The sequence below is a fragment of the Ammodytes marinus genome (assembly GCF_949987685.1).
Source record: "Ammodytes marinus genome assembly, chromosome: 5".
In the NCBI taxonomy this organism is placed as follows: domain Eukaryota; kingdom Metazoa; phylum Chordata; class Actinopteri; order Uranoscopiformes; family Ammodytidae; genus Ammodytes; species Ammodytes marinus.
Window position 1 is genome coordinate 34,880,932 of NC_137234.1, and position 72,089 is coordinate 34,953,020.

The 72,089-nt window shown below is 39.5% G+C and overlaps 1 protein-coding gene and 1 long non-coding RNA gene across 2 annotated transcripts; one reads left to right on the forward strand and one right to left on the reverse strand.

The window, feature by feature from the left end:
• The first annotated feature begins 245 nt into the window (after positions 1-245).
• pard6a (par-6 family cell polarity regulator alpha) lies at positions 246-50,452 on the forward strand. Its single transcript, XM_080028060.1, has 6 exons — positions 246-714; positions 6,296-6,518; positions 41,064-41,350; positions 43,974-44,099; positions 44,705-44,904; positions 45,453-50,452. Exons 1-6 carry the CDS (start codon positions 598-600, stop codon positions 45,754-45,756), a joined length of 1,257 nt encoding a protein of 418 aa, XP_079884186.1. The 5' UTR covers positions 246-597; the 3' UTR covers positions 45,757-50,452.
• A 5,561-nt stretch (positions 50,453-56,013) lies between these two features.
• LOC307250224 lies at positions 56,014-58,530 on the reverse strand. The gene is made up of 3 exons (XR_013844870.1): positions 58,142-58,530; positions 57,577-57,794; positions 56,014-56,151 (listed from the first exon to the last, which is right to left on the reverse strand). It is a non-coding gene; the product is annotated as an uncharacterized lncRNA (long non-coding RNA).
• Positions 58,531-72,089: the final 13,559 nt, after the last annotated feature.

A 72,089-nucleotide genomic window follows, 5' to 3' on the forward strand; every position in this document is an offset into this window, starting at 1 on the left:
AGAAGATAACAGCGCTCTGGCCTTTAGACTCAAGAACCTGAATCTTGAGCAAGCAGTTGTGGCAGCAAGAGTATTTTTAGTCGGCTGCTATTGTTAACAAATAGGACGTCATTGACGGATTAATAGCACGGTGTTGTGGTGCTGTCGCCATGTCCCGCCCCCTCTACTCTCAGGTTGGAGGACTGCTTACACCAGCAGCACCTCACAGCCCATACCGGTTAGACCAGACTCCACCTGTCGGGCGCACTGTGCGCGTGTGTTTTTCTCGGTGTCATAAACGTATGACAACAGAAGGCTCATCTTTATATTTTCTATTGGCTATATGTTCTATATCTATGAAAAGGCTCATATGTACTGTAGCCTATATGAGAAGGCTCTCTGACATCGGACGGAAGCACGACACACCAACACAGGAGCGCGAGCACAGGCTGTTTTTCTTCTTATCTTTTCTTTTTTTACACGGATGAAAACATCACATTGAACTGGACAGGTGAAAGGAGCGCTTTGGTTCCCATCGCCAGCTTCATATTGTGGATATAATAGTTATTTTACCGGAGGAGGACAGAGGAGGAAACGACATCACAATAGCAGCGGTGGATGCTTTTATCCGCAGTGCTTTCGCCGAGCAGCCAACCGGGGAGCAGAATGTCCCGACAGCAGCAGCACCGGACGCCGTTAAAACTCACTGACAACGTGGTGGAGGTCAAGAGCAAAGTGAGTCGTAGTAGTGGGCTAACGTAGGCTAGAGGGTCATGTTTGTTAACGTTATAGCGACAGACAGACAGAAAGGATACGGGCTCTGCCGCGGTAGGCTACTGACAACACTGGTGTGACCTTCCGCTGTCGTTCACATAACATAGGCTGCTATAGCCTACGCTCCCTTTTTCGCTCCCAGACCGACAAACCGACACGTTTCACGGTTGGATAATGGTAATTACACGGAAAGGATATTGTATGCTATAATGAAAAAACAGTGGTGCAGCTGTCAGTCAGTCAGGCGGCCTGGGTGAGCTGTGTAGCAGGCTACCAGAGCCGAGCCGCAGTGCTCCGCTCCATACAGCAGTTATTCCGCGGTGTCCCTCAGTGTCTCTCAGCCTCCTGTTAAAGGTTGTGATAATAATGTATTATCCCTCTGTTGGTGGCAGGGGCGACTCTAGCACCAGGGCTCAAGGGGTGTCTGGTAGCCCAGCCTTTTGGTAGCCTAGGCTTATTATAAACATAGGCTACTAAACGGTTATTTTACCCCCCAAAATTACATTTGAACGGATCGTGAAGGGAAACACTGTTAATTATTAGGGTATGTGATTAGAAAGACAAATAGGCCTAAACTACTTGGCTGAGAGAACTTTCACAGCCATCATGTTGTTAACAAAGGTGAGGTGGCGCAACAATTGAATTGGTCTGCCTATGCAAAGGAATATCCTAAATGGAAAAAGCTATAGCACGTCACTATCAAAAGTTAATGAGGTAGACCTAAAGGCTAAACAAATGCCTACAATAATAATAAAGATATAAAGATGCATTAAGATTGTTGGGGGCTGAATAATAGGCTACCTATGGTTTTTACATTGAACCAACTCACCTGTAAATAGCTTAGGCTATTATAGAGAACCTAATTCAGATATCTTGACATGAGAGTTTAATGGACCTGTTCCCTGCATACTAACACAACAGGGTTGACACCTAGTCATACCTGTTGGTTTGGATGTGCAGTTTCACTTTAAATACCACTATCTCCGCTGTGGCTCAAAAACTGAACTCGTCTAACACAGACTTTTCTTTTCTTTTCTTTTCTTTTCTTTTCTTTTCTTTTCTTTTCTTTTCTTTTCTTTTCTTTCTTTTCTTTTCTTTTCTTTTCTTTTCTTTTCTTTTCTTTTCTTTTCTTTTCTTTTCTTTTCTTTTCTTTTCTTTTCTTTTCTTTTCTTTTCTTTTCTTTTCTTTTCTTTTCTTTTCTTTTCTTTTCTTTTCTTTTCTTTTCTTTTCTTTTCCAGTTGACTGATATCAAATGAGATTTCATTTGTAATAGGCAGTAGCCTAGCTAATCATGTAGCCACTGGAATCTGTATGGGAACTTCCTCTCAGGTAGCAGCCTATTATGTTTTCATTGCTGGAGTTCCATGGAACGTCCTTTTATATTATTTATTTCACTGTTGTTAAGACTTAGGCTATATGCCAGTATAGAGGGTAGTAACAACACTAAACTACTTCAAACAGATCAGTGCAGTATTAATGTGGAAGGAAACTTTCTTCACTTTGAGCAGGAACACACACACACACACACGCATACACACACACACACACACACACACGCACACACACACACACACACACACACACACACACATTTAGGCTTAGATATTTATTACTAGTGGCAAAATAAAGTAGCCAGTATACAGTTGTTTGCTCCAATCCTGATTTGAGTCCTTTAATTTGTGTGAAAGCTGGGTCTGATCCAGGCTACATAAGTACATTCTCACACATTTAATGTAACATTATTAGTAACATGATACATGTTGAAAGGTTGAATTTCCTGTATACTAAATCTTATTTAAAGAATATATATATTATTGACTCAAATGTAGATTTGTGGAATTCATCCACATCCATTGAAAAGGGAAGTTCGGTGTGAATTGTAAAGAGATTGTGTGATAGCTGCAAGTCATGTTGTCATGTATTTCCATGCAACATTGATAATCGAATGGACATATATGGATTATTATCACCATGGTGATTCATAATCATAGTAGGCCAGGATTAATAGTCTTGTTTATCCATTTACATAATTACATAAACCTGCCTCTCCCTATTATAATTAATTTGACTAGAACAAAGTATTTCCAGTGTTTTAAATCCCCCATATCTCCCAACCCAAAATAACACATTCCCTTTCCTATAAACATCTTGTCAAAACAATTGTTAGCCTGTGTCTGCACACACATCACACTGTTAATGATGGATCCCACCATACAGCCATTGATGATGTTGCATTGTTCCCACTTTAGATACTGTACCTGCAAAACGCATAATTAACAGTTTAATAAGAGAATAGTTTAATGCTAATAAATGAATAATGAAGCTGCTTTTACCTTCATGAAGCAACACAAACAGTTTTGTAAAGGTTGAACAATGACATAAGAGGTCAATTGGTAAGACGCAATAAATGGGTTTGTAATGCTTTCATTAACAACTAAGAAATGCATAAGACTTTTATTAATGTTTTAAGCAATCAAGAAATAGTTAACAAGTTTCTTATAAGTGCTTATAAAAGGTTCATCATCTCACAATAAACATGTTTATGATGTTATTATTAACACTTACATTCTCATTCACACAAATTAATATTAATACGCATCTATTAAGGGTCTTATTACCTATAAAATAATGCTTATAACAAGGACTAATATATAGCGTTACCAAAAGGGGTTATATTATGTTAATAATGATTTTCTTTTACAGGTAGTAAAAGATAATGCAAGAAAACATATTATTAATCAGTAAGTAACCTACACACGATGGCGAGAGCAGCGTCATTGTCAGCCACTGTTTGTCTCAACATAGATGTTAACAGCATCATTATATTTCGTGAGTTCACTGACCAGTTAGAATTCCAGGGAGCAAGTACACGCAGGTGTGAACCGCACCATGTGATTAACAGTATACAGTAGCCTTACCGGATGGCCAAGGATGATTGACAATAACTGAAAAGTGGAAGTGAAATGGACACTGCAGCAGGTGCTAAACGTTCTTATAGAATCAATCAAGACTATCTTATTTGCAGATATTTGCTGTTCATTTCGGAATAAAGAACCTATAGATACAAAGCAAAATGTTAAAACGCCGGCCTACTGATTACCTGTTACAAAATACCTGCAAGAAAAAGGGTTTGACCAAACCCACTGAGAGAGTTTTTAAGTAGCTGTGTGGATTGCATGCTTTTATCCTTTTGGCACTAAAAAAACTCTTTTAGGGGGCGCCACAATTTTTCTTACTGCAGTAAAACCCATGCTCTACAGTCAAAACCGATATTATTCATACCCCTGGCAAATTTCGCCAATTTTTGTTCAAATGTTAATAAAAGCTGAATTTATTTTCGACAATGATGCCTCTTGTACATCGTCTTAATATCTTTTGGGAGAAGCCTGTGTCATTTCCAATCAAGAAAAAGCTTGCTGGTTTCATAAAAGTTAAGTAACTTTAAGTAAAAATTTGCCAGGGGTATGAATAATTTCGGTTTTGATTGTATCTATCACCCCTCTCAGCCCACCTGTTCCACTATACTGTACTCCTCACCTCTCCACATTGTGTATAGGCTTTGCAGTCACACAGCAGAAAGGCCTCACACACCTCTATGAAGTCACTGTATATAGTGTGTGGTGTATGAACAACTCCCAGATTGTACAGCAAATTGTTTTTCAGCTGCGTTTTTACATTTTCAGTGAACTATGTGGAATATCACTATTTATCCCACAATGCATCCTATTGCAATGGATCGCAATATGCATCCTATCGCAATTTATGGATGTACTGTATATTATATCAAAACCCATGTTTCGTGATGCGTATCGTATCTTGATCATTCCCAATACACAGCCCTAATGTGGACCACACCCCTCGCGACCCCTTCATCACAGCCAGTGGTCAGGCATTAAGAGTGTACACACAGCAAACCATAGGTGTAGAAAACAGCCATTATGACCTGACAGGACTTACCCCTGCTCTGCTGATAGTTACCTTGTTGCCATCACCATTTCCTGCTAGAGCTCCCTCCATCTTCCACACCTCTTGCTTAGGTCAAGAGGTGTATTGTGTAGTATTTTTGAGTTCTATAAATAAGAGAGAGAGAGAGGGAGAGAGAGAGAGAGCCTGTAGATTCAGGCCATATAGTCATGTGCCAAGAGGAAATTAGTTTTAAAGGTTCAGTAAGCGGAATGGTCAGTTTAGCTAACTTCCTGTCAGTTACTGCAGTTAGCAGTCCCCTCGCTCGTCCCTACGTCACCACATTAATGCACTGCGGTCTTCAGGCAGCGAGTTATCTAGCATCATCTCAGATCCATAAGTGTGATAAAACATGATAAAAACTATCATAACAGACATTGGGAAGGATTTTTACCTGCTCCGCATATAGGCGCATATATTCACCCATCTGTGCTCTGCACGTGCACCGGCAGTGAGACGGGTGCCGGTTTGTAGCGTTCTCTCTTCTTTATTATCTTTAGTTTATTTTCCGATTACATGCAGAGCGGTTGACTGAGAGATCGGCTTTATGAAACGCGCACACTATATAAGTGATCACTGTATGAATAAAGAGCGATTTAACACTTGTATTAACATAAATAAATCGCTTACTTCACCTTGAAATGAATGGGCAGTTTGCCGTGGCACAGGTATGCTTTTGGCCATTGTATTGTCACAAGTATTTTAGCATAATAATTACATCAACAAAATGTATGCAACAAGACTCACCATGTTTTATTTCTGCATGGTTTGTAGACAGTGTTTAATATAAAGATTCAGCTAAAAGTTAAAGACCTAAAGCATGCTGCAGGGTATAAAACAGGTTCAGAAATTAAAAGTGAGTTTGCTAACTGTTTGCAAACTGACTGGTTCTTTGTTAGGCAATGGGGTAAGTACACATACCTCACTGAGCTCACTGAAATATACAACTATATAATATATTTAAATCTAGTAATAATCAGTAAATATATTTCAGGGTTTGAGGTGGAAAACAACGGGCAAGAATGTGCATGTGAGCTTTTAGTAGCAGTGCTGATAGGGGAAACTGAAACTTTAGAGTCAGTTTGGGCTTTAAAGGAGGAGCCAGTGAACTTGTATTTACATAAGACAAAATGATATCATCATTGCAAAATTAAATACACTGCAAAAAAGTTGTATTGTTGGAGCCAAATTCTTAATTGAAATATGACTAATTGCACAGCCCTAGATTAGTTTATCTATGTTTTGATTTGTTTCTTAGTTTTAACCTTTATTTGACAGTTCAAGATCATACAGTGACAGAGTGGAAATAGGGAGAGAGAGGGACATCATGACATGCAGTAAATGTCCACGGGACGGATTCGAACCCGTTAACACTGTGATAAGGACTGAGCTATAGTGCTCTACCCACTACGCCACCGGAGCGCACCTGCACAGCCCTAGATTCTTAACTTAGAGTTATTAATGGTGGTGGTAGCATCAAGATACATATTTCGAAAATACCAATCCTCTCCCATTGTGAACTGTGTAAAACCTCGGGTGTGAAACGTGTTTTAACTTATTGTGTCGACTGTTCTATCAGTTTGAGGCAGAGTACCGGCGCTTTGCCCTGAGGAGAAATGGTCCGGGAGGCTTCCAGGAGTTCTACCACCTGCTGCAGACCATCCATCACATCCCGGGCATGGACGTGTTGCTAGGATACGCTGACGTCCAGGGAGACCTGCTGCCAATCAACAATGACGACAACTTCCACAGGGCCGTCAAGTCAGCCAATCCCCTGCTCCGCATCATCATCACCAAGAAAGGTAAGAGCATTGGAGAGGAGCAGTGGTACCATAAAGGAATAGTGGCTTGATTTCAGAAACAGTCTGTGGCCCTTGCACCTATTTCAATTTTTTTCTTTGAAAGGGACAATACACAGCTTCCTAGCAGAACCAGACTTAGCTAGAAGCATTTGCATTTAAATATTCACTCAGTGAACAGCATGGGACGACAGATGACTTGTAGGTGCTAGACTCCTTCCACCTGTTGGCTGCCAACAGGTGGAAGGAGACTCTTTCTTGTCTTCAACTATTGTTTACTGGTGTTTGTGTGTGTGTGTGTGTGTTTCTCTGTGTGTGTGTGTGTGTGTTTGTGTGTGTGTGTGTGTGTGTGTGTGTGTGTGTGTGTGTGTGTGTTTGTGCATGCGCGTTTCTGTGCGCGTGTGTGTGTGTGTGTGTGAGAGAGAGAGAGCTGCAGGAAGGGTCTTTGTTCTCCACATCAAACATATTTTGTCTTTACACACACTCACACACAGCTCCACCTGATGCTGCTCTGCCTGTCTGCTTGTATTGAATAGTGTTTTGATGCACTCCTCCCTGTGGGTTAGCCTGTGTTGTGATACTGTATATTTCCTGGGGCATGTCTACTTCATTAGACACTGCTGTTTCTTTCAGTGCATGATGCGGTTGTGATACTCTTTCTTTTTTTGTCTTCTACATACTACAGTTGATCATAAAAATAATCTATTAAGAATGTAGTATGCATAATTGGGACATACTTTTACTTATTTATTTCATCCTAACATTGCACCTTGAAACATTGCGCCTTGATTTTGCCTCGTTCTTATATATCCGTCTCATTCCTGGTTGGTTTCATACTGAGGCTCAGTCGATGTGACGTCACTTCCTGTGCGCACTGGATTGTGGGTCAGAATCGCCCAAATAGGCTAGCATGCTGATTTTGACACTAGAAATCTCGACAGGATGTAGTAGACATCCAGGTATTTTTAAGCATGCTAAATCTGACCAGACTTATAGAGACATCCTAAATCTTTTTTCTTTTTTCTAACATACTAAATAGCCGCAGGGTTCATGTTAGGGCCTCATCTGATTCTGAACTGGATTGATTTCTCAAGTTGAGGTGGGTTGGATTCAGTATTACCTATGACAAAAAATGCATTTGCCGGTATTAATTATTATGAAAACAGCAAATGCAGATTAAGTACATACTATGGAAGTAAATGCGTGTCATCGGATTTTGAAAATAAAAAGCCATTGAATTTTAAGCACTGAATATTTATGCATTGAAATAACGTATCTGAATTTTTTGCAGCACTGAATTTTGTGCCTCTGAATTTAACTCATTACATTTTAAACAACTCATTTTCACTTTTATTTTACAATGTTCTCAAATTCAAAATCAAATATTCAACGTTAAAAAATTCAACGTGCCAAATTCAACTGCAAAATCCCATGTATGAAATTCAGAGTAACTTTGGGGACCCAAGGAAGAGCAATCGATCATAGATGCTAGATCGTGTTCAAACAAAGAGAGCTAGTGGGAATATTAGCTCGTTGCCTTGGATACCCCTGACTGATGCAGGAAGGCAAATCAGGTTTTAGCCATGTCAAACGGCAACGCAAGTAACGATGGTGCTTGGGTGAGTACAAACATGTTTCTATATATATGCTAGCTATTATATTCTTCCCTATATAGAAACTTGTTTGTACTCACCCAAGCACCATCGTTACTTGCGTTGCCGTTTGACATAGCTAAAACCTGATTTGCCTTCCTGCATCAGTCAGGGGTATCCAAGGCAACGAGCTAATATTCCCACTAGCTCTCTTTGTTTGAACACGATCTAGCATCTATGATCGATTACAGATTAACAAACCCTCCTGTGCCAGTAGCGTCTGAGCATCTTTCCACGAGGGCCTGCAATGAATTTGCCTCCTTCTTTACTGAGAAAATTCACAAAATTAGACAAGCTGTCACTGCATCAATACCAAGTTCAACATATGTGTTCCCTCTTAAAATCAATTCAAATGCAATGACAGAATTTTATCTTATAAACCACAAAAACCTGGAGGACATTATACAACACCTGAACTCCTCATCCTGTTGCCTTGACATTCTGCCCACAGGCTTCTTTAAAACTGTTTTTAGCTGTATGGCCTCAGATGTTCTACAAATTGTCAACATGTCCCTTCAGACAGGTGTATTCCCACAGGCCCTGAACAGCAGTCATCAAGCCACTCCTAAAAAAGAACAATCTAGATACATCACTCATGAAAAATTATAGGCCCATATCTAACCTACCATTTTTAAGTAAAATAATTGAAAAAGCTGTTTATCAACAGCTAAATAACTACTTAGCAATGAATAACTGCTTTGATGTCTTCCAGTCAGGATTTCGACAACACCACAGCACTGAGACTGCTCTGGTTAAGGTCCTCAATGACATCCATTTAAACACAGACAGTGGCAAAAGTTCTGTCTTAGTTTTACTGGATCTCAGTGCCGCTTTTGACACAGTTGACCACAGCATATTACTAGATCGACTAGCAAACTGGGTTGGACTCTCTGGAACTGTACTAAACTGGTTTGAATCCTACTTAAAGGATAGAGACTACTATGTGTCAATAGGCAATTTCACATCTGAGCGGACAAATATTGAATGCGGGGTCCCCCAAGGTTCCATTCTTGGCCCTCTTCTATTTAACATCTACATGCTCCCACTAGCTCATATTATGAATAAGAACAAATTATGCTACCATAATTATGCAGACGGCACACAAATCTACATAACCATATCACCAGGAGACTACAGTCCGATACAGGAACTGAGTAAGTGCATTGAACAAATCAATGATTGGATGTGCCAAAATTTCCTTCAATTAAACAACGATAAAACTGAAGTAATTGTCTTTGGTGCCAAAGATGAACAATTAAAAGTCAGCGCACAGCTTACATCCATTATGTTAGAAACTACACCCCAAGCCAGAAATCTTGGTGTTGTTGTAGACTCCGACTTGAATTTCAAGAAACACATAAAATCAATTAATAAATCAGCCTACTACCACCTAAAAAACATTTTATTAAAGGGCTTATGTCTCAGCAAGATTTAGAAAAACTTGTCCATGCATTTATCTTTAGTAGACTTGACTACTGTAACAGTGTCCTTGCTGGCCTTCCAAAAAAATGTATCAGACAGCTTTAGCTAATTCAGAACGCTGCTGCTCGAGTCCTCACTAGGACCAAAAAAGTAGATCACATTACCCCAGTTCTGAGGTCTTTACACTGGCTTCCAGTCACTCAAAGAATTGATTTCAAAATACTGATGTTGGTTTATAAAGCACTAAATGGTTTAGGGCCAAAATACATTACTGATATGCTGATACGTTATGAACCGTCCAGAGCCCTTAGGTCGTCTGGGACAGGTCTATTTACAGTCCCTAGAGTTAGGACTAAACGAGGAGAAGCAGCTTTTAGTTATTATGCACCAACAATCTGGAATAAACTCCCAGAGAACTTGAGGTCTGCTGCAACTCTCAGTTCTTTTAAATCGAGTCTGAAGACTTTTTTGTTTCCATTTTAACCTGCAATTTTCATTTTATTTGCTTATTTTATTTGCTTTTAAATGTTGTATAATGTCTTTTATGTATTCTAATCTTGCCCTTGTGAAGCACTTTGAGTGGCCTTGTGTCTGAATTGTGCTATATAAATAAACTTGCCTTGCCTTGCCTTGCCTTGCTCTTCCTTGGGTCCCCAAAGTTACTCTGAATTTCATACATGGGATTTTGCAGTTGAATTTGGCTGAAAATTCAGATACATTATTTCAATGCTGCAAAAAATTCAGATACGTTATTTCAATGCATAAATATTCAGTGCTTAAAATTCAATGGCTTTTTATTTTCAAAATCCGATGACACTCATTTACTTCCATAATATACTGATTACCTTTGCATACTAATGACATACTTAAAGTTCTAAAGCTTTCGTCAGTGGGTCATATGCTCAATCATTGTTTTAACTCACTTGACTAACATAACAGAACATTATCTAGAGAAAGGAGTACAAATGTAAGTTTAAAAAGCAGTTGACATGACAAGGAGTGATGAGAAAAAGTGCAACACAGACTAACTGAGCCAAGTCTATGGTAATACTGCATACATAGCCTTTACCCAGCTATATGATTGTATACAGTACTGTGCAAAAGTTGTGAAAAAAATGCTGCAAACTAAGAATGCTTTCAAAAATTTAAATAATAATGGTTTATTTTTTATCAATTTAAAAAAATGCTAAGTGAGGGAACAAGGTAGTTGTACTGGATAAGCAAGGTCTCTACCAGGCAAAGATCTCAAAGCAGATTGATGTTTCAAGATGTGCTGCTCTTTGACAAAGAAACAGGCAACGCTGAGGATTGTAGACGCAGTGGTCGGCCAAGGAAACTTAGTGCAGCAGAAAAAAAACACATCAAGCTTATTTGCCTTAGAAACAACAGTGACGCCCAAAACGTGCCGCTTTATCGCCTGAAACGCCTCTACGTGTCTAAACCAGTGGTTTCCAATGTGAAAATGCAGATTTTCTGCGCCTCTATCGCGTGCTACGCGTTGGTGTGTAGAAGTGTGTGAACGTTTACAAAAATGTCTTAAGGTGCCAACACACTGCACTCCGCGGCGCAGCGGTTGGCCGTGCGAATCGCAGGTTCCGCGCCGCGTGATCATATTGGGTCATAATGTGTCCGCTGCCGGCCGCCTTCTCCTACTCTGGGGATATGCTGGCGCTGGTGCTAACCGGTGCTGAGAGCACCAGTCTGCTGTGCTGATGGTGCTTTACCCAAGCTAACTGGTGCTAACTTGGTTCATAAAGCAAATCTGATAACTGTACACAGCAGGCAACAGACACATAGGCTATTCACAGAATTTATGGGAGCAAACTGTGACTATTATGTTTTCATCCATCTTGATTTCCTCTGTCCGTCGTCCCGAAGTGAGTGACGTCGGGAGGAGCTCAACGCTGATTGGCTATCGCGGCGCAGCCGGCGGCAAAAAGTTCAATATTTTCAACTCCTGCAGCGGCCGCGCCGCGTGAACCGCTCGCCGCCCATTCGCGCGAAATACATTGACTTTCTATGTAAACTCGCCGCGCGGCAGTGTGCAGTGTGTTGGCACCTTTAACCGTGACGTCATTCTCCTCCTGCGCCCACCGTCTTGTAGGCGCGCGCGCACACACACATGCACGTTTGTTCGCCTGTAAACACACAGTTGACATGAACTATGCTCGTTTACACACCTCTTATAATAGGTCCATGGCACACACACACGTTCGCCAGTCTGTCATGTGTTCACCGTCATTGTCGCCCTTCATTAATTTCCTGATTAATATAGCCTATCGCACATTTCTACATGTCCACGTTTATGCAGGTTGAACAGGTGTTATAAAGTTCGGGCTACTTACGAGCGTAGTTCGCGTCAACCGGGTAACTTTAATCTTTAGGTTATCTTTCATCACTCTTCCGTGGCTGTGACTCGAGCCCCAGAACGGCGACTCCCCGTGTGTGCGTGTGTGTGTGTGCGCCGATACACACACTCGCCGAGGGACAGACCGATTCGGCAGACTAGCTTTTATCATCCCTTAGTACAGTGCTTCTCAAATGGTGGGGCGCCGTGAGTTGTCAGGGGGGGGGGGGGGGGGGGGGGCGCGGGCTGCCTTGATTTCCAACTGACAAAAAAAAAACATTTTTTATTTTTATTTTTTTAAGTGCTAGCAAGCGTGATGTGTGCTTGTGTATGGTCATCTCCGCGCGAAAGGCCGCGATTTGCAGTAAATAATTGTCCACATGTGTCTCCAAGTGTCTCTGTAGGCTATTTAAAAAGAAATCAAGCAAGAAGACTAATAATAACATTAATTAATTGTTGGTTATCGCATCACAGAAGGCCTATTGGCCTATACTAATAAAAAAACACCACCTTAACTATGTTTACAGTTTAAATTTTTTTTTTATGAAATGCAAACCTCAGTGAATCATTTGCTCTTGTTTCTCTGTCCTGAGACACAGGCTGAGACTTGTTTAAATGTTACAAATTGAGCTAATAAACTGAACTTTGAATTTTTTTGCTGCAGAAGTTATCTCAGCTAATTTTTGTTATCTAATTTGATAATAAGGTGATTGTATGCAGAATGCTCATGCCAGAAACTCATACAGTGGTTTTGTACAGATAAATAAATAAATATTATCAGGTTCTCAATAGTATTTCAATTTAGGGGGGGCGCGAAAAAATTTCTGTCCCCTAGGGGGGGCATGACAGAAAATAATTGAGAACCACTGCCTTAGTAATTAGTTTATTAGTGATGTAAAATCAATAAATGCGTGTCTCCAGAAGATATTTAAAAACTTTGAAAAAAAGGAAATTTGAAGAAAAAAAAATTAAAAAACGGTTTTCGTTAATTGATTTTTCCTAAACGGTTATGATTTAATAAACGGTTACACGTGTACACGTGCACACCCAGTGTGTAGGCACCTTAAAGTGTTAGGTACTGTATACATATAGTACGTGTCTGTGTGTGTGTGTGTTGTTATTTTTTCTGTCGAATTATATAAATGTTTCCCCAGCACACACGTTGAAGCCTAGTACCAGATTATTATTATATCTTACTCTTACAAAGTAACATTAGTTGTCAGATCATTTAGCACTAACACGCCGCAAGTGCTTATTGAAATCGATTGTAATAAATAATTCATATGTATCTAGATGCATCTCTTGTGTGTGAGTGGTGTGTGGCATGAGGGTGTTTCTGTCAGCTTCTAGAAGAAAAACTAAACATCTGTTCCTATCTTGTAGTGCGTGTATTTTGTGTAGTATTGTGTATTTGTACTATAGCTCTGCTGCGTTGCTGTTTCTCAATGCACCTTCTCTTACCTAATTAATGATGTTATAATGCTAATCTGCTGCTAAACAGGCCACTATTGTTGTCCACAATCACAGACAGCTGCGAGTCTAATCAGATTTACCCTGTGGGCTGGCAGAGAACAGAGCAGGGAAAATAAATCTTTATTTATCAGTTTTTAAAGGAAAAGAAGAAAAAAACACAAAGTATGTGTTGACAATTGACATAATCACAAACGAACATACATTTAGTGTGAATAGAAAAGAGAGTAATAAAACATTGATGAAAGAAACAATAATTTAGAAGTAAAAGAAATATGTATTGGACAGAAGCAGCAAGGGCACATCAAAATATGCACCTTGGTTTTATCATCATGTTGAGCATCAAATCTAACAAGGTAAATTCTTAAACACACACACACACACACACACACTCTTACTGCATTAATGGCGTAATTTAACCTTTGGTGCATCCTGAAAAAAATCGTGACACTTCGAATTAAGATGTAGATAAAAATAACATGAACGTATTTTTCCACCAATTTCTTTTTATAACGTTCTTTTTCAACTTCAGTCCTCACCATAGAAACCATATTCTTCTTTATTTCAAGGATTTTAACTCTCTAAATTCCAGTTGTTTTAGAAAAAGTCACTAGTTTTTTTTTATGAAAAAACACAAAAATTAAAAGCAAATTAATTAGTCTAAATTGGATTTTTTTGAGGGGGATTATAAGAGTTTGATAGATGTCAGGAATTAACAATAATATTGAATTGAATGCATTTCTATGTTTTATCATGTTTCGATTTAAAATTTGCCACCCATTAAGGGCCATTGTACGGCACTGAATGTGAGGAAAATTAATATACAGTGCATTATTGATTAATCAATTAATTGAGTTTACCATTCATAAATTGGTCAGAAAACATTAGCCTTGACCAAATATGAAGCTATTTGCATAAACACAGCCTCAGCAATTGTAAAATGAAAAACCAAAAGGTTCAAAAAAGGGCCTAAGATTGACTGAAGGTTAATCCCGGCTGTAGCTGTAGAAGCTACACTGCACCTCATGAATAAGGATCAGGCCTAACTCATTAGATAACTCAAAATGTACTCACCCAATCATTTTATCTTCCTCCCTGGAGTGTAAATCCTGTTAAAAAAAACACATATCAGCTGGAGCTTGGTCTTGGGAGGTTTAGGCTGCATTCACAGCAAGGGGCTGTTTTCAACACAAATGCAAAAGTATTTTTTACATTTTTAGGCTGTTGGTTTACAGAACAACAGTGTTATCTGGGGCTGAAACCGTAAGAGCTATCCACTACAAAGTTTCACAGCCAACTACTGGCCTGGCATGCGTAGCCTATAGCGATTAAGGTCCCTATGGCGGATCTTTGTGCATGTGGAGCATATTCAAAAACTGTCGTCTAAATACAGAAGTGTTTTAAAAGATGGAAGGAAAAACCTTTCCGTTTTTAGATCGAGACCATTATTGTGTAAACGTTGCTCAAATCAGGCGCTGGGTGAAACGCTGCAGTGTTGTTTGGTGATGGGAGTTTGACTCTTATCATAAGAGTAGACCTGTTAACACCTCTAGCGTGGTCTGGTCACTCACTGATACACACTCCCGTGATGTGATTGGCTGCTGCAGTGTTTCTCCAATGGTTGAGCAGGTTTCTACTTCCAAAGCATAGCCGGCTAGGGCTGGATAGTATATCCTCATAACTGGGATCACCGTTTTATTTTTTCCTTCCCTAATGAAAGTTACAGGAGTGCATATAGGCTTATGGTTTGTACGAAATGTCAACAAAGAAAAAAATGTTTTCATCAAATGTCTTCCATTATATGTTCATGGCTTCCATTGGCCTATATTTTCAGTTTTTAGGAGGCTAAACCAGCCGGGCCACTCACCAAATGCGCCCTCTTGCAGGAAGAGGAGGGGAAACAGAATTGCCTAAATCTGCATCCATCCCTGACTCCCTCGTTTAGTTTGAAGAAACAAATAAACAATTTTTGTTTCTTAATGTTTTCTTGTAGGGATGAAACTATGGAAGGGACGATCAGCAATAGTAAACTGATTCTATCAGAGTGAGTGAGTGTGCAGTGAAGAGAAAAAGAGAGAGAGAGAGAGAGAGAGAGAGAGAGAGAGAGAGAGAGAGAGAGAGAGAGAGAGAGAGAGAGAGAGAGATCGCTTTATTGTATCACCACAGTGATATGTTGGGTGATAACCGCTGGGTGATAACGACTGGTCCTTTTTAAACGGGCAGGGCTCATTCAAATGAATGAGAAAAACCTGTGTTTTCCACTCACTGTCTGATTTGGTGTGAATGCAGCCATAGAAATAGACTGATTCATTTGAATTAATCAGGTTTTTCTAGATTCAGCTCTTTAAAATTACCCAGGGGGCAAAGTGATGTTATGGACATGGAGCATTGTAAAAGGTTGTTCACCAAAAATTACATCTAGGACCTTCCACGAAAGCTACAGCGGGCCGACATAGCAAATCAGAACCACTGTTTAAGTGAATGGGGGTGAATGGGGATGGGCTAATGGGGAATTTTTTGAACTTTAGGATATCATTATGAAACGTTGCCAGTTGATTACTGACATTAAAACAAAAACTTTTTGTATTACAGTATTTTCGAAAATGTTTAAATAAATATGAAAAATCATCAATATCTTACTAATGATGCGTAAATTTGCATATCTGCAAAGCCCCAAAATCTAGATGTTGGAAGAAAACAAAGTCAATTTGTTTTTAAATTTTGAAAACAAAACAAGTGTCCAACTGCCTGAAGCCTTTCCTAATCACAGTTCAAATTTGATCAATAACCCATAGAAAATACATTTTTTACACAGTTACATTTCATGTGCTATGGACCAAAAGTGTCCTTTTGGAGTCTCCAGCTGGTATTTTAGGAAACGGCTAGACATTCCTTTGGAAAAAACAGTGTAAAAAATAAATTTTCTATGGGTTATTGATCAAATTTGAACTGTGATTAGGAAAAGCTTCAGGCAGTTGGACACTTGTTTTGTTTTAAAAATGTAAAAACAAATTGACACTGCTTTTGTCCAACATCTAGATTTTGGGGCTTTGCAGATTTTTCATATTTATTCAAACTTTTTGGGAAATACTGTAATACAAAAAGTTGTTGTTTTAATGTCAGTAATCAACTTGCAAAGTTTCATAATGATATCTATAAGTTTAAAAAATTCCGTATTAGCCCATCCCCATTCACAGTGGTTCTGATTTGCTCTATGTCGGCCCCCTGTAGCTTTCCAGCAGCTAGTTGACCAGGTTGTCCACCCAGGTTGGGATCCTGGAAGGTTCTGGATATCCTCGCCCCTCCGTTCCTTTTAATTGGTGATTTTTATGGGACATCAGGCCACCGTGGTTATGTTAAACACACGTCCTTCAACTGCTAACATGGTCGCATGTTTAGAATGTAGGCTATGGAAAGTCAAACACCCCCCTGTTCCGCAACAACAAGCTGGCCGCATTTATACAGAGAGGCGGAACTGATTGTGTCGGCAATCTTACTTCCCCCCCGAGGTAGTAAAATTCCCGGAACAATCTGTTGCGCCTCTCGGCCCCGGTTCCGCAACAGTCGCATTTATACAGCAGGGCGGAGGGCCGAAATTCCGGCATATTCCCAGCTTTCACTGGCTGTGTAAAAGGGTCTAGTGAGAGAGAGAGAGAGAGAGAGAGAGAGAGAGAGAGAGAGAGAGAGAGAGAGCAGTCCATCCGGTGTTGTAAATTGAAGGCCTTAGCCAGAGTGGGATTATTTGACCGTGGAAGACTTAATCAGCTCCACTCACTGCCACCACTTTGTGTGTGTGTCTGTCTGTCTGTCTGTCTGTCTGTCTGTCTGTGTGTCGGTGTCTGTGTCTGTGTGTGCACCTAATGTACACAACAAATGTCTGAAAGTATTATTCAGAGGAGGTTGATGTCCAACATTAGGTCCATTTGCATCATTACTTCAGTCAGGGGTTGACACTAAGGTTTCAAAAGCACTTGCCCATAGGGCAAGTACAGGTAATGTTTTACTTGCCCGAATGTCGTGTTCACTTGCCCAAAAAAACTGTTAAACAATGATATATATAGGCTAATTAAATTATACATTTTAGCGAACCGTATCTCTTAAATGCAAACACTGCTTTCTGTCTCATCCTGACCACATACAACCAACAACAATTCATATAAGCCTAGATATCATGACATCACACTACACCAAGCGCTTGGTCCTGCTGCAGCATTGTAAAAGGGCCTCTTTTTGCCATGCACCTGGCCTGGTTTTGGGGGTCTCAGAAAACTCAGTCTAGCTCAGAGTCAAGCTGAAGGTAAGCTTCCACACAATAGTGTTCAGAAAAATGTAACTTATTTTACTTATTTAAAACGGTCACATTGTGCGAAAAAGTGATAGTCTGCCATAAAATTATTAAAGTCCACCATGTTAAAGCTATTGCCCAGTTATACTGTAAGTAGGGAGGGGGATCATTAATTTCTATTCATATTGATACCATTATAAAGACTCCACAATCCAAATCTTTATTGATACTTTTCTATTATTTTGTTAAAAGAGAACTGGTATTATTGCTTTAATTGCTTATAAGATTAGAAGAGCTAAGGATAGGACTTTAAAGAGGTCAAAATTCCATATTCAGGCCTACTAATAATGTTCAGTGTTTCCCCCAGGAAATGTCTTAGTCAAGGTGGTCACTGTCTAGCCGTACAGGAGGCGCGGCGCAACTATTATTAGCCACTTGCTTGATTTCTTTTTAAATGCAGAGGTTATTGGTTGTTTTGGAACATGTATTTCCAAATTTAAAACATAAAAATAAAGCAGCATTTAAAATTCAGAAAAATTAATCTTGGCCTACACTAGCATGCTGTTTGAAAAATAATTAAATTATTGAAATAATACAATGTGTTTTCCCCTTAAAATGACTAATGCATTTCAAAGACAGTAACAGTGTGGCACTTCTGTAAACTTACTGAAAGGTGCCTGGGCCATCACTCTCATGCATGTATCAGACTTTTCTCTGCGCTGTATGAGCCGATAAGTTGTGTTGCCACGGTGATGTGGAGTCTTAAACTAGTCTAGCTTTGCAGAGCACTTCTTTCTGTTCAGCTAAATATATCCCCATAGAACCGCACCGCGTTTATTATCGCCACCGGTTAAATGTCGGTTTGCTGCTGCTCGTTTACTCTCCCGCGTACATGCCGTAGTCACGCGCAGCGCGGCACGGTCGCGCGCGCAGAGCCCCCGACACAGAGCAGCTGATAGTCTGAGCAGAGAGAAACGCTTGGAGACATATGTGCACATTTATTTACCGCAAATCACGGCCTTTTTTGACCATGAAAAATCACACATCGCGCTTGCTAGTACATTAATTGTGCAGCACTAAAAATAAAAAAATTAAAGATTTAATTTTTTTTTTTTTTTCTTTTTGGTCGGTCAGTAGTCAAGGCGGGGGGCTGGTGTTGCTAAGGCGGCCGCCTTAACTATAAAGCTCTGGGGGAAACACTGATGTTATATTGCTGGGGAAACAAGTTTTTCACCCAAACTGTATTATTCAAGCTTCTCACGAAAAACTTAAATTTCTTTTTTTCTTGATGTTACATTTGAACACATCATGATGTCATTTTATTGACCTGTGCCTAATATTCATTTTACTGAGCCGACCTGAACACATCACATTTGAACCGTTTGCGATTTTTTTTTAAAGCCAACTAGTTCTTATCCTGCAGATTTTAATATGAATTTAAAAACTATCACATTTTTTAACTGCGGGACTTGCTACACAGTCTCTCGTTTGCGTTTGTTGATCACCGCTGCATTGAATGAATGATGAGACGGTGCCGAGCTCGTCTGCAGCATGGGCGGCAGCGGCTCAGCGGACGGTTTTTATTTTTTTGGAGACAGAGTTGAAGCAGGTTGAAGGAGTTTCTTCAAGACAGTCGAAGGTACAACACTTTTACAGTCTATGATGCAGACCAGTGATGGAATAATTCGCCAAAGTAGGCCTAATTAGTTGAAGATGACCCGACTCTACTCGGTATTTAAAATTACATCATGTGACCTAGCCTACTGGACTCCATAGCGGTATCGATAAGCTCAAACTTTATTGATTTCTGGGGTTTGAATATAGCGGAACCAGGTCCGTAGCCTAATAGAACCGGCTTTCGGAACGTAGACAGCGAAACTGCGCGCACACAGGCTGTTGTGTGTGTGTGTGTGTGTGAGAGAGAGAGAGCGAGCGAGAGAGAGAGAGAGAGCGTGATGCTGCTGGCTGCTGCGCGCAGCTGCTCAATAGTAGCCGATCTATTTTGTGTGAGTTAGCGGGGGAAAAAATGTTTTGCGGACTCTAAAACACATGAATAAATAGCTTAGACTACTGACAACTCATCTAAAATCCACTTGCCCGGTCGGGCAACCAAAAAGCAATATCAACTTGCCCGAACATTATTTTCACTTGCCCCGGGCAAGCGGGCAAGCGTTAGTGTCAACCACTGCTTCAGTACATCCTATATTAGTATCACAGTGGTATCAACGGTAACAGTCGTGCAGAAGAGGTGGTAGTTTTGCATGTAGAACTAGACTGAACAGGTATGAAAGTTGCAAAAGAGACTTTACATGAATTATAGGTTAAGGTTAGAACCATTTTGATGACACTGGTAGCAAACATTACAATATTGTTTATACTTGATTTATATGCAGTCATGCAGAAAGTGCAGAAAGTAAAACAAATATTCCCGGATATTCACTTAAATTATGTTTTCAGGATTACAAAGTAAAAAGATACATTTGCCTTCTGAAAACTACTGCAGTTATGATATAATGATGTCGCTGGTAAAAAAAAAATTAATTAGTACAGTTCCAAGCTGGTGAGCCAGTGTGTGTGTGTGTGTGTGTGTGTGTGTGTGTGTGTGTGTGTGTGTGTGTGTGTGTGTGTGTGTGTGTGTGTGTGTGTGTGTGTGTGTGTGTGTGTGTGTGTGTGTGTGTGTGTGTGTGTGTGTGTGTGTGTGTGTGAGCTGCAGACAGGGTCTTTGTGTGTGTGTGTGTGTGTGTGTGTGTGTGGGAGGGGTAAAATTGATACATTGAAGGAGAGAGAGAAGAAAATGGTAGATTGAATTTGTGTGTGGAAGTTTGTACTTAGTATATGGCTGTATAGTGTATGACAGGGTAGGCTAACCAGTTAGAGACTTATGGCGCTTTTCCACTGCATGGTATCAGCTCAACTCGACTCGACTCAACTCGCATTTTTGGCATTTCCACCGCAAAAACATAGTACCTGGTGCCTGGTAGCGACTGTTTTTTTGGTATTGCCTCGCTCTAGGTTCCAAGCGAGCTGAGCCGATGCTAAAAGGTGACGTCGGCAGACTGCCGGCCACTGATTAGCCAGAAACTCCCGGCTTCATTCTGTTGTATTTATTCCCAAACTCTCCGGGACTTTACAAGTGTATTTTGTCTCGCCGCGTGCAGCCTTCTCTGGTTCTCTTTCATTTGATTTGCATCACAGATCCGAAAAAACTTAATGAAATGTCCATATATTCGCTTAACTCACCCAGCTGTGTTGGTTGTTGGGGATGTTACTTTAAACATACTGTACAGGACACGAGAGGAGACATGTAGGGCAGCTAGCAGCTATATAGCCTAGTAGCCAGTTGGGACAGAAATGATAGCGAGCGATTACATTACAAGCCTCGGACTGCACTGATTACCTCAATACATTATTCAGACTGAGACACGGCTTGCAATTGAAAACACGTATCCTGAAACAAGCGCTAGACAACTTGATGATGCCCGTGTCTACATGCATAGGGATGTACGTGACGCATCCCTACAGCTGACTGAGTGGCAGAGTCACACATCAAGACACCAATCCTCCCTTTTAATGGCCCGTAGCAATATTCTTCTACTTCTTTAAGCAAACAGATACAAGGGGGGTATTTCTTAAACATTTTCCATCCGTATTTTTGGCGGTTGGCTCAGTTAATTGCACAACAACTTATTGTAATTTCTGCTTTGCTACTTGGCTCAGGAGTCGGCTTTCTGCCCCTTTGTATGATGACCCCGCCCACGTTCAGGAGGTACTATTTGCAGTGGAAAACGACCCGTGCTGCTACCATTACCAAGTTGAGTTAAAGGTGAAATAAGCGGTTTATTTGTTGATATAAGTGTTAAATCGCTCTTTATTCATACAGTAATCACTTTCATAATGTGCACGTTTCATAAAGCCGATCTCTCAGTCAGCTGCTCTGCATGTAATCTGCAAATGAACTTTTTGGGGGATCCCGAAATTAATATCCAATCACAGGAGAGAACGCTACAAACCGACACCCGTCTCACTCATGGTCTCACTGCCGGTGCACGCCAGAGCGACACATGGGTGAATGTTTATGCGCCTACAATGGCGGAGCAGGTAAAAATCCTTCCCAATGTCTGTTTTGATGGTTTTTATCATGTTTTATCACACTTATGGATCTGAGATGATGCTAGATAACTCGCCGCTTGAAGACCGCAGTGCATTAATGTGGCGACGTAGGGACGAGCGAGGGGACTGCTAACTGCAGTAACTGACAGGAAGTTAGCTAAAAGAACCATTCCGCTTACAGCACCTTTAAGCCGAGTTGGGTCGAGTAGAGCTACATGTGCGGTGGAAAAGCGCTATAAGAGCCACACTTTTTACTGTGTTACTGCAAAGAGCAAAGATCATAAACATACACATCAACATCCCCCCCATCCCTTCCACACACACACACACACACACACACACACACACACACACACACACACACACACACACACACACACACACACACACACACACACACACACACACACACACACACACACTCACACACACACACACACACCCCCAAACCTCTGCTCAGCCATTTACTGTAAATGTCACACAACCAACATGATAATGAAAGTAATGGACTCTTACAGTACTAAGACCACAGGCCAGTCATCTTCAACAATGAACATTGTGTGCACTGCCTCACACACAAACTCTCAGTTCAACCAAGTCCACAAACTAAAATATAACAATTTACAATAGCGTTTTTCTCTTACTATGCATGTTGCTTAGTGGGACTTATACTGTTAGCATGGAGTGAGCTGAAGTGGTGCTGAATATTTGAAGCCTTGAAATGCGCTATTGACACCTGACATATACAGTAAGGCTGAATGGCTTGCCATTACGTTCAACAACAAAAAAAGTATACTCTCCCACTCTGTTAAAAACATCCTGTGTTCATCTTCATATTTTCGTTTTGCTGTGCATTTTTTCCCTGTCATTTTCAGATTCAAATTGTTTACTCACGGGAAACCTTCCTCCAACTGAGCGGGCAGTTTTTCTTGCGTCCACACCAAACGTTTGTGAACGTTATGTTGCGTCCTCAATTAATCATTTGCAACGGTTTTAAAAAAAAATAATAAACACACAATTTGATACGAACGTAAGAGCCGCATGAGACTAAGGGCTCGGGAGCCGTGGGTTGGCCAGGCCTGGTGTATGGTCAGTGTGTTAAACTGTGGACACATTGTGACACATATAGTCAGCAGTTGTTTCCACTCTAGATTTTTTTATTTCTCCAATAACTATAATTCACAGCATAGTCCAACATTTTAGGAACTTATTTTATTTTACTGAACACTAAACTATAAAACTTTAAATGACCTTTTAATATGTATTGTAAGTATTTGTACAAATACAGTACATTTGGCTACATTACATAGGTTGTCAGAAATAGGTGTACGACCATGGTTAGGAAAACTAAATCGGATTACTACCTTGATTTAATTTCCAACTGCTACTCCAACCCAGCATTATTTTGGAAGGCTGTCAATTATAATAAAAACAATTCTAGCACTGTTCCCAGTCTGATAAAAATAAATGGTCAGACTTTAAATGATCAGAAATAGATTGGTTTAGCCTTTAATAAACATTTTTTAGCTGCTGGTCAACTCTTTCATAATGAAGGATCTACGCCTTCTACCACCAGTAATAACATACCACCTGTCTCTCAAACTCCTCTTTTTAGCCTTGTTCCAGTTCCAACAAGTGTTGTTGTAGATGTTCTAGCCATCAACCCCAGGAAGTACATGGGAGAGGACAATTTGGACCCATTTTCAATCAATCTCTCTACACATATAATATCAAAACAAATAACCCATATTTTTAATCTTTCCATCTCTTCCGGTATTGTTCCTAAAGTTTGGAAAAAAGCTCATGTCATCCCATTGCATAAAGGGGGTGACAAAAGTGATCTCAATAATTACAGGCCAATTTCAAAACTCCCATGCCTGGCAAAATCCAAGAATCAGTTATTAATAATCAGTTGAAAACCTTTTTATCCAGTGCTTCCATTTTGAGCCCATTTCAATCTGGTTTTAGGGCAGGCCACAGTACTGTATCTGCTGTCACTTTGGTCTTAGACAACATTGTTACAGCTATCGACAAAAAAAAGCACTGTGCAGCACTTTTTGTTGATCTGTCAAAAGCCTTTGATACTTTAGATCACCATTTGCTTTTACAGAGGCTGCATGAAATTGGTTTTGATTATTCTACATGTAGCTGGTTTAGGGACTATCTTTCTGATAGACAGCAGTCAGTAAAACTGGGAAGCCACTAAACTGAGTTTTTAACAGTTACAAATGGTGTTCCGCAGGGCTCAATTTTAGGTCCAGTCCTATTCACAATTTATATCAATAACATTGTTTCATCGCTACAAAACTGTCACGCCCATTTGTATGCTGACGACACTGTACTGTATTGCATTTCTGATTCGGTGCATCAATCTGTTCAGAACCTTCAGAGCTTGTTTAACACCCTGCAGGACTGTCTAGTGGACCTCAGGCTTGTTCTTAATACAGACAAAACAAAATATATGTGTTTCTCCAGAGCAAGAACTACACATTTTAATGTTCTTAATATTCATACAAATAATGGATCTCAAATTGAAAGAGTCACTGGATATAAATATCTCGGCATCTGGATAGATGAAAAAGTATCTTTTAAATTTCACATAAAAAATCTTGTCTGTCGTCTGCGACAAAAGATTGGATATTTTTATAGGAACAAAGCCACCTTCCCGTTGTTCAGTAGGAAAAGGATTATTGAGGCAGTTTTTATGTCTGTCCTTGATTACGGTGATGTGGTTTATCGGCATGCATCTCATTCATGTCTTAAACTCCTAGACTCTGTTTTTCACTATGCTTTAAGGTTCATTACAGGAGATGCTTATGACACACACCATTGTGTTTTATATGAAAAGGTTGGGTGGTCCTCTCTTAAAGAGAGACGTGAGGCACATTGGCATATTTTTATATATAAAGCCCTGACCTGAAAGCTACCACTCTATTTGACAAAAATGCTGCATATTTCAGATGGGCTTGATCAAACCCGCTCAACTGACATGCTCATGTTATATGTTCCATACGCCCGGTCTGACCTTGGTAAAACTGCTTTTAGCCACAGTGCCCCTGACTCCTGGAACAGCCTACAACATCAAATCAAATTAAAATAAATACACTCATAACTGTTAACCAATTTAAACTTATTATTTTGAATCAGCCCCACTCCACTTGTAACTGTTTTAATTAGGCTATTGTTCTGCTTCATTCAATTGATCTGAATGTTTTAATTGTTGTTGTCTCTTTGTAAGCTTGTTGTGTATTCTCATTGTATATTGTGTATCTGTAATTGACTCGACGTCATTGTAAAAGGGTAACCCTCAATTGATCTTTCGAGAATAAATAAAGGAAAATTAACACAAGGCTCATCGGATTTTTATTATTTATTTATATTATTGTATGTGTGTGTGTGTGGGGGGGGTTACCTTTTTCCAGCCAGAGAGGGAGCCACTGAAAAGACTATCCAAGAATGACACGCACAACCACACACACACTTGCTCTCTCTCTTCTCTCTCTCTCTCTCTCTCTCTCTCTCTCTCTCTCTCTCTCTCTCTCTCTCTCTCTCTCTCTCACACACACACACACACCCAGGCACAAATAAACACACAGAGGAGAGCCACAGTTGCTGCCATGCTTGGGTGCTTTGAGTGTGTTGCAGAAAACTCCCCCAGCCCTCTGACGCAAATGTCTCCAGAGTTGTGAATGGAGAGGCGCCTGAAAATATCTGCTGTGAGGAGGAGGAGGAAATCAAATATTAATACACTAGAGCGAGAGGCAAAGATGGAGGGATGAGGCAGAGACACTTTATAGAGCTGTTGTGATCCTCCCTGCCTCCTGTCTCACACCCTGCCATCGATATGATGAGTCAGAGTGGACTAAATGCTGTTTGTGGGGCTTTCGCCACTGCTCTCACTGGACAAAATGAAGAGGAGAGGTGTGCTTTGAATAAAAACTCAAATGTGTAAGGAAACTACTAGTTTTATCACAGTTTTTGCCTAATGCTTAAACCAAGCTCCTACCACAGCGATTTCTACCAGCATCCAATGCGGAAGTGACAAAAAATGTAATTCACAGAGGGGCCACTAAGAGGTGGTACCAAAACAGAGCAATTTCTCATTGACTTCTGTGTTAAAGCAGCTCAGAGTAACATTTAAATATCTTTTAAACAGCCTCATGTTTCCTCTCATAATCATAAATTACCTTTAACAGCAAACGAGACCATCAGTGCAAAGAAAGACATTTTTATATAGTTTTTATTTTGCTTTCAACGCAGCCTCTTTCAGTTGCTGTTTGTGTTAGGGGGTAACTCTCTTAAGTCTCCTCTTTGGCAGGTAAAATGAATGCTCTATAGGGTTTAAGTCTGGAGATTGACTTGGCCAGTCTAAAACCTTCCACTTCTTGCCCCTGATTAACTCCTTTGTTGTGTTTTGGGTCATTATATTGCTGCATGATGAAGGACCTTCCAATCAGTTTGGTTGCATCTTTCTTTATATTGTCAGACAAAATGTTTGTGTAAACTTCTGAGTTCATTTAGCTGTTGCCATCATGTGTTACATCATCAATGAAGATTAATGAGCCCATCCCAGAAGAAGCCATGCAAACCCAAGCCATGACATTGCCTCCACCGTGTTTCACAGATGAGCTTGTATGCTTGGGGTCATGAGCAGATCCTTTCCATCACTTTGGTAAAGGTTCATCTTGACAACAACACAGTAACACATGATGGCACCCTAACATACACCTGTGTGAGAAATTTCAAGTTAATCGGACTTACAGTGTGGGGGGCGTGGCCTCTCAAACTTTCTTCAGTCGGGACTTCATAACAGCGCCCCCTAGCGGAAATTTAAAAGACTGTATAATAGCACACCCCGTGCGGTTGGGGCGCACGTTGTGTGAAATGTTTGCATGTCTGCGTGTAACGGTGTGGGAGGAGTAGCAGCTAGAAAATCGTCATGGAAGATTAAGAATCAGAATAAGTATGGTGGAGAGTAATAATTACGGGCCCTCAGTGTACTTAAAGAGGACCTATTATACTACTTTCCTGGTCTTAATTTCTTGTTTTACACTGCTATAGAGCAACCTGACACGAATCACATCACAAAAAACTATGTAGATTTTCGGGAAGCTCTTTCTCTTATTTTGGTGATCCAGCATGCCCTGTAAACACTTTGCTTTTGACATTTCCGCCCCCTCCCCTCCCTTCCTGAAAACCCAACTTCGTTGTGACACTTTCAGTGGCGGGAGGTGCGAGCATGGACCTATAAGGGCGCGAGGCAGACGCGAGTAGGAAAGTGGCAGCATTACCATACATGGAAACATCCCCGTGGTGACGACACCAAGTTACATGCGACGTCACGATGTTACAAAGCGTCAAGCCGCTTTGAACACGTGACTTCTCGACTGGCTAGAATAGTGTCTAGTGCTCTGCACAGACACCCCAGACGGTAAGCAGGGACTACGTCGAAATGCATGTACTTCATTATTTGATTATTTGATAAATCATCATAACAACGTTTATAGGTCATAAAAGTCAAAAAGTATCATAGGTCCGCTTTAATAATACCTTTTTATTTGATGTAGCACTTTTCAAGGTCCTCAAAGACACTTTACAATGAAATTAGTACACAAGCAAATTAAAAACAGGTGTAGCAATAGAGCCAACACACAACAAACTAAAGCAAAGACAATCATGTTAAAGTGAAACGTTAAAATAAGCATATAATAGAAGGTGGAATATAAATATGTAAAATAATATATAATGTTAATATCGATAAATATGTTAAAAAATATATATATTGTCATTGGTTGAAGGCTATTCTGAAGAGGTGTGTTTTAGACATTTAGCTTAGCATAGTGTATCGGTTTGTTTCAGTGAACCAATAGGAAGCAGTCCCAGAATCCCCCCCAAAAAACTGTAAGTAGACCGCAGGGTTAATAGCACACACCCTCACAGCGTGCGTGGACTCTTTTGTTTCATGTGGTGCCCTCTTTGTCTCTCCTCTCTGTAAATACTAGCCCTGCTGCATGGCCATATGGCAGCCCCAGATGGTGGGCACTGGTGAGGTCATTGTTACACACGCACACACACACACACACACACACACACACATGCAGTTTGAAAATATATTGTGACAAACCAAAACAGTGGTTCTTTAAATTATATTTTGTAAATGGTTCCCTATCCGTTTTTTCTTTGATTGTTAACCAGTCACTAAATCCCATCCTTAGCTGCAACAACTTAACCATTCCCATTTGTAGTAATTAAGCTATAATCACTCATGTGACAATCAATGACTATCTATTTCAGTTCATTGTTCAAAACACAGCAAGGACAGATCATCTTGTTAACAGGGTGAATAGGGTAAAGGTGTTAACCTATACTGTGAATACGATCATCAACCTTTGCTGTTTTTACCAAACAGATTTTGGATTCAGCCTTTTTTTGGTTTAATAATATGTACACTTCAGGTCTTAAACATGATTTTCAGCATGTGTTTAGTAGACAGTATGTCATAAATTAGACAAGAAAGTTACAACATATGAATACAATTATTTATGTAAGAACGTTCAGAATAGTGCTGACAATGTTTATGGGGTAAAGTTGAGATAATGGTCGTTTAAGATGGTTGTATCTGTGAAATATTCAGACGCAAACAGACAAGGTTTAATGAAATAAACACCTTATTTTACATATTTGATTTTTACTGTTATGAAAGAAGACAGCTTATGGAAGCAAAATAGACCAAAATCTATACATTTATTTTGTGTCTCGCCTCAATCAACATATTGACTTTAGATGATGATATTTTGCAGCCCTATACAATGACCTATTTTTCTACATGAAACAAAAGTGATATTAAGTAGATTGAAAAAAATAACGCACCTTTATACTACAGTATATATACAGTAACTATGGCATGGTATAAATGTAGCATATGTGTACAGGCTATTTGACAGTCACTCTATGAATGCAGTCTGTCTGTCTGTGTATATTCCCAGGCACTTAGTTATTTATTGTTCTCATGGTCTGCTGGGGAAGAAAGCCCTATCCATATCAATAAACTGACACCAATACTTCTCACATAGAAGCATCTCATTATGTTTGCTTTCACATTCTTTCTCTGACGCTTCTCAAATACACATTTTTGATTGGTTCATGAATACAAAATGACACACACACACACACACACACACACATGCCCATTACTAAATGTGCAATCTGATCTAATTACATTTTACTGTATACACATACAGTCCCCTCCATAAGTATCGGAACAGTAAGGCCAAGTCCTTTATTTTTGCTGTAGATTGGAAACATTTGGGTTTGACACCAAAATATGAATAGATCAACATTTAAGCTTTAATTTCCAGGTATTCAGGTCTGGATCTGATACACAACTGAGAAGATAGCATTATTTGTAAAGGAACACCACATTTTTAGGTGAGCAAAAGCATTGGAACAGATAGACTTAAAGTAAATTAAAGTGAATAAGACTTAATATTTTGTTGCAAAGCCTTCGCTTGCAATAACTGCATCAAGCCTGTGACCCATTGACATCACAAAACTTTTGAATCCTCCTTTTTGATGCTTTTCCAGGCTTTCACCGCAGCATTATTCAGTTGCTGTTTGTTTACTCTCTTCAGTCTCCTCTTTAGCAGGTAAAATGCATGCTCTATAGGGTTTTAGTCTGGAGATTGACTTGACCAGTCTAAAACCTTCCATTTCTTGACCCTGATTAACTCCTTTGTTGTTTTTGCAGTGTGTTTTGGATCATTATCTTGCTGCATGATGAAGGATCTTCCAATCAGTTTGGTTGCATCTTTCTTTATATTGTCAGACAAAATGTTTGTGTAAACTTCTGAGTTCATTTAGCTGTTGCCATCATGTGTTACATCATCAATGAAGATTAATGAGCCCATCCCAGAAGAAGCCATGCAAACCCAAGCCATGACATTGCCTCCACCGTGTTTCACAGATGAGCTTGTATGCTTGGGGTCATGAGCAGATCCTTTCCATCACTTTGGTAAAGGTTCATCTTGACAACAACACAGTAACACATGATGGCAGCAGCAAAATGAACTTAGAAGTCTACAGAAACATTCTGTCTGCCAATTTAAAGAAAGATGCAACCAAACTGATTGGAAGATCCTTCATCATGCAACAAGATAATGACCCTTAAAAACTGCAAAAACAACAAAGGAGTTCATCAGGGTCAAGAAGTGGAAGGTTTTAGACTGGTCAAGTCAATCTCCAGACTTAAACCCTTTAGAGCATGCATTTTACCTGCTAAAGAGGAGACCGAAGGGTGTAACCCCCCAAAACAAACAGCAACTGAATAAGTCGCGGTGAAAGCCTGGAAAAGCATCACAAAAGAAGAATGCAAAAGTTTTGTGATGTCAATGGGTCACAGGCTTGATGCAGTTGTTGCAAGCGAAGGATTTGCAACAAAATATTAAGTCTTATTCACTTTAATTTACTTTAAGTCTATCTGTTCCAATACTTTTGTTCACCTAAAAATGAGGTGTTCCTTTACAAAAAATGCTATCTTCTCAGTTGTGTATTAGATCCAGATGTAAATACCTTGAAATGAAAGCTTAAATGTTGATCTATTGTCTCATATTCATATTTTGGTGTCAAACCCAAATGTTTCCAGTCTACAGCAAAAATAAAGGAATTGGCCTCACTGTTACTTATGGAGGGGACTGTATGTTATGGGGGTTCACTCACAGAGCAGTTTGTGCTGGCAAGCTGTAGGGCCATGTGGAAAGGGAAAAAAATGTCCTCCCCTTGTACGGCTGTATTCGTAATTATCTGTACTCACTACAATACGGTGTAGCATGTTTAATAACCAATGCAATCATTGTGTTCACCAAATCTCAATTTATACATTAAAAAAGATACAGTCGTTTTGTCCCTCCTTATTCTTAGCATTCAAGTAACAGATCATCTTAAAGCTGTAGTATCGGGGACAGTTAAGAGAACATTTTGGTTCTGGATTATGTCTGGGTTTTGGATGATGCTGTGTGACACACTGCTTTAAATAACAGGGTTGGTTTCAACTGTGATTGTGTGTGTGTGTGTGTGTGTGTGTGTGTGTGTGTGTGTGTAGACGGGGCTTAGCACTGTCTGTACCTCCAGGCTTTAGTCTGGCCCTTCCTGCTGAGGTTCTGTCTCCCTTGTCAGGAAACACACACACACACACACACACACACACACACACTCTCTCTCTCTCTAAATGGTGTGCGCGTCGGTGTGTTTTCTCCTACTATAACGTTGCTCTCCGTTGGTCGATAGTACTTCTACTTGGACTGAACTGTGACCTAATGCACACACGCACACACACACACACACACACACACACACACACACACACACACACACACACACACATGCAGTGCAGGAAAGAAAGAATGTGGTATGAGGAATGCAGCAGGTCAGGTATTTGTCTCCAAAATAAGAGGAGCTGTCCTCTTGTTGCTCTTCTTTTCCTCAATAAAAGCTGGGTATGAGATGTGTGTGTGTGTGAGAGAATATGCAACTTTGTTTGACATGCATTTTCAACAGCCCAACAGAAGGAACCAAGCAGTTTCTGTGTGTGTGTGTGTGTGTGTGTGTGTGTGTGTGTGTGTGTGTGCGTGTGTGTGTGTGTAGGTGTGTGTGTGTGTGTGTGTGTGTGTGTGTGTGTGTGTGTGTGTGTGTGTGTGTGTCTGCCTGCCTGCCTGCCTGCCTGCGTGTGTGTATGTTTTGAGTGAGCATTTCTGCCATCTATGTATGAGTGACTAATGGCAGGTGTATTCACCTGAACTGGTAACACAGTTTACAGTTGTGCATGCTAAGCTCTCTTATTACCCACAGGTAATTCAGCTGTGTGACATACCACTTACATGACTGTCTTCTGAGGCCACATGCAAACAACTGTGGAGGTTCAAGCCTAGACCTAAATAGTCAGGTGTCATGTTTTTGTTTTCTATATATTTTTTAAGCTGAAATCTCCACAAATCGGATGTCCACTCCCACAGTCCTACAGCCACAAATGGACATACAAGATATTTTCAAGTCACTTAATTTCATCAAACCCAGGTCCTTCAATTGGGCTACAGCAGCCATCCCTACACACCATTGCAATTATTCATGATTCCCATTGTCTGTTTGAATATACTTTAGAGACAAGTCACCTACGAAACATGTATAACATTAGTGGTGTGCTGTATAATGTTGCTGTCCATGTGTAATCCTGTCTAGCATATTGCTGACATGCTGCAGTCAGGCTGGCGGCTGTGGCTCCGGAGCTATAGGGGTTGGTCCACTGATTACAAGGCCGCTAGTTCTATGTCACAGTCCCTGCATTCCAAACCACATACTTTTTTCTTTTTACCATACTACATACTTGAGTATGCTGGTTTGGTTTGAATACTACAAAATGCAATTGGATGTATCAGGGCATCTGGGTATTTTTGGCTTACTGTATTTAACACACATGTTTTGGGTGTGGATATTAGAACGCAGGGAGTGTCTCTGGGGAGAACACCCAACCCCAATGCTCTAACCACCTCTATGCATGTTAGCTTGTTGCTATGTATGTGTGGATGGTGGGAATGAGTTGCATAAACCAAGCTTGTCTAGACCTGCTCACACGAGGCAGCAAACAGCTCCTTAAGTGGCCTTCCTTAACTTTATTAAACCGAGCGGCCTGGCCACGCCCCTTCAATGACATCACAGCAGCAGGTGTTTTTACCCTCACCACTGGAACACACATCCTGCGTCTACCTCTGGAGTCTGTTACTGCTGCCTCTCTCGCCCTGTTTACGGCCTCTGCACACATCCTGCGTCTACCTCTGGAGCGCGTCGCCTTACCTTACTGCTGCGTCTCTCGGACTTTTCTTGGCCACACATGGAACGTCTCAGCAGCTGCTGCTGCTGCAGCGCTGCTTCTAAAAGCCCTGTCTTTCTACTTAGAGTTTTCATAGATAATTCCCATTAAAAATTAAGTTCTTTCGTGTCATTTATGATGCATATGATTAATATTGAGTTTCGACAGTAATCCTAGTGCCTCGTTGACTTTTTTTCACATTTTCACTTGTGGGGAGTTTTATTTTGAAAGAAACAAACAGGGAAATTGTAAAACTACAGTAAATGCTGCTCGTATGACTGTCAACAGAGTATTTCTCTATCAGTTAAAGCAGAGAGTGACGCACGTCTCTGAAGAAATAGGCTCTGTCTGAGGTTGGATGTGTGGAGCTGCAGTGCGTTAACACGGTCGGCGGAAAAAAAGTCGGACGCAGACGCGCAGTAGAGGAAGGATGTGTGTTCCAGGGGTCAGCTGGCACAGGCAGAATAGATTCAATACACACATACACACACACACACACACACACACACACACACACACACACACACACACACACACACAAAATTCACTACATCTTCCTATGGCATCTTCCAGTGGCATAATGTTATAAACATGATGTTACTAAATGCTTTTACAGTGCATGGATAAGTTACTAACATACAATGGTTTGACTTATTTTCCCTTATCATATTATACATTCAATCTTCTCATCATTTTGAACACACCAGTAAGCTAAACCATTTGATTTCAACCAATGATTGACACATTCTCAAACGCTGGCCTTTAGTGACCTACCCTATAGAGAGAACCAGACTTTTATTTGAAACAGCGTTCTTGTAGAGACAGTCCTGGACCATTTTAAATACTTTTTAAAGTATATTTTATATTTTATTTTGATGTTGGTAATGTACTGTCAATTAAAGCATTAAAATCCCTCTGTTGTTGACAGTATAATCATTCCCCATCCTGCTGGGCTTTTGATTTGAAGCAGAAAGAGGGAGGGATTTATTCTGAAGACAGTGATAGAATTGACCGTGGATTCCTATTTGTTCTGGTCATTTGTTTACTAGTATGAATAGTATATTAGAATGTATTTGAATGACTATTTTATGTAGTTTTTACTTTGAAATAATCCTAGCATTTGGAATTGAAGTTGTAGCGGTAATGTTATAGCCTTACAGTTTTTTTCGATCGCTAACCCACAGTGGGCACAACTGTAGCTCAATGTGCAAAACTCTAACTACAGTCTGCACTACCAACAGTCACTGGAGCTGAACAGTTCACTTCACCTGCAAAATAGGCTCAGTGCAGCAAACACTATGAATTGTCCTCACTGAGATAACACACACTGTCACTCAGAATATGCTCAGAGTACAAACACTAGCATCAAACCCCAATACATAAATTACAAACTTTTAATCTTTACAGTTTGAATAATTTGAGTTATTTCACACAAATTACGTAATATTTTCTTTGATGAAAGGGTGAAATTCTTTCACATGAAATTGTTTATTTTATAACATACCAGTTTTTTTAGGAAAACAAAAAGAAATTAAAATCAGAAGTTTGCTTCAATAAATACACATTTTGTATATTTTATTGAATGAATGAATGAATGAAAACCTTTATTTAAACAAACTCGAAAGGCATTGAGGTTCCCCTCATTTACAACGCCGACGAGCGCACAACAAACACAACAACAACAATAACAACAGAGTGACAGAATAAAACAGAGAAACACAAAATCCTAGCAAGATAAAAAAGATCAAAAGAAATAAAGAATTACAATAAAAGAGCTTAAAAAATTAATTCAGTTAAAACAAATGCAGTGGTGATGGTGAAAATCAGAAATCATAGATTTAAAAGAAGAAAAAGTGGGGAGAATGGTCATATTGAAGTTGCTCTGAAGGGCATTCCAAGAGGTGGGGGCACTATAGCTAAAAGCAGTTGTTCCCAGCTTAGAATGAGCTCTAGGAACCTTTAAAAGCAGCAGCTCACTGGATCGGGTATTAAAAGACTGAGAGTTCCAGTCGAGCATAGCTGATAAATAGGGTGGCTGTTTACCAATTAAGGATTTAAAAATAAATAAAAACCAATGTAACTCACGTCTTAATGACAGGGATGTCCAGCCGACTTTTTCATACAGGGAACAGTGATGAGTTTTAAAGGAATCACCTGTAATGAATCTAAGGGCTGAATGGTACACCGAGTCAAGGGGTTTTAGGGCAGTAGCAGAGGCATGTCTATAAACTATATCTCCATAATCCAACACTGATAAAAACACTGCTTCGATTACCCTTTTCCTACAAATTTTTGGGAAACTTGATCTGTTCCGATATAAAAAAACAATTTTTTGACGAGATTTGAGAACAAGTTTGTCAATATGGGGTTTAAAAGTGAGCTTCTCATCTAGCCAGATACCAAGGTACTTATATTCAGAGACTTTTTCGATCAAAGAACCGTTTACAGCATAGATGCATGCACTGTTGTCCAATTCTCTAGCCCTAGAGAACAACATGAATTTAGTTTTAGTCTGGTTAAGGACAAGTTTAAGTGAAATAAGAGCATTCTGAAGAGCATTAAAGGACAGTTGCAGATTCTCAATAGCTGACTTTGCAGAGTCAGCAACACAGTACAAAATGGTGTCATCAGCATATAAATGGATTTGACAACCACTGACAAGAGACACAATATCATTGATGTAGATGGTGAATAGCACCGGACCTAAAATTGAACCTTGTGGAACACCTTTGGTTATGGGTAAGAAACCAGATTGGATATTACCTAGCTTCACACATTGAGATCGGTCAGAAAGGTAATTACTGAACCAGCTACACGCATTTTCACTAAGACCAATGTTAGCCAATTTATCTAATAGTAAAGAATGGTCTACTGTATCAAAGGCTTTACTGAGATCAATAAAGAGGGCAGCACAGTGTTTACTATTATCTAAGGCAGAGACAATATTGTTAGTAACCAGAGTGATGGCAGAGATAGTGCTATGGTTAGTTCTAAAACCAGATTGGTGAACAGATACAATAGTGTGACTTGAGAGAAATGTTTTCAATTGGTTATTAATAAGGGATTCCAGCGTTTTTGACAGACATGACAGTCTGGATATTGGCCTATAGTTATTAGGGTCAGTTTTTTCTCCCGCTTTATACAAAGGAAGGACACAAGCTGATTTCCAGATCCTTGGAATAACGCAGGAAGATATAGAAAGATTAAAAATGTGGGTAATACACTCTGCAATTACAGGGGCTGAAAGCTGGAGAAAGAATGGGTCTAGGTTGTCTTCTCCAGTGGATTTCTTGGGGTCAATGCTTAAGAGAGCATCAAGAACCATACTGGAGGACACAGGAACAAAAGAAAACTGAGGAACAGCATTGGTGGTAGGCATATGAACCTGTTCAAGGGGTAGCTGGTTGTCTGCTAGAGAAGATCTAGAGTTGTCCTCTTTGAAGATATGGCCAGCAACATTAAAATGTCTATTAAAACCAGCGCAGATCTCGGTTTGATCAGTAATAAAACTATCATCAAATTTAACCTGAATTGGAATAGAAGCAGATGTAGCAGAGCTATTTTTGTTGGTTTTAACCACCTTCCAGAATACATTTCCAAATGTAGTATTTATCTGTGTAAATATTCTATAATTGTAATACAGAAATCTATCCTGTAATGTTGTCATTTACTGTAAGGATGCAACTCTAAGCTGTTTGTTTGCTGGAAAATTCGTATTACAGATGCAACTTTCGATTTTTGCAGATTGGGTTGCACTCTCAACCCTGCCTCTCTCAATGAGAGACCATGATTCACAACAGGGTCTATCAGTGTAGCCCTTACTGTATTTCATCAGACATTACAGCTCTGTCTTCCTCCACACATCCACACTCTCACTGCCACTCTTCTCCCTCCAACAACCTGTCTTCATTGGTCCATTTCCAAAAAAAAATATTTTTGAGCTTTCCCTTTATACTGTATATATGTTCACTAACAAGTCTAAAACAAGACATCTTAGTGTTTCAGTTGAAATTGCAATCTGCAGTGTTTGAAATGCACTCATTCTGTTTTGACTGTGTGGTTTACAGTTGTGGCAGTAGTGTGTTAGTGTTTGAAAAAAAGGGCTGGAAATCCACAGTGTTGTGCAGGCTGTGGTTAAGCCATGAGATAGGTGTGTAGAGTTTTGAAAATTGTGTTTAATCAATGAAAAACGAGCTACAGTTTGGTCCGAATTAACCGCTGCTCTGCATACTGTTGTTAGAGTTTTGCACTTGTCGTTCCAGTTGTGCCCACTGTGGTTTAGCAATCGAAAAAAACTGTAAACTAGATGTTTATATTCTGAAAATAGTATATCTGTTCTATTTTACTAGAAGGGTGGTTTACAAAACTAAGTTACTCACAACTTATAAGCAATAACTAAAGAAGGATATCTTCCGTGAAAAAGGAGGAGGATTTTCTGAAGCAATATTTACAGTTTTTTATGATTGCTAAACCACAGTGGGCACAACTGGAACGACAAGTGCAAAACTCTAACAGTATGCAGAGCAGCGGTTCATTCGGACCAAACTGTAGCTCGTTTACCTATCTCATGGCTTAACCACAGCCTGCACAACAATGTGGATTTCCAGCACTTTTTTCAAATGCTAACACACTGCTGCCACAACTGTAAACCACACATTCAAAACAGAATGAATGCCTTTCAAACACTGCAGATTGCAATTTCAACTGAAACACTAAGATGTCTTGTTTTAGACTTGTTAGTGAACATATATACAGTATAAAGGGAAAGCTCAAAAATATATATTTTTTTGGAAATGGACCAAGGAAGACAGGTTGTTGGAGGTAGAAGAGTGGCAGTGAGAGTGTGGATGTGTGGAGGAAGACCTAGAAGACATAGAGCTGTAATGTCTGATGAAATACAGTAAGGGCAACACTGATAGACCCTGTTGTGAATCATGGTCTCTCATTGAGAGAGGCAGGGTTGAGAGTGCAACCCAATCTGCAAAAATCTAAAGTTGCATCTGTAATACGAATTTTCCAGCAAACAAACAGCTTAGAGTTGCATCCTTACAGAAAATGACAACATTACAGGAATTGATTTCTGTATTACAATTATAGAATATTTACACAGATAAATACTACATTTGGAAATGTTTTCAATAAAATATACAAAATGTGTATCTATTGAAGCAAACTTCTGATTTTAATTTATTTTTGTTTTCCTAAAAAAAACTGGTATGTTATAAAATAAACAATTTCATGTGAAATAATTTCACCCTTTCATCAAAGAAAATATTATATAATTTGTGTGAAATAACTCAAATTATTCAAACTGTAAAGATTAAAAGTTTGTAATTTGTGTATTGGGGTTTGATAGTGTTTGTACTCTGAGCAGGTTCTGAGTGACAGTGTGTGTTATCTCGATGAGGCTGGTTCATAGTGTTTGCTGCACTGAACCTGTTTTGCAGGTGAAGTGAACTGTTCAGCTCCAATGACTGTTGGTAGTGCAGACTGTAGTTAGAGTTTTGCACATTGAGCTACAGTTGTGCCCACTGTGGTTTAGCGATCGAAAAAAACTGTAACCAAAGAGGCCGGGGTTGGCGTCTCTTGCAGGAACCGTGGTGAGAGGAGAGTCTTCTTTATGAAGAAATAATAAACAATTAAAGCATTGTGCTACAAGTTGGTTAATACGGGTTTGATAGGATATAACTAATAAACTTTGGATACTAGCTTTTCATTATAGATCAGACTTTGGAAGTCGAGATCGCAATACTTCATTGGTCCATTTCCCAAAAAATATATATTTTTGAGCTTTCCCTTTATACTGTATATGTTCACTAACAAGTCTAAAACAAGACATCTTACAGTAGTGTTTCAGTTGAAATTGCAATCTGCAGTGTTTGAAATGCACTAGGCATTCATTCTGTTCAGTGTGTTAGTGTCTGAAAAAAAGGGCTGGAAATCCACAGTGTTGTGCAGGCTGTGGTTAAGCCATGATATAGGTGTGTAGAGTTTTGAAAATTGTGTTTAAGCAATGAAAAACGAGCTAGAGTTTGGTCCGAATGAACCGCTGCTCTGCATACTGTTGTTAGAGTTTTGCACATGTCGCTCCAGTTGTGCCCACTGTGGTTTAGCAATCGAAAAAAACTGTAATAGGTTTAGCAGTATAGCAACTGATTGTTATTTGAGTTTTAGTTTGAGAGGAAGGAGTGGAAACAGGGTTAGGGTTACTAGTGAAGTCATGCAGGCAGGTGATCACTGCTGCAGCTGCTACAGGCAAAAATAAACAGAAGTAAGAAAGAGGACAAAGGTGTGTGTGCGCACACCGTGAAGGGTGAATATCAAACAATGATATGAATATTGTAATACTAATAATATTTATAAATTCCCCTTAAACAGACAGTCAGAGTAATGGATCCAGGTATGAAATTTGACACATCGGAATAATATTAGTGCACTGAGGTGTATTAATGTCCCTTCCAAACAAAAAATGGAAGGAAAATATTCCGATGTACTGTTCCACTTGATTAGATTAGCAAGATAAACCTGGGGTGATGGGGCCTGGGACTAACCCTGTGTTTCTCTCTGTCAATGACTGCCTACCATAGAAACACACTTCTGGATGTGAAGTTAGGATTAGGAGGTTTTTCAAAAATCTACTGCCAGTGCTCCTTTTAAAGGTGCTCTGAGGAACATTCAGTGTGTGTTCATTCTAGCACCCCCTTTAGACAAAAGCGGTAGTGTTTTTGCCACGCCAACTATTGTTACACCCATGACAAAGGCATTAAGAAAAACTATATAAAAATAGAAGTCATTGCACTGATGGTCTCGTTTGCTGTTACATGTCATTTATGATTATCAGAGGAAAAATGAGACACAGAAATATATATCCTGGTAGCACATTTAACTACAATATCTGCATGTGTCCACTGCTGTGTATTATGGTAGGTTTTAGGCAGCTCAAATACTTGGTTGTGGTCAAGGCTATGGGAATGGGACTATGCTCTTATTATCTATCTTGTGCTCTCATTGGCACTGAATATTATTTGACAGCTATGTCAGTCATCAGGGCATTGAAATATTGTTTTAAATGAAATGTAATAAAAGTCTCCATCATTGTAAATGTGAGCGTGAGTAGAGAAGGTGAGACCATTGACTGTATTTCAACTTTCTTGACGTTCTAGTTAACAGATAGCTCATGTTAAATGTTCTCCTGTATAAATAAAGGTTACAGTTACAGGTCACAGTTACAGTTGTTTTCGATTGCTAACCCACAGTGGGCACAACTGGAGCGACATGTGCAAAACTCTAACAACACTATGCACAGCAGCAGTTCATGTTGACCAAACACAAGCTCGTTTTTCATTGCTTAAACACACTTTTCAAAACTTACACACTTATCTCATGGCTTAACCACAGCCTGCACAACACTGTGGATTTCCAGCACTGTGTTCAAATGCTAACACACTGCTGCCACAACTGTAAACAACAATCAGCCTAGTGCATTTCAAACACTGCTGATTAGGGTTTCAACTGAAACACTAAGAAGGTGACTTGTTTTAGACTTGTTAGTGAACATACAGTATAGTATTTTTTTTTTTGGAAATGGACCAATGAAGTCAGGTTGCTGGAGGGAGAAGAGAAGCAGTGAGAGTGTGGATGTGTGGAGGAAGACCTAGAAGACAATGAGCTGTAATTTCTCTCATTGAAAGAAGCAGGGTTGAGGGTGCAACCCAATCTGCAAAGATCTACAGTTGCATCTGTAATATGAATTTTCCAGCAAACAAAAATGTAAGAGTTTCATCCTTACAATAAATGACAACATTACAGGAATTGATTTCTGTATTACAATTATAGAATATTTACACAGATAAATACTACATTTGGAAATGTTATGAATAAAATATGAAATAAAAAGATGTATCTATTGAAGCAAACTTCTGATTTTCATTTATTTTTGTTTACCTAAACACAACTGGTATGTTATTAAATAAACAATTTCATTTGAAATAATTTCACTCTTTCATTAAAGAAAATATTACATTATTTGTGTGAAGTAACTAAAATTATTCAAACTGTAAAGATTAAAGGTTTGTCAGTGTATTGGGGTTTGATGCTAGTGTTTCTACTCTGAGTGTGTTCTGAGTGACAGTGTGTGTTAGCTCAATGAGGCTGGTTCATAGTGTTTGCTGCACTGAACCTATTTTGCAGGTGAAGTGAACTGTTCAGCTCCAGTGACTGTAGTGCAGACTGTAGTTAGAGTTTTGCACATTGAGCTACTTGTGCCCACTGTGGGTTAGCGATCGAAAAAAAACTGTAAGTCCCTATTTAGTTGTACATTTTGATTTATTTTGAAGAAGCTCCCATTATAAATGAGTAACCATGGTCTCCTTGTCCCTCTCTGTGTGTGTGTGTCTTCTTTCAGAGGGTGAACCTGTAGCTTTCCCCACCAACTCCCTGCAGAGGCGTAAGAAGGGTCTGGGCTTAACAGGCCTGCGACCCAGCACAGGCTCCACACACTCTAAGAACAAATCCAGCCTTCTGATTGGCCTGCCTCAGAACTTCAGACAGGTGTCCTCCATCATCGACGTGGACATCCTGCCAGAGACACACCGCAGGGTCAGACTACACAAGCACGGCACACACAAACCCCTGGGCTTCTACATCCGGGACGGGGTCAGTGTACGGGTCACACCACAGGGGGTGGAGAAGGTGAGACTAAGGGTTCTCTTTTTTTTAAGATTTATTTTGGGCATTTTTGGCTTGTAAGACAGTTTGTAGATGCAGTGATGAAATGGGGCAGAGAGGGGAATGACCTGGGTTGATCTCGAACCCGGGTCCACTGCGACAAAGACTGAGCCTATATACAGTAGCTCCTATAAAATAAGGATCTAACACTGAGGGGCACTTTACACGGTGAAAACGCAACCGTTTTCCCCTTAACGGTTTAAAAAGTTAACACATTCGCAATTGATTTGAAAACTTCACTCATGCACATGCTTTCGGAGGAAACGCATGCCAAGCCAATACTCAGCGATGACACTTAGCCTAGTAGATAGCTCTTCCAGTACAATTTGATGCAAAAAACCTTACTGTAACCGAAAATGAATGCCACTAACGTTCATTAAGCGGTTGGTGTAAGCTTAGGGTTACAAGTATTGTAAATGAGAAGCTTTCTGTCCTCTTATTTCACCGCGTTGAACTTGTGAAAACAGAAGACATGCTGATAGTGACTGCAGCGCTGCAGGGCTATGAAGGAGCTGTGTGAGCGGCTACCTTCCTGTTAGGCGTACTTCAAAATAAAAGTCAACTGCATCCGCAAAAGTATGTTTGCAGATGCACCGTTTCGGTTTTTAGTGTAAACAGGGTCTACATTTTGATGCTGTAGTGGTCTCTCTTAAAGATGAAAACCACCTCCTGTGCTCTGAATGTGCCATTTACTCAGCCTGTATAGTATATATATATACACTCACCGGCCACTTTATTAGGTTCAGCAGTTCATTTTCTTGTTAACACATATAACTAATCAGCCAATCACATGTCAGCAACTCAATGCATTTAGGCATGTAGACCTGGACGGGACAACTTATTGAGGTTGAAACCGAGCAACATAATGGGAAAGAAAGGGGTTTTAAGTGACTTTGAACATGGCAATGTTGAGGGTGCCAGGAGGGCTGGTATGAGTATTTCAGAAACTGCTGATCTACTGGGATTTTCACTCTAAACCATCTCTAGGGTTCACAGAGAATGGTCAGAAAAAGAAAAAATATCCATTTGTGTGGACATAAAATGCCTTGTTGAAGTCAGAGGTCAGTGGAGGATGGGCATTCTGGTTCGAGATGATAGGAAGGCAACAGTTACTCAAATAACCACTCGTTACAACCAGGGTATTCAGAATTTGGCGTAAACAACATGAAAGTATGGATCCATCCTGCCGTGCACCATCAACCATGCCATGTTCAAAGTCACCTAAACCCCCTTTTTCCCCATTCTGATGCTTGGTTTGACTTCAGTACATTGTCTTGACCACATCTAAATGCCTAAATGCATTAAATTGCTATATATATATATATATATATATATATATATATATATTAGGGCTGTCAAAATTATCGCGTTAACGCAACGTGATTAATTTCTGGAATTAATGCGTTAATTTTTTTATCGCAATTAACGCATGTGCAGAATGATCCGCCCCGTACATCCCACCGGCTCTGTACTACAGCCACTCAAACGTTGCGGCTGACCCAGGATCAGTAGCTGCGCGCAGCCAAACATAACAGCACGCTAGCCCATGCCGTGTTTTTAACTGCTAACGGTCACGTCTGTGTCGGAGGCATAGATAGTTTATAAAATCAACTGCCGCGGCTGGCAATTGATGTCGGGAGCAACAGGAGGAGAAACATTGTCCACTCTGTTCAGAGCCCGCGAGGACACAAACGTCTGCAGTTTTCAGAGGTGTGTGTGGGTAGACACAAATGAACAGTCCCCTAGGACGTGTCACACACACACACACACACACACACACACACACACACACACACACACACACACACACACACACACTGTAATCAAGTTGTATTCAAGAATGCACAACCTATAGATTCACCAAATAAATGCCATTATATAGCCTATATTTGCCCAAAGACATAGTAAAGAGACAGACCAATTGAATTATGGTGTGGTAGGTATATATTTTCGTTTGATTTAAATTTATTTTCAGTATTAAAACCATCATTTGGATTTTCAATTAATAAAAATTCTAATTATACATATCCACCTTCTGTCCTTTATCTTTCCGTTCGTACAACAATATACAGAGAAAATTCAAATTTTTCGGGCATATTTCGAATGGTAAAATTAATCGTGATTAATCGTGATTAATCCACAGAATCCTGTGATTAATCTGATTAAAAATGTTAATCGTTTGACAGCCCTAATATATATATATATATATATATATATATATATATATATATATATATATATATATATATATATATATATATATATATATAAAATATGCTGTATATGTCAGACTGTTTAAACTACCTATAATAGTGGAAGTTTATAAACTTTAATAGAGGGCAAACATTCTTGAATTTTAAAGAGGTGAACTAGGGAAGTGGGTAAGAAGGTCAGGGTGATGACTTCCTCTGTGGTTTACTGGATCTCAGGCTGTTCATGTTGTGCTCTAGATAACTAATGACCAAACATGGACAGATGACCAATATGCCTTAAATCAGTGCTTTTTACATGTGTCTACTCAGTGAACTTGACTTGTCTAGATGTGGCATAGAGCTGTAGGATCATTGTGTTGTGTAATGTCATGTAGGTGCCTGGTGTGTTCATCTCTCGTCTGGTGCGTGGGGGTCTGGCTGAGAGCACAGGGCTGCTGGGAGTCAATGATGAGATCCTGGAGGTCAACGGGATAGACGTAGCAGGAAAATCTTTGGATCAGGTAAAAACACTCACACACACACACTGTCCAGTATGAGAGCTGACAAGCAAGAGCTAAAGCTACACATTGCCTCACAATGCTTTTCAGACTGGGAATTCAATCTGGTTCTATATGAGACACTGAGTGAAGAACATGGAACACGGTTCATTTTCAATTTTCCAAATCATCATCTTTCATCATCAACTTTTCTTTGTGGCAGAAGCCTAAGTATTCTCTATACACAGTCATATTATAAACCATATGCATACATCACACTGTCACAATTTACATGCACAGTTACTGTGTTACTCAGTAACTGAAACATCCAATTACAGTTTGTCTTCTTGACTCGCCATAATAATTTATTTTATTGCAACTTAGTCTTACCATTTACAAACAGACATAATGAAGGAATGAGCCATGAGTTATATAAACACTCTCATTTAGCAGTATAATAGGCTGATATTTATACCACATTTAGCACCCCTATATAGCATATATAACTATATAGTTATCAGTTATTGAGTATTTGAGTTGTATATACATATACGTATAGTGGGGGACTGAGGGTGCTACACTGTATACATACAATAGATTATTTAATACATTATTTCCTGTCATTTAAGGTGACAGACATGATGGTGGCCAACAGTCACAACCTGATAGTGACGGTGAAACCGGCCAACCAGAGGAACAACGTGGTGCATCGTGGTAGTAAGAGTTCCATGGGGAACTCTGGCTCAGTGGGCTCAGTGGGATCTGGAGGCTCTGCTCTGTCACATGACTCTCCAAGCCCCGCCTCCCAGAGCAACCCCATCACTGCAAGGTATATGACCTGATAACTAATACAATAGTGCCATTGTATTACTCCTTTGATGTTCATCCATCAAAGGAGTAAAAAAGTAGTTGTGTGCTGTTGTTCGCTCAATGTAACATGTGCCAGGGTGCAAACAGCATTCTGAGACTGGATTAAAACCATTAGTAATATCATAGCAACAGGCAGCAGCAGGAAACATGGAAAAGGAGATTGATTTTGAAAGATTAAATTGTGGTGAATATATATGTAATTTATGTAGACTGGAACAGAAAATCATCAATAAGTAACACTGTCTCTTCATTCAATTGTTCATTTCTCCAAATAGATGCTAGAACTAACAGTCTGACTTATGACAACCAAATAATATTGATACACATTTAGGTCATACCAGAGCCGTACACCGCGGACATATAGAGTATGAATTGGCCTTGGTTTACTGTGTATCATATGCAGCCTAGCATACAGCTGCTGAATAAACAGATATGTTTGGCAGGATGGTGGGTGGAGATGTGACATCAGTCTAGAAGAATTCTTTAACATGTCCTCCGTTAACACAGCAACAGCATAGCAGAGGGCGACAGTGACGAAGACGAAGATGAGGAAGGCGACCTCATCCTGGAGAACGACTGCCTGACGGAAGCCAACAGCCACAACACCAACCTCAACACAGACTCACAACACAACTCCACTGTGCTTAGGCCCCTCCCACAAAGCGTCTCCTTGCCCAATAGCGTGGCAGCTATCGCCCTGAGTGACAGCTCCATGACCGTGTTGTCCAATCACAACGGAAACCCCGCCCACACATCCAACAGCAGCAGTCCAGAGAGCATGAGAGAGGACGGCAACATTATAACACTGTAACAGCTAGGACTATTATGGGATGTTACGACGCGGCAGCACCTTTTACTTTGAAAGGGTTCGTACTGTTGATTGACTGACAAGCTTGTCTTTGTGAAGAGGATGGGAGTCCTTAGCCATTCTAGCAGCCTTGGTGGATCATAGGACTACAATAGCCATCTTTTATACGTCTGAGGTAAAGTATAGAGCTGCTTTTGTCAGGTTCTATACACACATTTGGACGCATAGAGAGCAGCCAGTGGGAGAGTGAACTGGAATGCGGTTTGATGTCAACATTTTAAATAAATCATTTTTTTAAGAAATCCTGGTTCAAAACTAGCTTTTCAAGAATTCAAAAACCTACAAACCCAAACCTGCAGTTAGACCAATCAGAAGCCTACCAGTCCCCTGCTGACTACAATGATCAACTCAACCAGCGCTACAACAGTTTGCTATTTTCCTGAACCTGGAATGGTGTGTGTGTGTGTGTGTGTGTGTGTGTGTGTGTGTGTGTCTACGGTGCATGGTGCACAGGTGGAGGGAGAGGAACAACCTTTCATATGCACAAAGCCAAATTCACTAAAAGCAAACGCAAGGGTTTTTTTCTCCACCAATGTGCAGCTATAACAGCATGATACTAAAAACTAATACTAGATGCTTTTTAATTTGCTTGAAAAAATTACCTTGATCTGCAGGTGTAGACGCCCATACAGTCGGTGTGCCAAAGACTCTCTGCTTTGTGCTGGTCGCTGCATTTATGAATACTGAAACATAATGAAATAAAACACCAAAATAAATAGAAGACAGAGAACATGGACACAAGTGGTGGACACCTGTTCAAAGGGGAAAGCAATGGGATGAGAACAGCAATACTACAATTTATTTCAAAGAAATCCTTGTAATTATGTTTGATTATTTTTTTTTAAACTTAATGAGATTTCATACAATAATCATGATTGATCTTGTTGATGTAATAATTTGAGGCTTTACATGTTATAAAGGGGCTTTTTCTTTTAAATGTGTAGAAATAAAAGAGATACAATAAGAAAAAAGGAAGGGTAGCCAGTGCTACTGTATTGTCAGACTAGAAGACTAAGCTTGTACAGTCTGGCACTGCAAATAATAAGGAAACCTAATTACTGTGAATCATATCCATTACTATTCTGAGTTTTTTAAATAATTTATTATCAGTTCATATTCTGTTAGAAGGGATTGTAGGGGAAGATGGAGCCTGTTTGTTTAATGTTAGGTGTACAATGTAGGTAAGAAATTATTAATTTTTATGATTTTCAAATAAAATTGGAAGGATAAGAAGCAGAGACACCAGTCCCCAAACAAACTCATACACACTTACAGATGCACACACCTGCACACACACGCACGCACACACACACACACACACACACACACACACACACACACACACACACACACACACACACACACACACACACACACACACACACACACACACACACACACACTTTTCAGCATCAGGGAGCAGGGGTCAGCATAAGGAAATACCTCTACTGTTTGAACAGTCAGAGACACAGTATGGGACACAGTGTTGTCATAATAATGTGTGTGTGTGTGTGTGTGTGTGTGTGTGTGTGTGTGCGTGCGTGCGTGCGTGCCTTTGTGTGTGTGTGTGTGAGCTCTGGGGGTATTGCCTTACAGTCAGAAATGTTGGCTGGCTCAGTCACACACTGCACTCTTTGTTTACTGTGTCACGTTCTGCTTCCAATTACACACATCAAGTCTATTTGCTCCGGCTAAAGTCACTAAAGAGTTTTACTAAATTATATCAGCTACATGAGTACAACAGGAGATGAACAAGGGATCATAAATAAATAACTGTCAGCCTGCCCCCCACTAAAGTTACTATACTGTATGCTATTCTATGTTGTTCATCAGGAATAAAAATCATAATATTCCAATTGATGTATTATACAGAACTCCTTTGTATTTCCCTGTAGCAGACCAATTATTCCAGTCCTACCCCAACTAAAGGAATACCTGCTAGCCAGCATCAGTAGATGTGGCCTCTTCAGTCAAACCCTGGCCACTTATTATCTTTACAATAAGGAACCCTTAACTCTCCACTAAGTTGACTTAGCCGCTAATAATAATACACACTAGCTCTCGGAAAATGTTGCTTGATAAAAGGCTACCAGTGCAACCCAAAGTTTGATGAGTTCAACATCTGCTTAATACACACACACACACACACACACACACACACACACACACACACACACACACACACACACACACAACCCACTCATCCATTTTAACATAATATGTTACTGTCAAATATCAATGTAAAATTCTCATTACCTGAGAGAAGTTTGTATGTCTTAGAAATCATTTTATATAATATGTGTAAAATATGAAGAGTTATTTTTCTTAGTCTTGTAAAGTGTATATGAAAGAGATGAGAGACTGAGAGGAGCAGTGTGTGTGTGTGTGTGTGTGTGTGTGTGTGTGTGTGTGTGTGTGTGTGTGTGTGTGTGTGTGTGTGTGTGTGTGTGTGTGTGTGTGTGTGTGTGCATGTGCTATAGGTTGCTGCTGAGTGTGTGTACACCACGCACACACACAGTGTTCTGTTTAGTGGTTTAATTTAAGATGAAGGACGTCTGTTATAGGCTAAACATGTTTTTGAAGCTTGTTCTTTTCATAAGTCTCAATGTCCCATGTAGAATGATGGAAAAATCCTGGAATATTCCCCCAGAAGGTAGTAGGACCATTGGTATGTGCACGTCAGCACAGCCCATGGCTCTCATCGTGGCTTATAATAATAATAACTTTATCTAGAATTGTATGAATCATTTATACTGACTGTGATGTCACTACAAAGCGAGCTCAGCCTTTGAAATAATGGACATCCATCATGGTTTACAATTTAAAATCAAGTGTTTTACATGGCAGGGCAAATTGGACCGGCCTTACTGAATGGCAATGTTTGAGTAAATCTTACCACTAACGTACAAAATAAACTGAAATGATAATGTGCTTACTATGGTTTATATATTCTTCATAATAAATAAGCAGCTCATGTTTATCTCGGGGCGCTTATAGCCAGTTCATTCAGAGTGAACACGCCACTATTCTTACCCAGGTTATTTAAAGTATACTGATTCAGGACCATGTTTATCCTAGCTTAGCACAAAGAAAACTGCTAGCCTGGCTTTTAAACTCAGCTTTATATCATATGTATACACATGCTGTATGGTAGACAAGAAAATGATGGATTCAGAAGCCATCAGTGTTTGAGCTGTGTCTTTAACCCCCTACCACATTCATGTGTTTCCAAGCATATGGCGATAGCCTGGTCCTACCTGACCATCGTACTTTGTTTCATTTGTACAGAAGGTCTGGAATCGCTCAATTGACAAACATTAACTCACTTGAAGGCGGGTGTCTGTTGAAGTTTAAAACTATTGTATCTGCCACGTCCCACTCTGGATCTGCCAACCAATCGCATAAAGTTTGGTCGTGACGTATGTCATGCGCCGACTGCTGACTGGCGGACGACCTCAACGTCGTTGTTCTCAGCCACTCCCTCTGTTCGCTGATTGGACTGACAAAAAATCTGACGGAGAAAACCTGCGACCAAGACTGGTACTGCGTTATACAATTGAGCGGAAGTACGTAGGCGGGCGATAACAGGCTAGTATGGCAATTGGGATAGAAAAAAAACTAACTGTATGACTATATCACTTGAACTAAGTGGACTGGCTAGTATAGCTTCAAATCATCCATTTTCATTGTGATGTAGTGACGTACCCTGCGTTCCAATACCCATACTTGCTGCTATTTAGTATGGTAGAAAAAAGATTTAGGACGTCCGGATTCTTGTGATCAGATTTAGTATGTTTAAAAATATGTTCAAATGTAGTATGTAGAATTGAAAAAAGAAAGAGTATGCGATTTGGAACGCAGGGTCAATCTGATGGCTCTGTAGATTTTGGTTTGCAGTCTTTTTTAAGCTAAATTAAAGTGGCTACGGGGAACTTTCAGTTTGTGTTCATTCTAGTGGCCCCTTTGGACAAAGCTGTAGTGTTTTTTTTACTACGCCAGCTGTTGTTCTTGGGTAAGCGTACCCATGACAAAGGCATTATGAAAAACTATATCAACATGATATTCTTTGTGTACTGATGGTTTTGCTTGCTGTTACAGGTCATTTATGATCATCAGAGGAAAAATTTGACTGTTACAGAAATTTTTAAAAGTTCCTTGTGGCTACTATTCTAACACACGCCCTGTACTACTGCAGAGATGAAAACGGATATTCTCATCTGAACCTCATATGGCTACGAGCACAAACCGTCATTTTGCTCATTCACATGGATGGGACTGAGGCTATAGTAACCTTAATGAAGTGGAATTTGAAAAACCGTAATAGTTGAAAAGTGTTCAAAAGGTGAAAAAAAAACTGTGTGGTACCTGTTAAAATGACATCTCCCCTCTGAGGTTAACAGCTCTCTATATGTCACAGCCCTGTTTTACTACTGTGTGTGTGTGTAGGCCTGTTTGCATCACATTGACTGTACAAGCTTTTTGGTAAAAACTATAAGGAAGTGCCTTTTTCACTGAGGATGCTAGTGTTGACTGGGTGTCCTGACAGTTGTATTGAGATTTGTGTGTGTAACACGCAGCAGCGACACCCAGCTGCTCTCGATAGGAGTCTACTGGGACTAAACTGTGAATGTCATTGAAGATGAAATGAGATGATTATCAGAAAAATAAAGTATTATTAAAGGGCATGAAGACAATCTGTGTTTTTTTGTTTTTTTTGGCATTTTTATGCTTTTTATTGATAGTGTAGAGACATAGTTGAAATGGGGCAGAGAGGGGAGTGACATGCAGAGAACGACCACAGGCTGGAATCGAACCCGGGTCCGCTGCTGGCCGAGGCCCATGGAGGGGACGCCTTACCAACGACGATCTGTGTTTATGATGGTATTATATGCTTCCCCTCTACGTTGATCCTTGTTCTTTTCTTTTTCCTTCCACTCCTCCCTTCATCAATCCTCCCTTCCCCCTCATGGCTCATTCTGTCCTTTATCCACTCCTCTGTGTTTTCTTTCCTTTTGACCCATCTCTCATTCTACAGAAGAGGATTAGGGCCAAAATGATTGGAGGAAGTTTGGATTTCTCATGAAGGGAAACATTTTCAATACTTTCACTTTGATACAGTGTTATTAGTGGAGCCAGGATGATGTCTGCTTTAGGTCAACATGAGGTTGTAACCCACTGTCTGTCTTATGACCATATTTAAATCACGTTTTGCCTTAGAGTTATTGCTACCGGAGGTTAGAGTCTGTCAAAATCTTTGCAGCTTTACTGCGGTCTCCTGTGTATGTGTCTCTTCTGACAGAACACTGCATGATAACACACACAGTCCCAGCATACCTGGGTGTGGTCAAATGTGTATCAGAGGTGAAACCAATCCTACCTACTTCAGCTCAATTTTCATTTCACTTCAGTAGTCAGTCTGGGTGTGCGGTGTATTCATGGGTTCCTGCTCAGGCAGATTTCTGCCGGTCCAATCAGCGAACAGAGCGAGTGGCTGAGAACGATGACGTCGAAGTCGCGCTCCAGTTTCAGTTGAATGCTGCGTTCCTTTATACTCGGAAATCGGAAATTTCCGACTTGGTAGTTCCGAGTTCCGACCTGTCTGTGTTCCAGTGCATCTGCTCGGGAAAGTATGGACGCCTACAACCTTTCTCATCCAAATAACTAAATGTTAGGCTCTAGCAAGTTACCGTTGCCAGGTACCGGTAGATCCATAGACTACAATATGTATGAAGTCGGAAATTTCCGAGTTCCCAGTACAACTGGAACGCACCGTCAGAAGCCGGCTCATGACATACGTCACGACCAAACGTTATGCGATTGGTTGGCTAATCCAGAGTGGCACTGGGCAGATCCAATAGTTTTAAACTTCAACAGACACCCGCCTCCAAGTGAGTGAACGTTTGCCAATTACAGCACTTCCAGACCTTCTGTACAAATGAAATGAAGTACGATGGTCTGGTAGCACCAGGCTAATGGTCTGGAAGCACACTGTATCATCTCCAGTATACGGGAGAAAACTGGGCTGGCCTGTTTTCATTTATTTAAACCAATCATAATCGTCTTGGGCGGCACTAAGCCCGGGAAGCTGCAACGCGTCCTTTCAAAATAGTGACATTTGATACCGACCATGGACCTGTTATAAAAGATGCTGACCGACACCGTTAATGTGTGTGCAGCAACATTATGAGCTGGATACTATCAAACCGTACCACAAACACGCTCGCACTTTCTGTTGTCCCCCGTTCTTAGCGGAGCATAAACGCTAGGCTACAGCGAGCAAGAGGAAGGGGAGGAGTTTGACAACGCGATCCTACTTGTCTACATCCTGCCAGCCAGACTATACTGACCCCTAACCCTTCTTCAAGGTCAACATAGGCTGTCCCTGCATTCCAAATCTCAACCTCTTTCTTTTTCCTATTCTACATACTACAGCAAAAATACAAACATTCTCTAGTTAGCATGCAGTAGAAACACAATAGGGAAATACTTTAACTTATTCATTTCATCTTAACATTGCACCTTGAACTTGCCTCTTGGTTATTCATCCGTTGCATCCCTGGTTGTTTTTATACGGAGGCTCAGTCCATGTGACATCACTTCTGAATTGTGGGTCAGAATCAGCCAAATAGCATGCTGATCTCAATACTAAAAGTCCAGATGTATAAGGCGTCCAGGTGTTTTTAAGCATGCTAAATCCGACCGCAAGAATTGGGACATCCTAAATCTTTTTCTACCATACTAATAGCAGAAAGTATGGGGATTGGAAAGCAGGGACAGGCTGTATTTCACACATAGCTCTCCCCTTCCTGCTAGAGTTAAAATGGAGGAAATGTGTAAAGCCATTCCAGCAACAGCATGATGAAACTTGATCAGTGTAAACAGAGGTGATATCCATGACAGGATTAGCTAAAAGCACTGCTGGTGTTTGTTTAACTGAGGCTAATATACGCTGTGTGTAGCCTATACATATGGCTGGGGGAATGGGGCAGTGGTGTGTGAGGTTGTGAAGAGGTCACAGTGTACAGATGGACCTTCACATTGCAGCTTTATAGAGCTAAAGCCGTGCAGAAACCATTCATTCATACAGTTAATATGCTCACAACCTGCTGGACATACAATTGCAGGCTCTCGGGGGACCACCAATTAAATATCTTTTTAATTTTAATAAAATAAACATTTAAATAAATGTTACCTGAAAATGTAAATATTGAATAAAAATGAAAATTCTCAACAGTATAATTTAAATGAGAATGAAATTAGGCAAAACAATGTGAATTATAATGTGAACAATTTCTAAGATATATTCTCAAAACCCAATAAAAACAAACTCTACTCACAGGAAAATTGATCCCTGGAACACTGTTTGAAGTTAGAAAGCTTCCTGAAAAGTTACTATTGCACTGTTTTTGTGTACAGCAGCAGGGCCCACAGTTTAGTTTACAAACATATTCTAGTCTTACATTTAGTTCCAGGTTCCTCTAAATAATTTAGTTTTGATTTATGATGATAGAATTATTAAATACTGAGTGGATCATTTATCAAATAAATATATATTTGTGGGGAGTGATGAGCCCTTTCTCCTAGATGCCAAACTCTAACAATATTTAGCGTAACCCTTTTATAGGGCAAGGAACCATATATGGTAACTTAAGTAGACTTCATAAAAGCCGCACCACGCATCTAGCCTGGAAATCCAGACCTGCCGCCTGCGCCTGTTGGTCTGGACACTCTCCATTGAAGCTCATTAAATGTCAGAACATTCTGAACTATGTTTCAATTGGTTCTATCAGATATGGGCGGCCCAGAGCCCTATGTATGGTGCTCTTGGGCGGACGTAAACAACAGAGATGGCTGTGGATATGTTGACTTTGAGACGGCTTTGGCCTCGACCCTTTACAATTTGGAAGACAGCAGTCAAATCTTTCATTAACAAGTAAGAGGAATGTTCTGTTTTTGCCGACCGACCACGGGAAAGTTTAATTTACCATTTAACCCGCTGTTCGCTAAAAGAACGGGACTTAATACGTCCCCTTTGCTCTGATTGGTTGTAGTGCAGTGGTATTTGAAATGCATGACCTTAATTGGGAAGGTCTATTGATCGTGGCCAGACCCTAATTGTTCTAGATATGGGTCTGGATTTCCAGGCTACCACGCCTTTCCATTAGGAAGGAAAACCCATGTATTTATCCCAGCCAATGAGAAGAGACCAGGCTATGTCACAGTTAGTCATGTGAACATATCTGACCAATTGGCTGTTTTTTAGAGCATCTCAAACTTCCTCTTACCGTGAAAGTCCATGCAGTACCATGATCGGCCTGTACCAGCTTCCACAAATAACAAAGGTGTCTTGGTGAAACTCACACATTATATGGTTGAATATGTGTTTTAAATGTTGAGATGGGACTTGTGTTTGTAGAATTTCTAGAAATGTGTGAAATTGTGGCATGAAAAATGAAGGCACAATATAATTTAAACTGTTTATAGAAATTGTCAAGCCATAAATAGGGAAATAATGGTATTTTGTTCAGTGTTGAGACCTAACAACAGTTTATATTAGCTTAAATGGCATATATTGATATGTCTTTATAATTACTGCTAAAATTGATTGAGTAATTCAATATTTATGATTTATTTGGTTTCTCTGATTGGATTATGAGAAAAAATTGGTGGTAGCAACATCTCTTGTACTCTTTTTCACCTATGTATATTTTCAATTTATGTCAATCATATTATATATTTACAATTTAAATGTCAATATTCTTTGTTTTAAGAGGACATACACTTCACTTATACTGTTTTCCTTCAAAAATATCAAAGTGGGCTTGATATTGACTCAAAAACTTTCTTTTGTTTAGCAGCTGTCTACAATTGCAATTGATGACAGCTTCACAAATGTCAGGGACATGCAAGGCTCTTGATGTAGATTGCCTGTCACTAGGAGAGCCAGCAGCCAGAAGGTAATTACACTTTAGGGAGGAACCATATATGGTAACTTTGTTGACCTTGATTTGCAACATAAAAATTAATATTTACATTTTTTTTTTAAAGTAGTCTTGTTATATATTTCCTCCAATAAAACGGTAGGGTTGAAATTTTGAATTTTTAACTATTTAAATGAGTGTCCTATAAAGGGTTAAATAATACAAGTAAATCAAATGATATTATTTGATCCATGTGCCCCCTAAGGATCCAACTTCCCGGTTATTGCACAAATGCCATTCATCAGAGAGAAGTACGAAATCCAGCAATCTGCTTTTTCTACTGTTGACTATTTCCCTCTAGTGGGCAAAGAGACACACTGCAGCCAGACGACTGAAACAACTCAATCAGATGTAAAGAACATCCATTTATTCAGAGCAGTTTGGTGTTTAGGCAGAAATCTGTACAAATTAACACCAAACATTTATATTCCATGCATGAAAAAATACAAATAGGCAAACATAACAATTCACTGAGGAAAGTGAAAAAACTGAGCAAAATATTTATATTTGATATTATAATATTCATATAGCATATATAGCCAAAGCCTCCAGCATGATGGCCGTAGCACCGCGCGTGTCTCTGCCAGGAACCCTGACATGAGGTGCAGTCTGCTACTGTGGAATGAATCAATCATTTTATTTGCGTGTCTGGCCGCTTACAGGATCATTCGGACACATTTGTATTTGTTTTATAAGCAAAGGTTTTGTGAAATTGATTCAACAGTGTAAAAAATATAGCCTAAATTGAACAATCAAACACAGAACAAGGTAAATACAACACATGTAGAATTAAAGGAGAAGTAAGTGATTTTCTTTTTGTTAATATACATGTTAAATCACTTTATATTCATACAGCAATCACTTAAACAGTATGCACAATTCAGAACACAAGTCTTGAGTATCCCTCTCGTTTTTATCTCTAATCAAGAGACAGAGCGCTATAAAGAGGCTGTGAACGATGACTCGCTGCTCTTCAACGCGGCACTATCTGTTGAAGACGGCTGTACGTTCATGTGGTGGTGACGTAGGGACGAGGGAGGGGACTGCTAACTGCAGTCACTGACAGGAAGTTAGCTAAAAGGACCATATCACTTGCTGAACCTTTAACATTTCAACATTAAACACTTGCACACCAGAATAGGTTTAGGTAAAAGTATACAATAAACCAATTAGGAAAATACATACTTAAGTATTCCAACTAAATAATAACAATAAGGCAGGACAAACTGGAAAGAGAACAAGAGGGTCATGTTCTCAGTAGAGTCTCATCTCTTGTGGAGGAAACGGATGACGACTTTCTCTGAGCTCATCATGTGACTGGCTTTACTCAACTCCCTCGACTGCAGCCTCTGGATGCCTGCAGAGAGAGAGAGAGAGAGAGAGAGAGAGAGAGAGAGAGAGAGAGAGAGAGAGAGAGAGAGAGAGAGAGAGAGAGAGAGAGAGACACACACACACACAACTTAGTTTTTTACAAAGTTATCAAAGTTTAATATTTCACCTGATGTCATCAAATGGATAAAATCATACCTTACAGAGAGACAATGTGTTCGAGTGGATCATAGCATTTCACATATAGCTGAAGTTTGTGTGGGTGTACCCCAAGGTTCCATTTTGGGTCCCTTGTTATTCAGTGACAGTCTATTTATTAATGACCTACCTGAAGTCTGTCCACCTACTGTCACCTGTCAGATGTACGCTGATGATTCAGTCATATATCTACATGCTAAAAACAAGAAGCAAGCTGCAGAAGAACTATCAGCTGCAATGGTCAATATTTCAAATTGGTTAGCAAACTCCTGTCTGCATCTAAATGTTGAAAAAACTGTATGTATGTTCCTTTCAAAATCTGCAAACAGCGATCCAGATCCAGATGTGACAGTAGAAGGGAGAAGACTCTCAGTGGTCCAAGAAATCAAGTACCTTGGAATAATGATAGTTTCTAAGCTCACTTTCAAAACACAAGAAGCTCTAGCCTATTTTTTAGGTTTCTGCTCGAAAATGACATACCCAAAATGAATAGAGTATATCTCTGCATCTACAAGGTCTATTTGAATAATTGTGGTGTCATTATGAAGGGAACACTTGTGAAATGTGTTCAGATGTGAAAGTATCAGTATTTATGTCACTGGCTCAGAGTCAATTAAGTTTGCACACAAGCATAAATGACTGATTTCATTTCCGCCTAAAGAAAATCACACTTTTTCAATGAATATCTCTTTGAAATGATGCTGATGGGGCTAAAACTCTACATCTAAGCATAGCACAAGGTGTTACCATTATCCCTGCAAAGTTTGATCCTCATAAAGTGAAGCAGAGCAGAATTACAGAGGTTTTAGTACAGACTAGTCAGGCGGACTCTCCAAAATGGTCATTTGGCACATTTTGGCACACTTTGGCACTAGCTGTGCCATTTGAAGTTTTTGATGTACTGAACTATATTTTTCACTTTTATGTCATTATCTGTGATCATCACATACATTTTCAAGAGTTTTTGATTTTTGATTTATTTATTTTCATAACCAACCTAAACTATATACAATTTTCAAAGAACCATAAAAAGCAACTGAAGTTTGCATCAAAATGAAACATATTTATTTATCAACAATTATAAACAAACTGTAAAAAAATAAATCACACAAAACTATTTACACTGACTGTGAAGTCCAAATAAAAACAATATATCAACAATAAGTCCAAACTAAAAACAGAGTCTCCTTTTCCTCTCTACTTGTTGTCGTGCCAGAGCTGGAAACAGTTCTTTTTTGCAGTGAGACAGTGGTACCTGACATTTCCTGCAATACATGGATGTCTTCACCCTCGGGATCCCAGTATTGAGGCACCACTTGCAATGCTTGCAAATTTGCGAGTCATAGTAGATGGGCATGCGTGGGGGTAATGCAAGCGGTGGAGTAGCTGCTGAGCCTTCAGCAAACACCAACTTCCTAGCTGCATCTGAGAAGGCAATGGCTCTGTCTGGGAAGATGAAGCTGCTCATCATCACTGCAACACCAATTGTGGAAGGAAACAAATATTATTTAGTGGCCTTATTTTGAAAGTGTAATACATTCACAATATATTCACAAAAGCTATCACTATAGATGTGTGATGATAACAATCTTGGAAGTAAAACACACACACAATACATGCATTCACAAAAGCAATAGACATGTGATAATAATAATCTTGGAAGTAAACATAACATAAAAAACACACTCCCTCCCTCCCTCCCTGCCTGTCTCTCTCTCTCTCACACTCACACACACACAACCACCCACACACACACACACACACACACACACACACACACACACACACACACACACACACACACACACACACCTTTCTACCTTTTTGTGCCGACGTCTCTGTCGTCTGAGCTGGAGTCCCGTGCAGAAAGTTCATCAGCATTGTCAGCAGTTATCATTTCGATCAACTTATCCATACTGCACTTGGTTCGGCGATGTTCTGCCATTTTTGATAATAAATGACCAAAAAACAACGACAAACTATCTCAAAACTCCTCAGAAACCGTCTCACACCGTGCGCTCTGCGCACTCTGCGTAAACATGGCTCCTGCTGCATGTAGTCTAAGAAGGTTACGCAGACGAATAACTCAGCCAGTGATTGGTCGTTTTGGATGATTGACACCTTGTTTTAACCGTAAGAGCCAATAGATTTTAGGGGAGGTATCGAAATGTGTGCCAGACACATGATTGGCTAGCAGTAAGAAAGCAAAATGGTACCCGCGGGAATCCATGTCTGATGCATGCTGAACCAAGGAGACTCCTTGAAAGTAAAAAATAAGTCGGATTCACTTGGAAATGGTTGGAAACGAAAGGGGACATGTTGGATTTACTATAACAGGAGTTTTTTGCTCTCAATTACAACTTTTCATCAAAATAGCGAAAAGGTAAGAGTGAATTTATGTTGGTCGCTGTAAGTAAGTGATTGTTTACCTTTGTATTCTTTGGCCGCTAATTCACCGAGTTTTTTTATCGTAGGGACATGACAGTGGTACTGTTGAACTCGTCATGGTCTTAGCTTTCATTTGAGATGATATTTGTGTGTATACAATGAAGTATCGGAGCGGTAGCAATGGAAATGTGGAGAGAGGGTTGACTTTCTGACGCTATTCGGATTTTGATATTTGATCATTAATATGCTTGGTGTTTGAGTTGTGTTTGGTGTGTGTAAAAATGACTTATATGTGCTTGTAGCTGAGTTTCTCATGTTTAATTTGATGTGCAGTATGACTATTTCTACATTGTTATGGAAGTGTTGTATGCCTTTTGCTGCAAGAGTGATCACAAAGTCCCCTAATTAGGGGACCCTAGAGTTTAAGAGTCCTAAACAAAATCAAATTCAACTTATCAAATTTCAGATACATCAGGAATAATTTAACTACAGAGGCCTCAAGGTTGTACCTTCATGCTATGATGTTCTCACATATTACTGTCTTACCAGCTGGTCACAGGCAGGATGGACCACATTACGCTCAGTTGAAATACGTTTCAAACAGGCCTTGAAAACGCTAGATTGTCAAATCTTGATAAAATATGATTTGTTAAACTGGGAAAACATGATTAAGTTTGCAGACATTCTACTTGTATATAAAATCTTTCATGGTATGGCTCCCCCTCCGCTAAAGGAATTTGTTAAACAAAATATAACCAGAGCATCCACAAGAGGATCCACAAGAGGGGATTGTAAAATACCATATAGAAAAAGTTATTTTGGGCAGTCAGCCTTTTCCTATCGAGCAGCACATACTTGGAATACCATACCCACAGAACTAAGGAACATTACATCACTCAAATCCTTCTCAAAATCTATAAAAAACTGGTTACTGACAAATCAAATATGCGTCCATGATAATCTGGGATAGTGTGTTTGTGTTTACTAATTGTGTTTGTGTCTGAGTATGCTCCTTGTCTGTATGCACTTGTGTGCTTATGTGTTTTTGTCTGCATTCAAGCCACTTGTATGCTCCTTGTCTGTGCTTTTTGTCTTTCTTTAAATGCTTATTTGTTTTAATCGTGCCATATGTTCATGCACTTTTATCTGTCTGTATGCTACTTGTTTCATATTTTTCACACGCCACCACGTGTTGGAAAAATTATTGTGTCATTTTGTTTTTGTGTTTACGGTATGTGTTGTATTTTTGTATTTTTCTTTTCTTAATGTTTCTTTTAAGCTATCTACCAACAGGGACTACAGGTGAAAATTAGCCTGCATGGCTAAATCTGGCACATTTACATGTTGAACTTTGGTGCTCATGTTTATCAATGTGCGCTGTCCCTTCTAAATAAAGAAATCTGAATCTGAGTTAGTCTCTTAAACTCTCTCTTCACTCTACAGTGTTTCCCCTACCATTGTACAGGCCTGGCGGGGCCGCCAGGCCAACGGAACCCCCCGCCAGGCCAACAGTAGCCTAACTTAAAAAAAAAAAAAAAAAAAAAAAAGTATTATCAATTTTTCATTGATTCCGTAATAATAATATGCGAGCGTCTGCGCGGCACTGTCGGTCTACCCCTCGTGTGCGCCTGTCTTTACAACCTCTCGTTTGATCATCCCATCAGCTGATCTGTGTGTCTGCGTGTGTGTATGTGTGTCTGCGCGCGGCGCGATGCGCGTGTGTATTCGGTGCGGGTGCGCACTTGTTAAAACACGGAAGCCAATGAGCAGGAGCATGACTAGCAAGCAAACGTTGATCTAGTGGCGAAAATAAAACCAGCGCCTGCTCTATGGAGATACTAAGGACTCAGTAACAGGGACGTTGAACAGGAAAAAGTGCTGCGCAAAGTTTAGAAAGTTTTAAAATCGCTACGTCGCCGTGGCAACACAACCAATCTGTATCAACAGCTGAGACAGCGCTGAAAAAAACGGCATGCACTCGTTTCAGTAAGTTTACAGAAGTACCACACTGCTACTGCCTTTGACATTCTTCTCAGAAAAGCATTCATTTATTTTCAAGGGACATATTAATTTATTTATTGTTTTAACTGTCAAGTTATCTTGAAAACAGCAGGCTATTGTAGACCTACAAGCTTTATGTTTTTGTATTTTCAATGCTACTTTATTTGTAGGCCTATGTTTTAAATTGAGAAATAGGCTAGATGAAATATAATGGTCGGAATAGGGAATTTGCCTTATGTAGCACACATGTTGATAGGCTAATCATGATGTGTAGCCTATGTTAATTCATTTATTTTCAACAAGGCTATTTGCATTAAAAAAAAATAAAGAACATTTTTCAATAGGCTAGCTTCAAGGTGAGGTGATTCAGATTATTCCAGAAATGAGTCTAAACAGGACCTGTCTATATTAGATCTTGGTGTTTATTGTTTTTTTATTGAAATCCATGTGTTTTTCTTCAATAATTTACGTGGCTTGTGTCTCCAAATTAATACAGAAAATAGTTATAGGCAGGGCATATGTTGTTTACAGAGCACAGAATTAATCAGATTTTGCCTCTCAAAGTGCACCAGATTGATGCATTTAACTTTAAAAAGGATAAGGTTTCTTCTGCAGGGGCATGCCCCCAGACCCTAGAATGTCCATTCTCACCCAGCAGGATCTAAAAATCCTGTGAGAAACACCACATGTACAAACGTACTGAATGTGAAAGCATAACCCTATGCCCTCATTTTTAACAGGCTGTCAAAAGAGGCTCATCCCAAATGGGGTTCGTTTTGGTCAATTTCTTCTAGAAATTTGGTACGCACGCGGCACGCATACTCTTTATCAGCTCTTACCACCGGGCCTAAAAAAAATTCTAGGGGAAACACTGACTCATCTGTTTCTATTATACATTTTCATCTTCTATATTGCACTGTTGAGAGGACCCTGGGACTAAAGAACTGTATTGCCAATGACTGCTGCTGTAATTGTCGCTCATATTACAAATAAACCATCTTGAATCTACATGTTTTATGTATTGATCTTGTGCTGTGAAACATTCACTTACTTACTTTATTACATATTTAACAAATCAAATAATTTAAAAAAATAATGCCATGAAAGTTGTGCAAACAACGGGCCTACTGATACATTTCCATTACATTTTTTTTTAACATTGTCACTCTCTGGTTATGAAATTAATTGTGTCTGTTTTTATAACAGAAGAGCCTCTTCAAGGGTTCTTTCTACAACTCAAAGCAGGGTCTATGAGGGCCATGGCCACTGTCTAAACCACATGTGTCAAACTCATCTGGCCCACGACACGTTTTGATCTGGCCCGCGAATCAATTCGGCCGATTTGAATCAATTCTGATTTAAAAAAAAATTAAAATAAGAAAAAATCATTCTTCATGGAGCCTGTGCCATATCTGCACGTCGCATACGCTCCCAACTGTTAGGAAACTTACGTGGCTTACAGCTAGGAATGTCTGCTGAAAGTTCCACAGCTCAGGATTTTAAGCCATGAATTGATGAACTTGCATCTAAGAAGAGCCGTCAGTTTTCTGAGGGCAGTAAATAGGCCAATATATGTGGCTAAAATAGCATGATAATATTGTTGATTGATTGTGTCAAGTGTCTAAGGATTAATGCCAAAATTATCTGGTTTCTGAACTTTTGTTTTAAGTTACAATATAGCCAACTAGCTAACGTTAGCTAGCTGCTGATAGCCCACCCCTTTCGTTTCCAATGGTGGCTTGGCATTTCATTTCCAATGTAAAGTGTCATGAATAGCTAACACTGGTGCTGCGTCATGATTCCTAAAAAAACAAAACATGTGATATGTTTTGAATGTGCAGAAAGTTTTTAAAAATCCAGGAGAATAAATATTGTGGCTCAATCCAGAATGCCTGAGAGCCTTACTGCATTATAGTCCTTTATAATTGTTTCACCAGGAACCTGAATGTTGTCTTTTCCTTTACAAAAATTAAGACATTTCCACCATAAATTGATGCCGAAAAGGCACAGATCGGTGGATAAAAATCCACCAGAATGCAGGAAATTAATTTGTCCCCCGAAAATGTTGAAGCGAAAACTAGCCATTGTACGCAGTATATATACTTACTAAGATATGTTCTTTTTATTTTCGATTAAAAAGAAGGTATGTCAGTCTGGCCCTTAGTGTGATTATCATATCGTAGGGTGGCCCTTTGTGAAAATGAGTTAGACACCCCTGGTCTTAACCCTGGTCCTCTTCTCATGTGGACAGACAGTGTTTTTATACTGATGGTGTTCAACCTGCACACGCTACCATGTGGAAATGCATTTGTCCATGTGCATGGTTTTACAAAGAGATTTCAGACAGTTTTGTAGTGGTATGCCAAACTTCAGTCTGCTCTTATTAGACCCTGTTTCATTAAGATGTGGTTTCATTGATCTGAACACAAGTGGACAGCTGTCAGTCCGTGTGTTCAGAAGCAGATAAGAACAGGAAGTTAGTGCTTCACAGCCCTGCACAGCACCAGTTAATAGCAGCGACTTCTGTGTTATCAGATTTACGCGTTGAAATCAAAACAGGACAGAAAGCTTGTCATTTGCAATACGTTCAACTGCGCTCACACTAAAACCTTCATGTATGTTAATTGCAGTGATGCATTTTCAACGTGCTTCCGCAGGGGGTGGCAGCTGAGTAGGCGGTCCCTAATGTGGACAAAAGTCACATCTGTTTACACCATGGTTTACACTACTATTTGAATGCGGACACATCGGACACAAGCGACCTAAACCACCTCCGAATGTGGTTTTTGTGATCCGATCTCAATACGTCTTCAATGCGTCCAGAGAGTGTTTCCACCTGTAGTTAGAGCTGTCCACTTGTGTTCGGATCACTTAAACCACATCTTAATCCCAGGTGGAAACAGGGTCTTAGAATAGTCTGACTTATGTAGCAAGAATCATTCCCCTAGGCCTAGAGATACCAAGATATCGGGCGAAAACTAGAAAAAAATCTTGATTTTTACAATAACAAAAAATTCAATTGCAACTCAATTGCAAATAATTAATTTTTCCATTCTTATGTTGCTTTTCACACTGTAGTTGATAAGTTTTGTATGAAATCAGTCAGATGTTAAGGAGGACGGACCAAGAGTTTTCTCAGTAAAGAAGCTAACTTCTTTAAACACAAGAGGTTCCACTAACTCTATCGTTAGATTTCTTTTACTAATTCATCATGACTGATATTACAAACTGTAAATTACTGTTGATTATCATGTGGACAAAGTTATATGACCTTGATTCATTAAGACATGCCCTAACTGATTGGCACCATACGGCCTTCTGCAATGTCCCGCTCTCTGACAGCATTTTACCATTTTAATCGTAATGTAGCCTACCTCTCCTACCATTCTACCAAGAATCATACCCCTAGACCAACGAGCCACAAAATTAACTAAAATCTACAAAAATATAGTTTTTTCATATATTTTTTCAATACAAATTGTTCAAAACACTCCTAGAACTGCTGTCATCTCTTCTTGTTAAGTTCCTAGAACTGTTTGGTCCGGAAACACCTAATGAGTGACCATAGATATACTGTATAATATAAATATATGATTAGTGACACTCAGTGGCCATTGGTTATCAGTTACATTCGATGTGCAGTATTTCCACGTGTAACTATCCATGACACCCACTGAGCAGTGTTTCAGTGGCTACGATCAGTCACACTATTCTGATCAGAATTTCAATGGTAACAATCAGTAACAGCTGCTGAACCGTCACTTGCATGGTAACTGCTGCTGACCAGGTGGCACCAAATGACAAAAGTAGGAAAAGGGCTCCTACTTTGTGTTTGCTAACAATGTTGTGAAGTGAGATGTGAGAGGGGGAAAGTAAAGAGAGAGCTCAGTAACTGGTTGGAAATATAGAGCAAATATCATCAGCCATTTTCAGCACTAAATAGAGGCTCCTCGCAACTTTCGTTAGTTCCAGTAGGCAAACACTTTCTGCTCAACATAAGTGAGTGGTTTGACATGTTTTTTTTAGTTGGACAAATGTAAATGAGTCCTACTAAAGACAGAGAGGAGTCGGTCAGCTGATGAGTTGGTCTATCTGAAGTCTGATTGTTAGATCCAAGCCAAAGTCAGTCTCTGTTTATTGGAGCAGGCTGTATTGATACTTATTCTCTGCAGTAAAACATGAGGGAGTGAGTGAGACAGAGAGAGAGAGTGTTACTGTACCTGTGAGCAGTGTGTACCAGCCCTGCAGACCAGGCTTCACAACATCGCTGTCATCCTCCGACACAAACCTCCTGCCATCTGCACACAGCAAGAACTCATCATTCATTACACCCTGGTGGCAATGATCAATTCTTTTGGTGTTCTCTAAAAATGAAACATTTACTAGGACACAAATGAATTGGATTTCACATCTGTACATGTATTCACATTTATCAAGGATCCAGAGAGGGAAAAACCCCAAATTGTCCTGTTACTGTTGCAGATATATAACTCCATTTGACCAGATGGGGGTGCTGTCCATTTATATGGACGTATGTTTCACACCTTATTGTAATATAACAATAAAAAGCTGCCTGTATCCAACAAATCGTCATTGTTTTTGTGTGCTGTCAGAGTCCTGGTAGATTTACTGCCATACTTTAAAAAAAAACTGATTGATCTGAAGGATAAGAACATGGAACAGCGCATAATGCACTGACAAAACAACTCCAAGTTACAGAAGAAAAACAAACTACTGAAGTATTCAGGTGGTTTAGCCACCTGAATACTTCATAGCAACAGATTTGTGTGATGTCTGAAGTGTAATTGGAATCCAAATTATACACATTTACAACAAATGCCAAGCTGAAATTTTGCAAAGATTTACAAATAAAACAATAGAAAATATAGTGTTGAAGTGGGCACAGTTGTTTTACTCAGATTAAGAATCAGTGAGCTTAAATGTGCTCCGAGAAACTTTCAGTTTATGTTCATTCCGACCCCCCTTTGGAAAAAAGATAGCCTGGTCCTACCAGACCATCGTACTTCATTTCATTTGTACAGAAGGTCTGGAATCGCTCAATTGACAAAGGTTAACTCACTTGAAGGCAGGTGTCTGTTGAAGTTTAAAACTATTGAATCTGCCCAGTGCCACTCTGGATCTGAGAAAACCCGCGGCGGGTGATGACAGGCTAGACAAAAGCGGTAGTGTTTTTACTACGCCAGCTGTTGTTCCATGGTGAACATACCCATGACAGAGGCATAAAGAAAAACTAAATAAAAAATAGCATTCTTTGCACTGATGGTCTTGTTTGTTGTTACATGTCATTTGACTGAAAAATTTGACTGTTTCAGAAATATTTTAAAAGTTCATCTTAGCACCTTTAATGCATTGTATCAATAACCTGTATTAAAGGTCACATATTATGCTAAATGCACTTTTTAAATGTGTTCCAACATATCCATGGGTCCACGGTGTGCCTAGAGACTGCCAAAATATAAAAAAAAATAACAATCTCTCCTTTTCTCACTCTCCCCCTTTCTGAAACCCCCACCCCCCAATATACTCCGTTCAGAAATCTCGCGGTTTATGACGTCATAAACTGCACAGCCACATCCCCATATTTTCTTTATATGTCCATGCTTCCACCCCACATTAGCAGTAGTCTATGATAACCCCACCCCCCCATTTCTTATTGGTCCACGGCCCCGAGATCCGATGGAAAATTTTCCGAGTGACAGCCATGTTGCTTTCCCCGCTAAGCGACAAGATGCCCATAGTAGCCTACAGCCTGAATGTTACATACACCAACACAGAATGCTTTTGCTCATACTCCACTAATTTATCTTAACCACAGCAGTCTATGCCTCGTTTTTAATAACACAACGGATAGGAAGCTACTTGTGGGTTTTTTCAAACAGTGAAACTGAAAGAAATGTTTTTATTGGTATTTTTGCCTGACTGGTGTATAGCTATTTAGCTTTGGGACAAGCATTCAGCTTTTGCTCATAAAAACATAATTCTATTACCCACACCAGTCTGGAAATGCCTCGTTTTTAACAGGACAAAGGATTGGAACTTAATAGTGTGGAAGTCAACTTTGAAGATATTTTTTTCACTGATTTTAGTGGTATTTTTAGTTTATTTTATCGTCTGAGTCTTATTTTTAGCGTTAGCGCCCATGTAGCTTCGGTTGTAGCACCAAGATTTGCTCATAACACGCTGTTTATATTCCTCACAGCAGTCTGAAAATGACTCGTTTTTAACATGACAAAGGATGGGAAGATATTCCTGTAGAAATCAAACTTTGAAGCTACTGTTTTCACTGGTTTTAATCATGTCAGGTCATGTCAAACTGTTCTCAAAGTATGGCTTAGCTCCGAATAAACACTGTGTTCGCAGTCACGCAGTGTCTCTCTAGTATCGCGAGAGCACGGCAGAGACGGTGGGAGAGCCCCATGGACATATAAAGAAAGCCCGGCAGAGAGGTGGGAGGGCCAGCCAGATCGCACAAATATAGGTCATCCTGAGACCAGAGGACAATCAGGGTATAGAGGCTTGCTACAATAAATGATCTGAACGGGTTTTTCAGCAAACATCTAAAAAAATAAGTATTAGGGACTACTTAGACCATATAAAATTGACAGCAAAGTGTATAATATGTGAGCTTTAAGGCGAGACACGGCAGGCAAAAACATGTTTTTCTTCAAGTACTGGTCAATTTTTAGACTTTTGTAAATTTTTCTTCGATGTATTCTTTCATAAAACCAATGGTCCAAAGGTTTTCCTAAACCTTGTCTGTTTGCTTCTGCATAAACCACCTTAATACAACCATCTGTAATGGCCATACTCTCAACATGGTTTTTTTTTCAATACTCAAAACTTTAAAAGCACTAACATTAACTAAAATGTTCGATAATCATTCTTAGCTTGACTCTGAAAGTTATTACGGAAATATCTGTTCATATGTTGTTAACTGTCTAATGTATGATACATTTTCCTCTTAAAAAAGACCTGTATATAGTATTTTTGGATTTATAAAATGAAAAAAGGCTGTTCAATAAAACTTTGGACTGTAAACTGTTTTACCCTATTCACCCACAAGTGATATTAACATACAGTACATGTGGAAAACAATCCACACTGTAAAAGCTACTTATGGAGTTGTGTAATTAAATCACCTGATGCCATGAGCCAACTCCACCATCACAAAGGTGAGGTGGAGCCAGACAGTCGGCCTCAGAATATCTAAATGTGCACTACAGCTTCAGGAGGGGCATTTCTTTACAGTAACAGAGCCTTTAAAACATATTAACTCTTTGTGTAATTCGTAGTATTGAATACATTTTATCATGATAAACAAATAAAAAATATAATTTAGGGCACCTGGAACCACATGTAAGACTAAAATATATTTATAAACCAAACTGTGGGCCCTGCTGCTGTAAACAACAACAGCGAAACAGTAACTTTTCAGCAAGCTGTCTAACTTCAAACAGTGTTCCAGGGATCTTATTCTACAGTGAAGAAGTTTGTGTATTCAGTTATGAGATTATACCTTAGAAAATGTTCACTTCTCTGACACACCCAAAGTTACATAGTGCATCTTTAAGGGACAATTACAGCACATTTTAAATGGAAACTCTGGAGGGTGTTTGGAGAATGTTGACATGATCACACACACACACTGAATGTGTGTGTTGACAGCAGGGACTGTGCTTTATGATTGAACTCACGTTTGCCCTTCAAGTACATCATGGACTGAGGCCCCCAGTGGACATTGAGCTGAAAGAGACAACAACAGTGCTGTGGCTGTGTCTGCTACACAACAAACAATGGATAATGTGGTGACACTGCTGGGGTTTACCTTCTGTGCATGGCAGGACTTTAGAAAGAGGTAGATGACTAGCATACACATCCACACAACTCTGACTTTTACCTTCTGCAACAAGAGCAAAATGTACTTCTTATCTAGCATTTAGTGCAACCGTCCATCATTCTATTTGAGTGTTTGAATTGAAGTGTAAATATAAACACTATTTATAGCTCTTAAAAAATACAATACAAAAAAGCAGTATCCATGATATATGCACTTCTTTCTGCATTCTATGCATGAACATTTTATTTTATAATTTCTTTCTGTATTGTTGCCACTATCCGTACATCAGCAATTTTAATATAATAAATAATGACTGTGATGATGTCACTGCTTCTCCAGGCAGGTTGTTTGATCTAAACGTAATAATTTAAACTAAATGTTATAAACTAAATAAATCTAAAACATTTTCTAATGCAAAATATTTAAAAATATAATATAATAATAATCAGGAGTATATTTATATAATAATAATAATAATAATTAGTTATTATTATTATTATTATTATTATAAATTATAATCAGGAGACTGTCAAATACTTTTAGTGTAGGCTTACCAGTAAATAAATGTACTAAAACGGTAAGTAGTGTCATGAGTAGTTAACAAAATATGAAAGAATAATTGAACAAGATCAATTTTTAAAAAATAGTAATTTGTCACTGAATGATACATGTCACACAAACTTACATTTAAAATGTAGAATTTTTTATATAATAACATAAATACAAATAATATAATAATAATGTAAAAACTACAATAAAAGTAAGAAAAAGCATGGCAGTGTTTCCAAGCTTTGAAAGGAGAAAAAACCTTCATTAGACTGAAAGTAAAGTTGAAAAAGCATGCATTGGGTTTTCCCACTTACCATATCTGCTGCTGTGTCCGATCTAAGCATGTGTGTGATTGTGGTTGAGACCAATGTTCCAGTCTGCTTATATCCCCACCGGCAGCACTGAGCGCTTCGATCCCGCTCCCTGTGAGGCCTGGCTTGACTCCTGTTTACTAGTTTGCTAAAATACTGCACAAAAACACAGGCCCACGTCACTACCATGATCTACACAGAGGAACATCAATAGTGTGGACCTGCTGTGTGTGATCCCTACAACCTTGTGTGTGTGTGTGTGGGAGCGTGTTTTACTCATGTTGTGGGGACATTTTTATTTGTATACAGTGATATTGCGGGGACAAAATGGAAGTCACGATAATGTAAATGATTACATTTTAGGGTGGACTAAAGGTAAAGTTATGTTAAGGATATGGTTAAGGATGTAGTGGTTATGACGATGGCAAGAAATGAATGTACTATGTAATGTCCTCGGAAGAGATGAAAACATAACCTTTGTGATGTTGTTCCAGTCATTAACAGACAGAGGTATTTCCTGTTGTTTTTAAATCCATTAGAAGTTTCCCAGTATTATGAACTGACCTGATTTGTGAAAGCTCTTACAGTTGAGCATCACAAATTAGTCCATAGCCTTCTTCATCCACTCCCACATTTATTTCTTTAATCAAATAGATTTTCTCCATGCAGGGACTATATATAGATATGAAACAAAACAAAAACATAACCCACCTGGCTCTGGATTAAACTGTCGGTGGGCCCTGGGCTGTTGTTCTGTTGCACTTTGACAGGCGGTGCAATGCGGCCTTTAGGTAAAACACACCTATATTATATCCAACTTCATTTCAGCACATGGCCTTCACCAGGGTCAGAATTTAACAAAAAGACATTGCGATAGGAGCTTTAAATATTTTTAAGACAATCGTTGAAGTAATTCAAACCTGCCATGTCTGGCCCCAAATCAATTTTCCGTGCCTATTGAATCCTTTGACTGCGTCACAGTTTTCCGTTGCTTTTACTGACTCTATGCTTCCAACAATACAATGCATCTGCTGAGGAGATAGTCAGTTGTTTTAATTCTACCTGCGCTAATGTCCTGGACTTGATTGCACCTTTCAAAGACAGACGCCCTAAACCTGTGGCTGAGCCGTGGCTAAATGATTATACTCGAACTCTCAGACGCACATGTAGGCGTTCTGAGAGAAAATGGAAGAGGGATAAACTCCATGTCTCCCTTGGGATTTTAAGAGACAGTTTATCTGAATACCAGAGCCGTTAAATCTGCAAAAACACAATTCATTTCCAACCGTGTGTCCAAAAACAGCCATAGGCCCCAGGTTCTTTTTGATACTTTCAACAGTCATAAATCCCTGTAACACCTGTCATTGTGCCATCACTCACTTTATGTGAACAATTTCTTGTGTTTTTTATTGATAATCTCTACCATCAGGTCTTCACCTCCTCTGTCCACCGTAGATCCAGCTGTGTCATGTACAGTATGTCCTGCTGTCTTTGAGCAGTTTGACCCAGTGTCACTCTCTGAGTTATCTCGGGTGGTGAAAACATTAAGACCTTCACAATACCCCCTAGACAGTATTCCTGCACGATTACTGAAAGACGTTTTTAAGACTATTGGTCCATACATTTCAACATTAATAAACACCTGCCTGTGTTACAACTGCCTTTAAACATGCTATAGTGCAGCCCCTTATCAAAAAACACAAACTTGACCCGTATGTTCTCTCCAGCTTTAGGCCCATCTCTAAGCTTCCCTTCCTTTCTAAATAGTTAGAAAAAGTGGTTTTAGAACAACTGCAGCTACATCTGGATCTTAATGGCATAACAGAAAAGTTTCAGTCTGTGTTTAAATCACAGCACAGAAACTGCACTTTTAAAAGTTTTTTATGATCTTCTCTTAACTGTTGACTCAGGGAGCTCTGCTGTGCTTGTGCTTTTAGACTTGACTGCTGCCTTTCACACAGTCGATCATCAGATTACTATATCCCGCCTGGAACTGTGTGCTGGTATTACTGGAAATGTCCTAAAATGGTTCAAGTTGTATCTTGTCAGAGAGAACTTTCTCTGTTAACCCAGGCCAGTACTCCTCAGCTGCAGCCCCACTAGCCTGTGGGGTCCTTCAAGGCTCTATTTTAGCTCCAATCAGTGCAGACTAAGGATAAAAGGTGACAGAGCCTTTGCTGTGGCTGCTCCCATTCTATGGAACAGTCTGAGACCTGCCCAGTCCATTGAACAGTTTAAGACGTCACTTAAGACTCACTTTTTCGCTTTGGCTTTTAACACTGATTGAGATTTTACTTTATTTTTGTTATTCTTTCTTTTTTTGTTGTTGCTATGTAAACGGCTGTGTTAGGCCTATTTTATTATTGTACTTTTGTACAGCACTTTGGCAAACCAATGTTGTTCTTTAAATGTGCTATATAAATAAATCTGACTTTGACCTTGACCTACAGTACATAGATGTGTTAAACCCCTTTCTATACAGTTTGTCTAATTTCTCACATCGCTCCCTCCTCACCTTACATTAAGACAGAGGCCAGTCCAACACCAAACTTTATGAATAGAATTTTTTATTTTGGAACCTTTTTCAGCCCATAAATTAAATCATTCTAATGGCTAATCTAAGGGTAAATAAATAACTTGATATACTTCCAAAAATTGGAC

What these genes read in the sequence shown, in the direction of transcription:
- pard6a (XM_080028060.1), top strand. Translation starts at nt 598, where the DNA reads ATGCTTTTATCCGCAGTGCTTTCGCCGAGCAGCCAACCGGGGAGCAGA. An exon ending in CATCATCATCACCAAGAAAG is followed by an intron (nt 6,519 to 41,063) that starts GTAAGAGCATTG and finishes GTCTTCTTTCAG; the next exon opens with AGGGTGAACCTGTAGCTTTC. An exon ending in CACCACAGGGGGTGGAGAAG is followed by an intron (nt 41,351 to 43,973) that starts GTGAGACTAAGG and finishes AATGTCATGTAG; the next exon opens with GTGCCTGGTGTGTTCATCTC.